The 65,874-nt window shown below is 56.3% G+C and overlaps 3 protein-coding genes and 1 non-coding gene across 4 annotated transcripts; all 4 read right to left on the reverse strand.

The window, feature by feature from the left end:
- Nucleotides 1-820: 820 nt before the first annotated feature.
- BCAM (basal cell adhesion molecule (Lutheran blood group)) lies at nt 821-10,458 on the reverse strand. Its single transcript, XM_070401758.1, has 15 exons — nt 10,351-10,458; nt 8,022-8,143; nt 7,220-7,445; nt 7,060-7,130; nt 6,731-6,827; nt 6,446-6,628; nt 6,031-6,164; nt 5,587-5,743; nt 3,506-3,621; nt 3,260-3,401; nt 2,950-3,083; nt 2,686-2,830; nt 2,460-2,604; nt 1,378-1,495; nt 821-1,283 (listed from the first exon to the last, which is right to left on the reverse strand). Exons 1-15 carry the CDS (start codon nt 10,430-10,432, stop codon nt 1,278-1,280), a joined length of 1,878 nt encoding a protein of 625 aa, XP_070257859.1. The 5' UTR covers nt 10,433-10,458; the 3' UTR covers nt 821-1,277.
- An 8,754-nt stretch (nt 10,459-19,212) lies between these two features.
- CBLC (Cbl proto-oncogene C) lies at nt 19,213-46,816 on the reverse strand. Its single transcript, XM_070402051.1, has 13 exons — nt 46,789-46,816; nt 35,044-35,482; nt 32,844-32,990; nt 32,098-32,254; nt 31,745-31,866; nt 29,453-29,590; nt 26,474-26,561; nt 25,508-25,639; nt 22,953-23,114; nt 22,566-22,682; nt 19,593-19,726; nt 19,400-19,474; nt 19,213-19,296 (listed from the first exon to the last, which is right to left on the reverse strand). The coding sequence occupies exons 1-12, from the start codon at nt 46,814-46,816 to the stop codon at nt 19,465-19,467; spliced, it is 1,674 nt and encodes a 557-aa protein (XP_070258152.1). The 3' UTR covers nt 19,213-19,296; nt 19,400-19,464.
- LOC139000411 (U6 spliceosomal RNA) lies at nt 43,203-43,305 on the reverse strand. The gene has a single exon (XR_011469588.1). It is a non-coding gene; the product is annotated as a U6 spliceosomal RNA (small nuclear RNA).
- Nucleotides 46,817-51,261: 4,445 nt separating the features above from the next.
- BCL3 (BCL3 transcription coactivator) lies at nt 51,262-60,982 on the reverse strand. Its single transcript, XM_070401513.1, has 9 exons — nt 60,533-60,982; nt 58,414-58,567; nt 54,256-54,364; nt 53,732-53,936; nt 53,536-53,624; nt 53,264-53,341; nt 52,375-52,542; nt 52,015-52,132; nt 51,262-51,867 (listed from the first exon to the last, which is right to left on the reverse strand). Exons 1-9 carry the CDS (start codon nt 60,786-60,788, stop codon nt 51,680-51,682), a joined length of 1,365 nt encoding a protein of 454 aa, XP_070257614.1. The 5' UTR covers nt 60,789-60,982; the 3' UTR covers nt 51,262-51,679.
- Nucleotides 60,983-65,874: the final 4,892 nt, after the last annotated feature.

Raw genomic sequence — 65,874 nt, forward strand, 5'->3', positions numbered from 1 at the left:
TGTGCCACACCGGGTGGCCACGCTCCCTCCTCACAGCAGCCCTCCCTGGGCCCGAGCAGAGCGTGATTTATCCCCGTTTGATGGGCTCGGGGTCAACATGCCCGCCTCCACCACTGCTCCTGGGCTGTCATTCTCTCTCCGCAGCTCATTCTGTGTTTCCCTTTGTCTCTACTTGACTGACTCTGCCTCCCTCTCCCGAAATCTTTCTATCTGTCTGACTCTAGGGCTCCCATCTCTGAGCTGCCCCAGCCTGTCCCTCCTTTGTGCCCCCCCCCGCCCCCCCCCCCCGCCCCTGTCTTTCCACCCCTCTTTCAAATCCCTCTTCCTCAGTAAGTCTCTCTAGCCGGCCTCGCTGCTCCTGCCATCTCTTCTCTGCCCCAGGCCCCTCGCTCTGGGTCCCTCCAAGCCCCCCCCTCCTCCCGCAGCTGCAGGAATGATGCCATACCCAGAGGAGGCAGTTCCATCTGGAATTCCATCCAGTCTACAGCTCAGAGAGGTTTTCCTCTCCCAGCTTTAATTCCCTCCGGGGCGCTGGCAAGAGAGTCTGGGAACTTTTATTAAGGGGACAGCGCCCCACCCGCCAAGCAGGCACAGGTCCTCAGGGGCCGCGCTCCGTGCCCTCTAGACCCCCGGCATCTCTTTCCTCCATCCTCGGCCAGCTGAGTCACCCTCTGCTCGCTCTCTCTCTCTCATTTCTTTCTCCATGACGTCAGATCTCTCCCAGGTCTTGCGAGGGGGCGGAGGGGCCATGGGGAGGGGAGCATCACCTGCGCCCCTTCCTCTCTCATCCCCCAGAGCAGGCTCTGGCCACAGGATGGTGTCGAGGTGACAGACAGCATTTATTCCAGACTCCAGTGTCCACGATGAGGGGGCGGAGCAGGGGTGGGGATCCAGTGTCAGACTGTGCAGCAGGACGTCAGGTGGGGGACGAGCAATGGAGGCAGGAGGTAAAAATAGCCTCAGCTAGCCGACCCTCGGAGCCTCGTCCCAGGCCGGGCCCCGGGCTTGGGTCCAGAAGCTATTCTGGGGCCTGGGAGAGTCATACTCCCTGGAGGAAGGTCCCCTCCCACCCACGAGAGAGCGAGCGAGCGCACCCTCCCTCCCTCCCAGCAGTGTCTGTAGGTCCCTGCCCAGCCTGCAGAGGAAGGAAGGGAGGGCCGGAGAGGGAAGAGGGCAGGCCGGGAAGGCGGGGGAGGGCAGAGTGTGAGCAGGGCTGGTTCTCTGATGCCTGCAACTCCAGGTTGTGTCCGATGACTGCCTCTCGGAGGCCCTCAGGCTTAGCACTGGGGAGAAAGTGGAAAGGTCAGCCTGTGCCCAGGGAGGCTGCCCCACCCCCAGCCAGTCCCTCCTCGCCAGGGTGCCCAGGCCCTCACCCACCTCATCTCCGAAGCCCCCACTGACACGCCTGGCTCCTCCAGAGGCACCTCCCATGAGAAGGCCTGTCTGCTCAGGCCGCTGGGACCCTGAATGGCTCAGCTCTGGCTCCCCAGGCGGCCTGGGGAGAAGAGGCAACATGTTGGAGGTCGTCCCAGCTGGGGAAGGCAGTGGGGATGGGGTTGTATTGGATGGAGAAGGACTCGGAGGGCGGGTGGGAATGGGTTGGGGATGGGGAGGGGATGATAATGCATTGGGGTGAGGGATGAGTTGGGGCGAGGGTCAAAGACGCTGGTGGAGTTGGAGATGGTGTTGTAGTTGGGGTCAGCCCTGGGGCAGGCTCGGGGATGGCTATGGACTGGAGTTGAGGGTGGCCATGTGATTGGGGTTGGAGATGAGGTGAAATAGGGATGGGTTTGGTGTTAGGAATGGGAATGAGGTGGGTTGGAGGGGCCTTGGGGGTGGGGATGTGGTTGAAGCTGGGTTTGGTGCTGGTTATGGGTTGGAGCTGGGATTGGGGAAGAAGTCGGAGCTCAGAGTTCAGGGAGTTAGGGGTGTGGTTGGGATGGAGGTTGGAGACGGGATGGTCATGTTGAGGTTGAAGATGGGATATGGTCGGGGTTGGGGAGGAGGTTAGATGGGATGGGTTTGGGGGTGAGGGGGGGGATTGGGACAGGAAGTGGGGTTGGATGTGGGGATGAGGATGAGATGGGGTTGGAGAGGAGCCTGGGATTCACATGGGGTTACGTTGGGTTTGGTGATGGTTATACTGGGGTTGGAATTGGAGGCGGGGATGAGCTTGGGGTTGGAGAGATTAGGGACGGTGTTAAGTGGGGCGTGAGGGTGGCCTTGAGGATGATTGTGGGTTGGGTGAGGCTGTTGTAGCTGGGGATGAAGATGGGGGAGGGGATGGCTATGGACGAGGTTTGAGGCTAGAGATGGGAAGGCATTGTATTTGGGTTTGGAGTTGAGGATAGGATGCTATTAAGGTTGGGTATGGGCGGGGCTTGGGGCTGAGGTCAGAGTTAGACCCGGGGATGGGGTTGGGTTACAGAGGTCAATTCTGAGGTTGCAAGGTCACTCACGGAGCCCCCTTTTCCCCCTTTCGGCAGCAGCCGGGGCGCCCCTTGCGTCTCATGCAATAGAAGGCAGCAACGACGAGGAGCAGGAGGCCTACACTGACGGCCACGGCCATGACAGCTACTCCGGCCTGCGAGGTCTGGGGGGTCACTGCGGGGACAAGACAGAGGGGCGTTCGGCCAGCAGCTCTGCACCTGCCCCATGTCCCGTCCCACCACCGCGGTTACTCACGTGAGCCGAAGTGGAAGACATGCTGGGTGCTCCCGAGCGGGTTGGAGGCCTCACAGGAGACGCCGTGTTGGCTCATGGCGTTGGTCAACTTCAGGGTCAGGGAGCTGCGCACCCAGCCCGGCACTCCGGGGACCGGCTCTGTGGGCTGTGGAGACTTGGGTCAGGGCTGGGGCGAGGGCAGAGGTGATGTCCAGTCCCTCAGTGTCCCCTGGGAACTCGGGGAGGGTGCCTGTGGCCCGGAGGGTGGAGACGAGGGTCCCTTACACTGCCGCCCTTTTCGCTCCACGTGAGTTTGGGCTCTGGGTAGCCGCGGGCAGAGCAGGTCAGCCTGACTTCTTCTCCTTCTCTCCTGCTGCCCTCTGCCTGGGGGAAAATCTCCTCCTTTATTTCGGGTGACCCTGTGGGTGATGGGGAGGAAGGGCGTGAGCAGGAGGCACGGTGGAGAAAGAGGAGAGCGAGTAAGAGAAGGGGAGAGGAATAGAGTAGAAGACAGAGGACCAGCCATGGTCCCTTCCCAGCGGTCCTGGCCGCCCACCCCCATCGTCCCCATCCCAGCCTGCCCCTACCCCCAAACCTTCAACCAGCAGCTTGAGGACCCGGGTGCGACTAAGGAGGGAGACTGTGGGCGTATAGGCCTCGCATATGTAGGTGCCAGCAGAATTGAAGGTGATGGCGCTGAGCGAGAGCGTGGGGCCATCCACCAGGCGGACTGCGTCCTGTAGGGTCGGGGAGGGGAGAAGAGGCCAGAGGACCATGAGAGAAGGGGAGGCGGTGTGGGGAGGGAGGGCGGCCCACAGTGGGGGTCTCCTTTCCCTCTCACCTTGGTCCAGCGGAGAGCAGGGGTGGGCAGGCCTTGCACGGAGCAGGTCATGTCTACGTTGCTGCCCAGGGGTAAGGAAAGCTCCTCCTCCTGGCTGAGCTCAATGGGGTCCAGGTCTGGAGGGGGTATAGACGGTCACCTTCCGGGACCCTCACCAAGTTGGTTAGGGGCGCTCAAGGGCTTTTGTGGGTACAGACGTGAACGCACAATCGTCAGCAGAGAATGCCAAGCGCTCCTCATTGATCCCCCATCTCCGTGAACTCTCCACTCTGCCATCAGGCCAAACCCCGGGCCCAAATCTAGGAGTCTAACCGGGGCCCCTTCCCCCGGAGCGGATGTTTGGGCCCAAGGCGAACGGACAACCTTGCAAGGTGTTTCTTCTTTGACTTTCCACCCAAACCCTGTGCTCAAGCCCAAACCCTTGCCTTCTCCTCCCCACTGCCCATTCATTCATCAAGTCTTTCTCTGCTCTGCCCCCCGAAACGGATCTTCCTATTTCTGTGCATCTCTGAACTCCAGGTCCAACTGCCTTGACCACTGCAGTCACCTCCTCACTGGCCTCCCTGCTGGGCTAGACTCTGGTCCCCTGAGCAGCTAGATAAGGATCTTTTCAAAACACACTGGGCAGCCCTTCCCTCTGCTTAAAATCCCGCAGTGGTTCCCCCGGGCCCTTGACCTAGAGGCCAAGTTCCCTGACAAAGCCAGAAGGTCTGCCTGGTGTGGCCCCTGCCCTCTTCTTTGACCTCATCTCCCACCCTCCTTTCTTGCCGCCCCCCCCCCGCCCCCCCCCCCCAGCGCCAGCTACCCTGCTCTCTTCCTGTTTTGCTCCAGCACACCAAGCTGGGTCCGGCCTCAGGACCTTTGCACTTGCTGCTCCCTCTCCCTGGAGTGCTCGTCCTCGGCCTCTTGGCATCTCTGATTCCACTCTCTGGTTTCTTACTCAAACGTCCCCTTCTCAGAGAGGCTGCTCGAAGCCCCTGGTGTGGCCACTCAGCTCTCTCCTTCAGCTGTTGAGAGGGACGTCAGCTGTCAGCCCTCAGCTGTCAGCCCTTTCCGGGAACGGCCTCAGCTGCACGGAGCCCCTTCTCAAGGTCACGCCCCTTCCTCAGGCAGCCCGATAGTCAATGGCTAGTTGATGTGGGGGTACAAAAGCCAGGCCCCTTCGCCCCAACTTGGAACATACTCGCTGTGGGGCCAACCAAGGCCTTCTTAGACTTCAGCCCAACTTTTCCCTCTGCCCAGTCCTGCTTCCTTCCCCTCCCCGCCCCTCGCAGACGTGGGTGCCAAGGCGCTCCTCATAAACTTCCTGCCTTCAGATCTCCACGGCAAACCCTGCTTCCTGGGGATGCAGCCTGCCAACACCCCCCCCCCCCCCCAAACTATGCCTTGCTCGCCCAGCCAATTCCTTACCCCGTCATTCTGCATGAGTCCCTGCAGATGTAGGATCGATACCCCAAAACGTCTTATCTAGCATTTGCCCTCCGTCTCCCCTATTGGGCCAGGAGCTCTGTGGAGGTGGGGACTGGGCGGACTTGTTCACAGATGTGTGACCAACATCTGGCCCAGGGTCTAGCTCCAGAAAGGGAGACATAAGGAGTGCCCAGGAGGAACAGCGCCTTTGCACAGGGCTGGGGGGCAAGGGGCCTGAGGAGGCTTCTTAGAAGACGGACCCAAGAGACTGGTCGGAAATGGGTGGTAGAAGCATGAGGAGTGATCATGGGCACGAGAGACGCTTGGGTATGAGGAGGAAAATGCCTCGGTGGGAGAAGGGTCAGCCACAGGTGAAACCAAGCAGGTGGGCCTTGAAGACCCGGTGAGACACCTGGGCTTTCCCAGAGGGCACTGGGGAGCCATGGCAGGTTCTGGGGCAGAGGCAGGCCAGGTGTGTGCTTTGGAAAGGGCTCTCTGGCGGCCGGTGTGGGAGTTTGGAGGGGACTGGGGCAGGGTCCCCAGGAGGAGGGAGGCGTTTGGGCTCAAAGCAGGGAGGCATTTGGAGGCAGGACTGGGGGGTGAAGGGGAGGAGGCTGCCAGTGCCAGTGCCAGGGCCCCCCCGCCCCCCCAGGTTCTCCCAGGGCTCTCACAGGCCACGCGCAGCTCCAGCGTCTTGGAGAGCTCGGTCTCATCAGCAGCGTCATAGTCTAACACCCGGCAGCCGTAGGTCCCGTTCTGGTTCCGCTGCACGCTCTCCAGGGTAAAGTTCCCGTGAAGATTCGTGTTCAGCACTTTCTCCTCCTTGCCCTGGGTGACGAGGGATGAGGAACCGGCTCAGGAGCCACCCGGTGCCGCGGGGTCCTGCGACATCAGGGCTCCCCCAGGCCAGAGCCAGGCATCCCGACAGGTCGGGTCTCCAGGTGAGGGTCATGTTAGGTCAAAGCCCCTCAAGTCAGGGGGCAGAGGCCGGGTTAGCTCTTGGGTCACTGGCCAGGCTCCTGGCTACGCCAGGGCCACCCGGTGAAAGGTCAGAAATCGGTGCGGGTCAGTGTGTCACAGAGGTCAGGGTTCAAAGGAGCAACGGGGTCAGTCACCTGCAGGCGATAGAACATGTACTCGGGCGTGGGGTTGCCGTCCCCCTGGCAGATCAGCTGGACGGAGTCGCCCTCGCGGACCCAGCCCTCCGTGGTGGACGGGCTCACCCAGAACTGCACGTGCTCCGTGGGGTCTGAGGGGAAGGCAGGGCGGACAGGTCAGTATGAGACTTGGGGGCCCAGTTCGGTAAAGGGGGATGCAGTACAGAGTTTAGTCGTTAAACTCCCTGGGGTTCAGAGTGCTATGGGGGGGGGGGTCAGAGGTCAGGTGGAGCTCGTGTGACTCCTTGAGGTCGTATTTCAGCCTAAGGTGGGGGATGGGGGGGGCAGAGTGTGGGCCAAGGTTGGCTGGAGGGTCTGGCCTCCGTGAGGCGTGGAGCCCAAGGCCGGGGAGGTGGGGCCAGGGTGGACTCACAGTGCAGGGTGAGGCTGAAGGGCGGGCTGTCCAGGTGGCCGTGCCGGGCCCCGGGCAGGCTGTAGTACGCGGAGCAGTGGAAGCTGGCCTCCCGGTCCTCCTTGTGGACGCGCAGGTAGAGGGTGCTGGTGAGAGACTGCAGGTTGGAGGCCTCTCGCACGGTGCGGGTGGTCATGTAGCTATCTGGGAGGGCAGGCGGGAGGGAGGGGCGTCAGCCAGCCCAGGTCCCCCCCCCCCCCACCCACCCACCCCACCCACCGCCAGCCGGGCTCCTGCCCCGCTCACTTGAGTTCATCTCCATGGGCACCTGCAGGGGCTGCCCGTTCCGGTACCACTTGATCTGGGGGGCCGGGTTCCCGTTTTGGCTGTGGCAGGTGGCGATCTGAGGCGGACACAGGCATGGCCCGGGGTCTGAGCCAGGACTCAGATCGGTGGGTCCCCTGTTCCCTTAGAAGTTCTCCCCACTCGGACCCAGGGTTCTGGGCCCCCATTCCCCCCTCACCCAGGATGCAGGAGTCTGGCAGCCCTGCCCCTCCAACCTTACGACCCAGGATTCTAGGCGCCCCCCGCCTGCCTTCCCCTAGGACCCTGGAATCAAAGTCAGCCTGCGGTACCTCCTGGGCAGAGTCGTCCATCACAGACAGTATCCCTTTGTTGGGGGAGACTTTGGTGGTCTCTGGCTTTACTATGGGGGAGATGTTACTGTCAGGAACCCCTTCCCGCACCCTCCCCTGCCCCACACCCTTCCCCGCCCGGGTGCCCACAGACACTCACCAAATACCTGGACCTTCGAGGTGGCCTCGGCAGTGCCCGCTGCCGCCGTCACCATGCACACATAGTCATGCTGGTCTGTCACCTGGGCCTCCACCAGCACCAGGTGCCCCTGGCCTGTCAGCTGGTATGGGGGACTGCGGCCCCGGGAGGGGTGCACCCTGGGCTTCACCTCGGAGTCCTGCACTTGGGCCTCGGCGAGGAGGTGGCGGGCTCCGGAGCGTTCGACCTGTGGGCAGGGAGGGCCTCCGCTCAGGGCTGCCGGCTGCCCGTTTCAGCGTCTGTCTCTCTCCAGGTCCCTTCCTCGCTGCTGCTCGGTGGCTCTCTTCCTGTTGTTGCCTCTCTCGGTCCCTCTGTCTCTCTCTCTCTCTCCACCCCTCCCGCCCCTGTTCTCTATCTGTTGTCACCTTTTCCTCTCTCGGTCTCCCTCTTTCTCCATCTCACTCTGTTCCCATTTTCTCTCCCTCTACCACCCTCTGTCTGCTTTTTATTTTCTCTCCTCTTTCTCTCTCGTTAGTCCCACCCCCAGTCCTGCGTGCTTGGTGTCAGTCTCTGGATGTTCTCTCTCTCTCGAACCAGCACTTTGAAGGGGGACTGGTCTCAGCTGGGCCCCGACACCAGCTGAACCTGAAGAACGCCTTTCCTTGCTGGGCCTCAGTTTCCCCAGCAGTCGAATGGAAAGGCAGCAAGGTGACGTTCTTAGGGCCCTTCAGATTCCGATGAAGGAAAGAATGTGTGCAGCCCCCCTGGGCTGACTTTCAGGTCCCCCTCCACGGCCCCCCGGCCCCCAGCCCCAGGCACTCACCAGGAACCATTTCAGCAGGAACTGGTTATGGTCCCCCAAAGGGGTGCAGTCCAGGGTGACTGTCTCCCCCCGCATCACCTCCACCAGCGGGGCCACAGACACCTGCATTGCCGCCTGGACGCCTGCGGGACAGCGACTGGGCTCTGGCCACCGCCACCGACGGGAGAGCCCTCTGGACCCCCACCCCCACCCCCACCCCAGGATCAGCCGCTCCAGCCTCCCTCCATCTCTCATCTCTGTGTCTCTGAGCTCAGACCCGATCAGCATTTCCCTCCAGCTCTCCCTTCACTTGCAGAGCTAAGGGCTCCTCCCCTGGCCACACAGGGCCCGCATGGCCTCCATTCAGTCCTCCTGGGGTGTCGCTACACCTGTCCCTGCTTTTACCACTGGACCAGCGGTTCTCAACCTGTGGGTCGCGGCCCCTTTGGGGGTTGAACGACCCTTTCACAGGGTTCACCTAAGACCATTGGAAAACACATATATAATTACATATTGTTTTTGTGATTAATCACTATGCTTTCATTATGTTCACTTTGTAACAGTGAAAATATATCCTGCCTATCAGATATTTACATGACGATTCATAACAGTAGCAAAATTACAGTTAGGAAGGAGCAACGAAAATAATGTTATGGTTGGGGGTCACCACAACATGAGGAACTGTATTAAAGGGTCGCGGCATTAGGAAGGTTGAGAGCCACTGCTCTACACCAAACACCCTTCCAGGGCAGGGCCAGGGCCAGGGCCGGCTCATCCCTTTGCCTCCACAGCCTGCGCAGGGCCTGGCCCTCGGAGACGGGAGCTGAGTGTCTCCATCTCTGCCTGTGTTGTGTCTCTCCTCCTGGGGTTCCATCTCTTGGTTCCGCCGTCCCTGCCTCTGTCTCTCTCAGCCTCGGGGCCTCTCCCTCCCGAGTGGGGGGCTGAGGTGGGGTGTGGGCTGCGGCTGGGCCTGGAGCTGAGGCGGATGGGTGTGTGGGGGTGGTGAGGGGGGGACAGGGCTGGGCAGGTTTCAGGAATGTGGGAGGGACAGGCTGGCTCAGACATGCCCGGCCTGGCGCCAGAGCCCCCTACTCGCCCGTGGCCCCCCTGCCTCTTTGATAGAGCAGGGAAGGGGTAAGGTGCATCACCTCACAACAGGGTAGGATTGAGGCCCCGCATCCTGGGTCCTGCGGGAGGCGGGAGGGGCTGGGGGCCTGGACTCCTGGGTCTGAGGGAGGAGGGAGCTGGGGGCCTGGACTCCTGGGTCTGAGGGAGGAGGGGCTGGGGGCCTGGACTCCTGGGTCTGAGGGAGGAAGGGCTGGGGGCCTGGGGGCCTGGATTCCTGGGTCTGAGGGAGGAGGGCTGGGGGCCTGGACTCCTGGGTCCTAGGGGGGGAGGTGGCTGGGCCTGGACTCTTGTCGCAAGATCCTGGCAGATAGAGCTGCTCTCATCAGGAAACCACGCTCTCTCACCCTCTGGGCTGGCATCCTGGCATCAGCTCTCATTTCTTAGAACTTCCCCCCTCCACCCCCCAGCCTGGCCCATCCCTGCCTCTGGAGACCCACTATTTTGCTATGCTTGTGCCAGGGGCCTGGATTCCCAGGCACCCACCTCTGGCCCAGGCCTGTCCCAGGGGAGGGGGCACGGGGCCAGCCCGCTGCCTGGGCTGGGGCTGAGCAGCGGAGAGCAGGGGCGGAAGGCAGGACCGCCTGTCTCCCCCAGTTCCTCTCCCTCTGCTGCCAGCCGCAGGGCCTGCTCCCCTCCCACTTCCCCACAGGTGTGCGGGCTAAACTGGGGCCCAGGAAGGGGCAGTGTCACTAGGAAACACTTTGCTCACTGTCACCGTCCGGGGCTGGCCTCCAGCCCTTCCCCAGGGGGAGGCGGGCTCTTCAGAGCCTGGGCTCTGAACCCCTCCGATGCCGTGATCCCGGGGCTCTAGCTATGGGATTCCGCTCCTCTCAGAACTTGAGACTCTCAGGAGGGGCGCCCTGGGCTGTGGTCTCCTGGGCCCTGGGAGGAAGCCATGCCAGCCACCAGGGGCCTGGACCCCTGGGTCTGAGGGGACAGGGGGCCGGGGACCCAGATCCGGGGGCAGCGGCTGGGGTGTCCCAGCTCCAGCCTTGGAGTGGGAGGGGCTCTGACTTCCCGGGTGGTCTCTGACCAGGGCTGTGGGGTCCCCAGCTCCTCTGTCCGTCTGCCCCCGGATCTCTCATTGGGACGGACGCCCCCCATGCTCCATACCCCTCCTTCCTGGGGTCCCCAGGTTTGGCTTCCTGGGGTGGGTAAAAGTCCCTTTTCCCCCTCACTCCCAGGGGGCCCCCATCGCACCCTGCTCCCAGCCCCAGCCTACCTGGGTGCGCCCCCAGCAGGAGCGCGAGCACCAGCAGCCGCGGGGCCCCGCGCATCTCGGCCCAGGCGTCCGGGGGCTCCATGTCCACAGCAGCGGAGGCAGCAGCAGCGACTGAGCCCCAGCTGCGGCGGGCGCCGCCGGGCTGGGAGGAGGAGGCCCCGCCCCAGCCACGCCACGCCCTCCCGGCCCCCCTGTTCCCCCCAAACCTGGGCGCCAGGCCAGGACCTCCCACTGCCCCGGGAGGACCTCCCAGCGCTCTGCCCGGAGCGGTGCTCCCTCTGTCTCTAGCCCCGGGCTGTCGCTCACGCGGACCAGCAGCCCAGACCCGCGGCGGGCGGCTTGCCAGACCAGTCCGGCCGGTGCCGGGACCTTCGCACACCACCGCGGACCCTCTCCCCCGCCGACCAGGGGCCTGTGCATGTCACCCGGCGGCGCCCAGCACAACCAGGGGCCCTCGCTGGCCTCTTTCAGCGCAACCAGCGGCGCCCAGCCCGACCAGTGGCCGAGAACTGCTTCTCCCAGTTTGCCCTGGGAGGCCCCTCCTGGGGCCGGTGCTCCGGGCTGCTTTCCTGTCTGCCCACTGGTCTGGAACCTTTCAGTTTAATCTCATACTAATGGCCTCCAAGCTCCAGGTCTGCCCAGGGTGTGTGTGTGTGAGGTGCTCTCTCTTAAGCTAACCGGGTAGGGCCGTCTCTCTCTTCCCCCATCCAGGGAATCCCAGGAATGCCACCCCCCTTCCTGCCTCCTGCTTCCCTTCACTCCCTACCTAGGGGGGAGGGGAGGAGAAGGCTGCTGGCAGCAGCAGGTGAGTGGGAGAGGGGAGGAGGACAGGGCACCTGCAGGGTGGGGGAGGAGTATGTCCCTGGGTCCAGGGAAGGGTCACGGGTCACCCTGAGGATCACAGATCAGAGGGCCCAGGCTCCTCCCCAGCCCGGTCAGACTGCTGGCTGAGGGGTCAGGGGTCAGGAGAGGTCACTGGTTACCAGGGGGACATGGAGCCCTGGATACTGGTCAGAATGGGGGGTCACTAGGAAGACTGGGCTTTGCCCATCTGGCACAGAGGGAAGGCTCAGGTTACAGGTCCACCTGGGAGTCAGACTGGGCAAAGCTCCTTTATCCATCCGAGGTACAGGAGAGCAATTGTTAAACCAGGAGAGGTGACCTTTTAGTATCAGCCGCACCATTCCCTCCTCCAGGAGGCCCTCCCTGCCTCCTCCCCCCACCCCGCTGGGTCAGGTGCCCCCTCTGGGCTCCCTCACCGCCCCCCCCCCCCGCCCCTCTCCAAGGCCTCCCCAACTGCAGTCCTGCACACCTTGGGTCCTCCCTGTCTGGGGACAGGCCTGTCTCCCCCACTGGACTATGAGTCCATGAGAGTAAGGCCTGGAGCTGTCGTGGGCACTTTTGTGTCCCCAACACAAGGCCAGAAGCACAACAGACACTCAGGGAAGGTTTGCAAGGCTTACACTCTAGAGCACACAGGCTCACGTGCAGACCCCACCCAGACTGGACGGTACAAACGCACTCGTGGACAAACGCAGGCGCGCTCCCAGACAAGCTCACGCGGTGTGATCCCAGGCACCCCCTCCCCGGCTCCTCCCCCCCTGGCTCGGGCACCTGCTGCTTGGGCTGGGCCCTGGTAGGCACCTCTCATCAGCCACCCCCTTCCACTTTCCTCAAGAGCCCAGCCAGTTGAGTTCCTAGGTGAGGAAGGGCTCCTATGGATTGTGTTTGAAGGAGCAAAGTTACTTATGATACCAGCCACAGACTTGCAGAAACTAGTACTGTAACCTCATCTGTCCTTGTCCCCTACAATTTATTCCCACAAAACAGCCATTAAAACGTGAGTCAACTTACATAAGTGGAGCTCAGAACCCTCCCCTGGCTCCTTTCACTGAGTAAAAGCAGAAGCTGACTCCTTGGCTCACAGGTCCTTGTTACCTCCCTGACTCACTCTCCCTCTCTCTTATCCATCGCTACTAGTAGGGCTGCTCTCGCCATACAGTAGGTCCTCGGGTTACATCCGAAATCCGTTCCCACGGCGCTACAGAACGCGATTTTCCCCGTAAGTTGGAACCCACCTACATAAGCACCGACGTCACTCACATGGACCACATATACAGCAGTAATGAAGTGAAACAGTAAAAAAAAAAAAAAAATTTTTTTTAAAGAATTAAAATTCTTTTTTAAAAATATATTTTATTGATTTTTTTACAGAGAGGAAGGGAGAGGGATAGAGAGTTAGAAATATTGATGAGAAAGACACATCAATCAGCTGCCTCCTGCACACCTCCTCCTGGGGATGTGCCCGCAACCAAGGTACATGCCCTTGACCGGAATCGAACCTGGGACCCTTGAGTCCGCAGGCCGACGCTCTATCCACTGAGCCAAACCGGTTACGGCAAAAAAAAATTTTAAAGAAAGATAACAATTCCTGACCTTTACTTGCGGTAAATAAATAATAAAAAACATAAAGCACCTATGTACGTACGTCGAAATGACGGAACTTTTTTTTTTTTAAATAAATAAATGGGAGATGGTGACGTAACCACGGAACGACATACATCGAGTCCGAGGTAACCCGAGGACTGTCTGTATTGTTCTCTGGGCTTGTACGCAGGTCACACCACCAGGAACGTTCCAGCCCCAGGGCCTTTGCACTTGCTTTTCCCTCCACTGGGACATTCTTTCCCCACATACTTGCTTCAGATCTCTAGTCACAGAGCTTCCCTGACCCTCCTACCTAAAATAGCGATTCCTGCCTTCCCAGCCGTGCCTCATTTCTCTTATCTCACTACCATTTTCTTCCACAGCACTTATCAATGACACATATCTATGTAAGTGGTTTTATTCAGTTTTTACAGCACGTAGGACGTGCTTGGCGTGAGAAGCTGAGTAAAAATTCAGTGAATTAATTTTCCAATTCCATCCGTGCTTTCATATGCACACACTTATATATTTTAATGAGCAAGCCTTATCTTTTCTCCACCTTTATCCATTATTTTACATGCAATGTGTGATGACGGTTAACTTTTTTTAAAAAATATATTTTTTAAATTGATTTTAGAGAAGAAGGGAGAGGGAGAGATTGAAACATCAATGACGAGAAACATTGATCGGCTGCCTGCGCACCCTGCAACCCAGGCATGTGCCCTTGACCAGAATTGAACCTGGGACCCTTCAGTCCTCAGGCCAACGCTCTATCCACTCAGCCAAAGCAGCCAGGGCTTAACTCTCTTTTTTAAAAATATTTTTAATTGATTTTAGAGAGGAAGGGAGAGGGAGAGATAGAAACATCAATGATGAGAGAGTCTCATTGATCGGCTGCCTCCTGCACGCCCCCTACTGGGCATTGAGCCTGCAACACAGGCATGTGCCCTTGTCAGGAATCAAACCGGGGACCCTCAGCCTGCAGGCCGACGCTCTATCCACTGAGTCAAACCAGCTAGGCCAATGGTTAACTTTTTAAAAAATAAATATTTTTATTGATTTCCAAGAGGAAGGGAGAGGCAGAGATAGAAACATCAATGATGAGAATCATTGATCGGCTTCTCCTGCATGCCCCCCACTGGGGATCATGTGCCCTGACCTTGGATATTCAACCATAACTTCCTGGTTCATAGGTTGACACTCAGCCACTGAGCCACGTCAGCCGGGCACGACAGTTAACTTTAAAATGAGCTCACAGCTCGTGGAATACGGGGTCATGACACATTTCAAGGACAAGGGCTGTTCCCCAATGATCCCAGACTGACACCTGGAAAAAGTAACTACTGAGAATGTGCGTTGTCTGGGGGGAGGCAGCGTGAATGCATTTTTGGTTGGACAAGAGTTAGTTGTGCCGGGAGTTTAGATAATAGAATGGAAGTACAGAGCAAAGGGTACATATCGAGAGTGAGTGTTCCAAGGGGTGGACTGTGGAGGACTTGGGGCTACCCTCTGCACCCTCTTTCCACAGTTAGAAAAAGTGTCTGCTGCGGGAGAGCCAGTTGCCCTCTGTTGAAACGTGACAAGGACACGTTTGCCTTTCTGTGTCTGTTGGCGCTCAGGTGACCTTGACAAATCCGACTCTACTTGGGAATCGGGAGCTAACCACATCAAAGAAGTAGGGACTGGGGAACTCTACTTTCACCAGGGCAGCTGGGACACATTCCATTTTCCAAAGATGGCTGCGACAACATCGCTCATCCTACCTGCTCTTCCAACATCTGACCTTGATGCTCTTCCCACCAAGAAGTGGGGTCTATGTCCCCTCCTCTTACATTTGTGCAGTTGTGTGACTCACATGTAATCAATAGGATATGGCAGAAACCACACTACAGGACTCCCAAGATTAGGTAGAAAAGACATGTAGTCAACATCACTGAAATACTGTCCATGACGCCTTCAGCCACCGTATAAGCAGTCTGACTACCTGGAGGCAGCCATGTTGTGGGGAAGCCCCAGCTAGCAAGTGTGAGAGCACATGGAAAGGCCTGAGATGGCAGAGGGATGCCTGTGCAGCCCCCCACTGCCCTGCCCCAAGCACCACTTGATTGCATCCTGGGCCAGAACCACTCAAACCCTGGCCCACAGCACCCATCTACACTAATAAAAGAGAAACATGGTAATTAGCGTACGACCACTACCCTTCCCATTGGCTAATCAGCATATCCTTATGCAAATTAACTGTCAGCCAAGATGGCGGCCGGCAGCCATGCACTGAAGCGAACAGGGAGGCTTGCTTGCTCCAGTGATGGCGAACTCCAACGTTCCCCGCCTAACTTGCCGGCCTCTCAGCTGCAACTCTAAGCAACTATGTTGCAAATATAGAAGCTAAACAAAACCCCAGAATCCGGCTTTCAGTCAGCCCGGCTTCAGCCAGCCAGACCGCAACATTGTATCAAATACAGAATTTAAACAAAGGCTAGAGCAGAGGCCTCAGAGCTAAAGCCGGCCCAGAATAGAAAAAAAAAAGAAAAAAAGGAGCAGTTGGGAGCTTCAGTCACCCACCAGCCGGAAAACGGCCCTCAGCCCCTCAGCCAGCCTGGCCAGGCACCCCAGTGGGGAACCCCACCCTGATCCAGGACACCCTTCAGGGCAAACCAGCCGGCCCCCACCCGTGCACCAGGCCTCTATTCTAAATAGTAAAAGGGTAATATGCCTCCCAGCACCGGGATCAGCGGAGCAGCGAGGCTCCCGGCACCGGGATCAGTGTGACAGGGGGCAGCGCCCAAACCCCCTGATCTCCCTGCGGCTCTGTGAGTGACAGAGGGCGGGGCCACAACCTCACTATCTGCCCTGCTCTGTTCATGACAGGGGAAGGTGCCCCAACCCCCTGATCAGCCCTGCTTTGTGCCTGATAGGGGGGAGCTCCCCAATCCCCTGATGGCCCTGCGGCTCTGTGTGTGACAAGGGGCAGGGCCACAACCTCCCTATCTGCCCTGCTCTGTTCATGACAAGGGAAGGCGCCCCAACCCCCTGATCAGCCCTGCTCTGTGCCTGATAGGGGGGAGCTCCCCAATCCCCTGATCGCTCTGCGGCTCTGTGTTTGACAGGGTGCGGCGCACCAACCCCCTGATCGGCCCTGCTCTGTGTGTGACAGGGTGCGGCGCCCCAACCCCCCGCCCCCCCACAGGGGCCCTGCTCTGTGTGTGATGGGGTAGAGCCATAACCTCTCCATCAGCCCTGCCCTGAGTGTGACAGGGTGCAGTGCCCCAACCCCCTGATCCGCCCTGCTCTGTGTGTGACAGGGGGCAGTGCCCCAACTCCCCTATCGGCCCTACTCTGTGAGTGACGGGGGGAGCTCCTCAACCCCCTGATCGGCCCTATTCTGTGAGTGACAGGGGGGAGCTCCCCAACCCCCTGATCGACCCTGCTCTGTGTGTGACAGGGTACGGAGCCCCAACCCCCCTGATGGGCCCTGCACTGTGAATGACAGGGGGCAGCGCCCCAACCCCCTGATCGGCCCTGCTCTGTGCGTGAAAGGGGGCAGCGCCCCAACCCCCTGATCGGCCCTGCTCTGTGCGTGACAAGGGGTGGCGCCGCAACCTCCCCATCGACCCTGCCTTGAGTATAACAGGGGGCGGTGCCCCAACCCCTCAATCGGCCCTACCCTGAGCATGACTGAGGGTGGCATTGCAACCTCCCGATCCGCCCTGCTCTGTGCATGACAGGGGCGGTGCCCCAACTTCCCAATCGGCCCTGCTCTGAGCCTGACCAGGGGGCTGCACCTAGGGATTGGGCATGCCCTCTGCCACCCGGGAGCAGGCCTAAGCCAGCAGGTCGTTATCTCCCGAGGGGTCCCAGACTGTGAGAGGGCACAGGCCGGGCTGGGGGACCCCCCCCCCCAGTGCACAAATTTTTGTGCACCGGGCCTCTAGTCCTATATAATAAAAGAGAAACATGCAAATTAAACCATCCATCTGCTATGCTCAAGCCATGCCCACAAGCCAATTAGGAGCGAGTATGCAAATTAACCCAACTAAGATGGCCTCGGCCACGGAGCTGGAGTGGAAGGAGGCTTGGGTTGCCCCTGGTGATGGAGGAAGCCAAGCTTCCCGCCTGCCCTGGCCGGACCTGGGCTCTGCTCAAGGCTACAAAGTTTCAATTATAGAAGATAAATAAATCCCAGAAAAAAGAAAAAAAGAAAAAAAGGAGAGGCTGAGAGCTTGGGTTGCAGGGGTGGGGGGGAGGGGGAGGCATGGACAGCCTGAATACGGCCCTCAGCCCCTCACCCAGGCTCGCCAGGCACCCCAGCGGGACCCCCACCCTGAGCCAGGACACCCTTCAGGGCACACCAGCTGGCCCCCACCCATGCACCAGGCCTCTATCCTATATAATAAAAGGGTAATATGCAAATTGACCCTAACAGCAGAATGACTGGGAATGACTGGTCACTATGACACACACTGACCACCAGGGGCAGACGCTCAATGCAGGAGCTGCCCCTTGGTGGTCAGTGTGCTTCCACATGGGGGAGCTCTGCTCAGCCACAAGCCAGGCTGATGGCTGCCAGCACAGCGGTGGTGGCGGGAGCCTCTCCTGCCTCCTCAGCAGCGCTAAGGATGTCCGACTGCAGCTTAGGCCTGCTCCCCGCTGGCAAGTGGACATCCCCCGAGGGCTCCCAGGCTGCCAGAGGGATGTCTGACTGCCAGCTTAGGCCCGATCCCCGGGGAGCGGGCCTAAGCCAGCAGGTGGACACCCCCCGAGGGTTCCCAGACTGCGAGAGGGCACAGGCCGGGCAGAGGGATATCCCCCCCCCCCCCCCAGTGCACAGATTTTTGTGCACCGGGCCTCTAGTGAGAGAAAATAATGGTTATTATTTGCCAATAAATTTCGGTGTCATTTGTTCTGAGCAACAGCTAGCAGACACAGCCTGCTTCTGGGGCAGCAGAGGTGAGGTGACAAGTGTCCAGTGGTCACCAGTATATCCTCATCAGACCGGTTCTGTGGCGTGACTGTGGCTATGGTTTGAGGCCAGCGGCCAGTGTTGCTGCTCACTTTCCAATTCGGGTTCTCTAATCACTTCCAGGATTCTGTGAGCGATCGATCTCAACTCCTCTCAATCAATTTCCTTTCTGCCCCAGAGGCGGCTTCTGTTGCTTTGAAACGAAATCTGAGGTGCACAGTTCCAGCTCCATTTACGCTGGAATACCTTCTGCTCATCCCTTCAGTTTCAGCTTGGACATCCCTTCCTCCTGGAAGCCCTCCTTGACCTCCAAGGCTGGGTCAGCTGCCCGCTCTGGGCTCCCCCATCCTAGCCCTGCCCACTCTGGATCACCACTGTCGGGGATGGGTCTGTCTCTCCCATTGGATTGTAAGCCCAGGGGCAGTGATTACTGCTTCATGCTCAGCGTTGTCCAGCCAGGGTAGGGGCTCAGGGTAGGGGCTCAGGGTAGGGGCTCAGGGTAGGGGCTTGCCTTAAACTTGCTCAGCTTGATTTGGACCAGAAGTCACTGTTACTCTGGGAGAAGGCTCCCAGAGAGGAATAAAGAGAGAGGGATGCGCCCTAGCCTGTTTGGTTCATTGGACAGACCGTCGGCCCTTGGACTGAAGGGTCCCGGGTTCGATCCCAGTCAAGGGCACATGCCTTGGTTGCAGGCTTGATCTTGGGGGACATGTGGGAGGCAATTATTCGATGACACATGGATGTTTCTCTCTCTGTCTCCCTCCCTCCCTTCCACTCTATCTAAAAAGCAACGGGAAAAACATCCGCAGGTGAGGACTAACAAAACAAAACAGAGAGAGAGAGAGAGAGATGAGAACAGATGTGGGAAGACTGCAGACATAGCTCTAAGGGGAATGTGTGCTCTTTTTGACGAAGGGACTTAGAACTTGGGTGCCTGGGTCTGACTTCAGGGATTTTTTGCCATGATGGGGAAAGGGGGTTGGCTCTCTCTCTCTGAGAATTTGGGAGTTTGAATTCCTGGGTCTGAGGGAGGAGGAGGGGCTGGGAGCCTGGACTCCTGGGTCTGAGGGAGGAGGCTAGTGGTGCAGATTCCTGGGTCTGAGGGAGGAGGGGCTGGGAGCCTGGACTCCTGGGTCTGAGGGAGGAGGCTAGGGGTGCAGATTCCTGGGGAGGAGGCTAGGGGTGCAGATTCCTGGGTCTGAGGGAGGAGGGGCTGGGAGCCTGGACTCCTGGGTCTGAGGGAGGAGGGGCTGGGGGCCTGGACTCCTGGGTCTGAGGGAGGAAGGGCTGGGGGCCTGGACTCCTGGCCAGCGGGGAGGAGGAGCTGGGTCCCCCATTTGTGGCTTTCTGATCTCAGAGCCCTGGGTTAACCAGGTGGGGCTCAGGGCTCAGGGCTCAGGGCCCACGCGTTCCCGATGCCAAGCTGCCCCCTAGTGGCCGCTGCACGCTCTCCACACACCGGAGGACAGACCAGGCTGGGCAGTGGCAGTTTATTTCCGCTTCATAAACCCCTCCAGCCGGGAAGCCACTGGGGCTCCTTTAGCAGCAGATCTTGTGCCCTGTGAGGCGGGGAGAGAGGTGACTTAGATAAATAATATCATATCCCGGTGGGGTGGGGTGGGAGGGCCATGGGAGGGCACCGGGGCAGGATGGGGGACTCACCTGGCCTCCAGGCCTGGGCAGCGATCATGGGCCCCACAGGGGCAGCTGGAGGGGTGACCTTCCCTTTAAGAGTTTCTGTAACGGGGAGTTTGAGGGGGGCTGTTGATTTTTTAGAACCAATGTTTCCCTCCCGCTCCCACACCCTCTTCCCTCAGACCCAGGAGTTGGGGACCCGGCTACCCTCTTCACTTACTTTGCGGCTCCCTCCCTGGCCCGGGGCCTGGAGGTGATGTCCCGTGGGGCTGGGGCTGAGGCTGAGGCTGAGGCCGAAGTCCTCATTCTTGGCAAAATAAGAGGGGCCCGAAGTTTGGGGAAGGCCGGAGGCCCCTGGAGGAAGGAGATGAAGAAATTTTACATCTGAGCTGCTGCTGTACTTCATTTCACAGGCCTGGACAGGGTAACAGTGGTGGAGGGGGCGCTGGGGGTGGGGATAGGGTCTTGTTCCCAGCACATGCTGTTTTCCCCCTAAGACCTCTGGCTTGAGTAGGAAGAAATTTTAATTTGTTTGTTCATCCATCTACCCACACACCCACCCACCTACACACCTACACACCCACACACCCACCCATCATCCATCCATTCAAACTGTGGCTGGGGATTGAGCCTGCAACCCAGGTACCTGCCCTTGACTGGACTCGAACCCGGGACCCTTGAGTCCGCAGGTTGACCGACGCTTTATCCACTGAGCCAAACTGGCTAGGGTTGCAATGAATATTATAAAAATAAACATTATGCCCTAGCCTGTTTGGCTCAGTGCATAGAGCGTCGGTTGACCTGCGGACTCAAGGGTCCTGGGTTCACTTCCAGTCAAGGGCACATGCGCAGGTTACGGGCTCAATCCCCAGTGGGGGGGCATGCAGGAAGCAGCGGATCAATGAGACTCTCTCATCATTGATGTTTCTGTCTCTCTCTCCCTGTCCCTTCCTCTCTGCAATCAATAAAAATAAATAAATATTACTCACAATTTGGGTGTTCTTGGATATTTTCAGTTGAAAATTCTCACACACAAAAAAAGATTTAAAGCATCTATAGATGCTTATGGCACACAAAGGGTTAACACAGCTCCACTCAACCCCACTGGCGGGAACTGGCATCACACCCATTTTACAGACAAGGGAACTGAGGCTCGCAGAAGAGGATGGGCTCTGGGATCTAGAGTCAGGGGCCTTGGTTTCAGTCCTGACCGTCACCTTCGAGTGGGGTGACCTTGAGACCTCTGAGCACCAGTGTCCCGCCCTGCACCATAGGGATCATAACAGTACCCATCTCATTGAGTTTCCAGGACAATTAAGTGAATACATTAAACAGCAGTGCCAGGTGCCCCTCAGGGAATAGAGTCAATAATACCGTGCCCGGCTGGTGTGGCTCAGCGGCTGAGCGTCGACCTGTGAACCAAGAGGTCACGGTTCAATTAACCCGGTCGGGGCATATGCCTGGGTTGCCGGCTCGATCCCCAGAGTGGGGCGTGCAGGAGGTGGCCGATCAATGATTCTCTCTCATCATTGATGTTTCTCTATCTCTCTCTCCCTATCCCTTCCTCTCTGAAATCAATAAAAATATATTTAAAAAAATAATAATAGAGTAATAACTTTGCACAGTGACAGATGGTTACTAGACTTGAACCACTATGTTGTAATGTCAACTCTAATTAGAAATATTTTTTCACAAAGCAGTGCCAGCCATTGTTCGGGAAAAGGGAGCCACACGTGAACTGTTCTCACTATGACAGTCACCTTGCTGGGAAACCAGGCCCGCCTGGCCTGCCGTGTTTTGAAGAATGAAGGAGTAGGAGTTGCCTGCCCTCGGAATCAGGCAGGGCTTGGGGAGAAGAGGTAAGGGCATGCTGGGCGGAGGGCACAGCCTAGGGCCTAGGCAAAGGGCTGGCCACGTGGCCAGCAGTACCCCTCAGCCTGCCGTTCTGGCTCTGTCCTCCTCATTGTCCTCGGGGAGCCGGCTGAGTGGCTCCTAATGTTTCCATTTGCTTTTGGCTGCAGGTTGGGATCTGTTTTTAGCTTCCCTGGCTGGTCACACTCCCCCCCCCACCCCCCTTCCTGCTGGCTTTCTTGTTTGCTGTGGTAGAATAATGTTCCCGGACTTCCTGAGTTGTTTGTTTGAAGTCAGCCGTATCGATTGAATCTGTGTGTACTCAGCCTGAGATGCTCTCAGAGACCTGCCCCTCTCCAGTGGGCCGGGGTCTCGGAAAACCCTGGGGTGGGAGGTGCAGGGTGGGGGGTGGGGGGGAAGGAAGCGAGGCTGGGCTCCCTTGGAAGGTAAGGGGGTGATTTTAAGCCCCCAACACTGGCTTTTCCTCTTCTGGGCCGTGTGGGTTTGGGCGGCCGCAGTCGCCTCTCTGGGCTTTGTTCCTCTGAAGAACGAGGAGAGGAACATTCTCGATTGCATAGGGCTGTTGGGAAGACTCAGTTCCACTTGCTCATTCAACATCCACTGATTTATTTATTAAATATATTTCTATTGATTTCAGAGAGGAAGGGAGAGGGAACGAGAAGGGGAAACATCAATGATAAGAATCACTGATCGGCTGCCTCCTGCACGCCCCCTACTAGGGATCCAGCCTGCAACCTGGGCTTGTGCCCTGACCGGGAATGCCTGTTTCATAGGTTGACGCTCAACCACTGCGCCACACCGGCCGGGCTCGACATCTATTTATTGAGCACCTACTAGGTGTCAGGCACTGTTCTAGTCTCGGGCACTCTCAGGAGAATAAGGCAAAGTCCTCATCTTCAGGAGCGTGATAACCCGCTGATGGTTACAGACAACAACAGGAACTGTCCCCTCTGCCAGGTGACGAGGAGCAGTATGAGAACGCAGCGGGCAAGGGCTTGGCAGGACCGGGGCTCTGTGGTCAATAGGGTGGGCACAGAAGGAGAGGATGAAAAAGTGAGCCTGGATAAAGGGGATCCAGGTAGAAGGGACCACTTGTGCAAAGGCCCTGGGGCAGGACCTGCCCGGGATGCTGGAAGGAGAGCCAGGAAGCCGGTGATGGGGGATGAGGGAGGATGAGCACAAGAGAAGAGGCCTTGGAGGGATGGACGCCAAATTACACAGCGCCTTGTCAATGGGGGCTGAGAGTGAGTGCCTGGAACCCCTGAGAGCCTGGCTGGACTAGGGACCCTAGCTGCCCACCTCAGACCAGTACCTCACTCACCACCTTCAGCTGGCCTTTACTTCTGGGATTATCAGGAGGCAGATCCAGGCGAGGGGGCAGATTCAGGTGAGGGGGCAGGTCCAGGTGAGGGGGCAGTGGGGGGGCTGAGGGGACCACCTAGGGGAGACAGAGGGTTATGTCTTCCTGCTCAGCGTCCCAGCACCAGGCCTGTTCTAGACATTGCAGAAATAATGGAGAATAAGGTAGCGTCCTAACCCTCAGGAGGGTTCAGACCGGAGGAGCCATAGTCCCAGGGGAACAGGCCCTTAGGAATCCAAAATCCTATCACCAGCCCCTCCTCCCTCAGACCCAGGAGTCTGGCCCCCCAGCCCCCTTCTCCCTCGGGCCCCGGAATTTTAGTTCCAGCTCCGGCCTGGCCCTGCTTACCTGCCCCAGCTCTTCCTCGCCGTTTTCCTGGCCATCGCTGCTCCCTGAGTCCTCAGCAGTGGCCCTGGCTTCCGTTGGCCTCCCTTGGGAGTGATGGATACTCACGACCTCTCGGCCCTTGATCTGGCTTCGGCAGAAGGGGCAGGTCTGGCTGTCTGATTGCTGGGGGTGAGGGTGGCGGGGGAGGGAGTCAGGGTCTCCCGGTTCTTCTCCAAGTCCTCTGGGACCACAAGGGCCTTCATCTCCAGCAGAATGAGGTGGGGAGGACAGACAGAGGGAGGCCCATGGAGAGGAGGGAGGAGGGAGCCATGGAGAGAGATGCAGGACAGGAAGGAGGGACTGGACCAGGGCCCGAGGCCAGGGGGGCGCACAAATGGGGAGCCCAGTGGAGCCAGGGTGTGGGCCCCAGCTATGGACGCTGATGCTATGGGCGAGGAAGGCCTGAGACACTCGCCTAGGCCCCCAGAGACCCCCCCTCCCCACCGGGGCCAGTATTGTGGCCAGTCCAGCCCTGGTGGTTCTTATTATGGCCGAAGGATGCACCTCAGCAAAAACCATCAGGGAACTCCGGACAAGATTCACTACTCAGATCCTGGAGGGCACGAAGCATGCCCAAGGCCACACGAGGAGGTCTCGGGAGGGCGCATGGACCTGGGGTCTGCCTTTCTTAGGGCCAAGTGGGGTGGTTAGGGTTTAGTGGGTTCACTTTTCTTTTGCTGTTGTTAATCCTCACCAGAGGGTATTTTTTTTCCCATTGGGTTTTAGAGAGAGTGGAAGGGAGAGAGAGAGACAGAGAGAAACATTGATGTGAGAGAGACACATCGATTGGTTGCCCCCCGCATGTGCAACCGATGTGTACGTGCCCTTGACCAGAATCAGACCCACAAGCTTTCAGCCTGTGGGCCAACACTCTAACCACTGGCCCACACTGGCTAGGGCAAGGGTTCACTTAAAAAATTTTTTTAAATTGATTTCAGAGAGGTAGGAAGAGGGAGAAACATCAATAATGAGAGAGAATCATGGATTGGCTGCCTCTTGCGCATCCCCACTGGGGATCAAGCCCTCCTGGTTCAAAGTTCGACGCTCAGTCACTGAGCCACACCGGTTGGGCAAGGGTTCACTTTTCATTGGTGAATTTCAAGCATAGGAGCGGCCCTGGGCGGGTGGCACAGTTGGCTGGAGCATCGTCCCGTACACCAAAAGGGTTTCAGGTCCCACCCGGTTAGGGTATATACCTGGGTTGTGGGCTTGATCCCAGCTCCATCCCTCGGGGGCACAGAGTAGGCAACTCATCAATGTTTCTTTCTTAAATCAATTTTTTTAAAAACCATATCCTCAAGTGAGGATTAAAAAGAAAAAAATCATAGGAGCAGGAATTAGGGTGTAGAAAGGAAAAAGCCTAGGTCACTTAAGTAGGCTACCCAGGGCTTTCTACAGGGGAACTTCAGCCCAGCCGGCATGGCTCAATGGTTGAGCTTTGATCTATGAACCAGGAGGCCACGGTTCGATTCCTAGTCAGGGCACATGCCCAGGTTGCGGGCTCGATCCCCGTGGGGGGCATGCAGGAGGCAGCTGATCCATGATTCTCTCTCATTGATGTTTCTATCTTGCTCTCCTTTTCCTTTCCTCTCTCTCTGAAATCCATAACAAATTCTATATAATAAAAGCCTAATATGCTAAGTGTTTGGTCCTCCGTTCAACCAATCAAAGCATAATATGCTAATGATATGCTAAGGATGTTCAACCACTCACTATGATGTGCACTGACCACCAGGGGGCAGACAGTCAACAGGTTGACCAGTCGCTATGATGTGCACTGCAGAGGGCAGACGCTCCAACCAGTAGGTTAGCTTGCTGCTGGGGTCCGGCTGATTGGGACTGAGCAAGATGAGCAAGACAGGCTGGACATGCCCTGGAGCCCTCCCTCAGCCCCCCCAACCCCGCTGGCCCCACCCCCATTGGGCCCCCATGCCAGGCCCGCCCCCCACCTGTGCACGAATTTGTGCACCAGGCCTCTAGTATTAAATAAATATAATAAAGGGGAACTTCATGGGTGGGGCAGCCTGGTTCCTTATCTCCTAGTTTTGCTGTGTCATATATCTGGCAATTTGTTTATTGGAGATGGGTATCTTTGAAATGGATGATTCAGCTTAATGTCAGGCATTTACATTACAGTAAAAAGTAGGTGATGTCATGCATTGGCCTCAGCTCCCCTCCCCAAGGGGCCTTCCCTGAGGGCTTCAGGGCTTGGACCCTCACTGTGGGCCTGGGAGGTGACTACGGTCAGCTCTGTTCTCCAGAGACAAGGCAGAGGCTCAGAGAGGTGAAGCCACTAGCCCCAGGTTGCCCAGCGAGGGAAGGGAGGAGCTTTTTCCATGAATAATGTAGCTGGAGAAGGAGAAGCAGAGGTGACAGCTGCAGAGAGAGACAGGGACAGACACACAGACACAGCCAGCCAGGCTCCAGGCCCTCGCCCCTGAGTGACCCTGAGCGAGTCCCTGTTTTCTTGGGCCTCAGTTTTCCCATCTGATCCCTGAGGCATAGGGGAGACCCACCTGCCAGGTGGCCAGGCAGCGGCTACACAGCAGGTGCCCACAGGGCTCGATCTTCACGTCCTTGTTGGCCTCAGCACAGATCTTACAGAGCTCGAACGTGGAGTTCATGGCCCAGTACAGCTGCAGCTGCTCCTGGCAGGCGAGAAGATGGACGGTGGTGACATCAGCCAGGGGCACAGAGCCGGGCCACAGGAGAAAGTCCCGAATCTCCGGGCCAGCGCCCAACCCTCTCCCAGGTTCCAGGGCGTGTCTGCTGCCTCCTACATGTACCCGGTGCTGTGAGATGTGTTCCTGGGGGTAGCCGGCTCTCAGGGTTGCCAGATTTAGCCACTAAAATTACAGGGTGCGCTTGGAGTGTTGTCCCGTGCACCAAAAGGCTGCAGGTTCGATGACTGGTCAGTACACATGCCCAGGTTGCGGGTTCGATACCTGGTTGGGGGGGGGGGGGGGCTATGGGAGGCAGCTGATGGATGCTTCTCTCTCTCTTTCTTTATCTCTAAAAAATCATTCCTTGGGTGAGGATTAAAAAATACAGGATGCCCTCTTACATTTGATTTTCAGAAGCACAAAGAATAAAGGGAAAAGTCTGGTATTTTAGATATAAGTATGTCCCAAACATTATTTGTCGTTTCTCTTCCACACACGGGGTGACTGCGCAGACCAAGGGACAGGGGCTGTGAGTGCTCAAGCACATCAGCTGTGCTGGTGACCTCAGAAGTATCATTTCCTGGTCTAAGCCCCAGGAAAACCCCCGAGCAGTGGCAGGAGGAGCTGTATTTTCCAGAGAAGGAACAGAGCCTCAGAGAGGCCCAGTGATTTATTTACCTCAGGCCCCGTGGCCATCACACCAGCACGAAACCCCAAGGCCTCTGGGATCCCAGGCCTGACTCGGTGAGAGGGAATTCCTGAGCCAAGTGCCTGTGTGTGGTAGGAAGGGGGGCGAGGGGGGGGGGGGCTGAGCTTCACCTCTGACACGTGGATGAGCTGATGGGATTCCATGTGGCAGAGCTCAGTCAGGTCTGGGTTGTGGTTCTTCCCATCTGGGTAGAGGTAGCTGGGGAGGGAACAGAGGGCTACAGAGGGGGCCCAGCCCGCCCCCCAGACTAACAAGGACTCCCCCAGCCCCACCCCAGGGCCCAGAGCTCCTGAATGAGTAGTTGCCCCACATCTCTTGCTGGCCTGGGGAAATTTTTCTCCCTCTCTCCTCAAACTGACTCTCTCTAGGACCAGCTGGGTCCCCTCAGGCCCCTGGGGCAGGGTCACGGGCCCTCAGACCCCCACAGACCGAGCACTCATCACCTAAGTGACTCGAGCCCTGGGAACATGGATCAGATGAAGGAGAACCAGGAAACGGATCAAAGTCCAGGCCTCCTTCTCCCAGGACGTCACCGTCCTAATCTTCAGGCTTGAGCATAACAGCATCTGAGTCACAGATTCCTGGGGGGACCAGATCCTAGAGTCTTGGACCAGCAGGGCTACCAGGACCCTCCTGGACACCCACGCTGTTTCCTCTTGCTTCATAGCTGGAGACTGAGGCCCAGTGTGGGAGAGGCGACTACCCAAGGCAACACAGTGAGGCCCAGAGGGATGCAGGCCAGGGCTGTGGGCAGGTCCAAGCTCCAGGACCCAGGGCAGCCGAGAAGGCTCAGCACCGTTGGGTCTCCCATTGAGGTCAGAACTGCACCTTCAGACCAACAGCGGGGTCACACGTCTCCTAAAGCTGATGGCTCTGCCTGACCTGGGCCCACAAACAGGGGCAGCTCTCCCGCAAACACACTGTGTGACCTGGGCTGGGCAACTCTCTCTCTCTGGCCTCAGTTTTCCCTTCTGTAAAATGGACATACTCATGCTTCGGGCAAAGATGGGCAGTATGGATGAAATAAGACAGTGCAGCGCTCCTTCTCCACACATAAACGAGCAATAAAGGGAACTGCTATGATCAATATCAGATCCAGAAAGCTGACTGGCCGTGGGGTGGAAAGAGCTGGTGTCCCTTCCTCTCTCTCAGGGCTTCGATTTTCTTATCTGTGAAACGGTGGTGGTGATGGTGTGTGTGTGTGTATGTGTGTGCGCGCGTGCGTGTAGCAGGGAGGTTAAATGACATCGACAGTGCTCACTCTTATTTTAACTCTGGAATGCTCTTCTCCAGGAGGTGCCACCTGGAACTGAGGACATGGGAGTGGGAAAGGGCCAGTTCAGTCACTGTGTGACCTGGGCAAGTGGGTCTGTCTTTCTGCGCCCTGGTTGTCAAATACAATAATATGTGTGTGTCTGTGCATGTATGTATACGGACACACAACCGATGTTTATTACTCATGGGTTCTGTATTTGGAAATTTGCCTACGCACTAAAATTTGTGACCCCCTGATCAATACCTGTGGCGCTTGTGTGGCCGTTCGTGGACGCGCGCACAGTGGCAGAAAACTCCCGGCACCCAACAGGCAGGGTCCCCGTGAGGCTGAACACGGCAACACTTGCCCAGCAGTGTGTTTTTCACTGTCTATTCAGTGTCTCTTGCATTTTTGTGCTTTTTTGTGTGTGATCTCGAGTTTAAAATGCCCCCAAGGCATTGTTTAGTTGTGTGTTCATTGTTAATGAATCAGCAATATACAGTATATTACAGCGTGGCTCAGTGGTTGAGCATCAACCTATGAACCAGGAGGTTACGGTTCGATTCCCAGTCAGGGCACATGCCGGGGTGGTGGGCTCGATCCCCAGTGTGGAGCTCGCAGGAGGCAGCTGATCAATGACTCTCATCATTGATGTTTCTATCTCTCTCTCCTTTCCTCTCTGAAGTAAATAAAAATATATTTAATGGACAAAACAAAATAAAACCCAATATACTACTATATTGCTGGAGACCAATTCCAGCATGACAGCAGGGCTGAACCTGGGAATGGCTAAAGGCATTTCCCCAAACCTGAATACAATACATTAAATTGATTTCTTGGCTGCCAGACAGCTCAGGGCATCTTAATATACATGTTATTGCCTCCTACTGGCCAAATGCCTGAACAGCCGTAGGCTAATTCCCCCATTCTGACAATGCTTGTGTATACCCTTTGAAGTGTATCTCTCTGCCTCACCTCAGGACAAATTGTGTTAATAAAAAGCATGGGGTCCTGGGACTAGGAGACCTGAGAACTTAGAACTTAGATCTTAGTTTCCTTTAAACTAGGCTCCTCTGACCCCCAAATGCCTTTCAAAATTATGCTTCGTCTCTGGACTCCTATTTAATCTACGCACAACCTTCTCCAGATTGCGGAACCCTTCTTAATGCTGGAACAAGAACCCCGGAAGTATATTGCATAAGGTGTTGTTTCTTTAAACAGAAACACACATAAAGGTTATTATGTAGTGACTGGTTGACAAAAATGTGAGCAGTCTGGCAGGAATCTAACTAACCCTGTATTCCCCTAGGAGCGCGGGCTCAGTATTGGATAACTCAGTGTCCGCTGAAACTTTGCAGAACAGGAGCTCCGTGAATTAGGAGAACCGGCTGCATATCTCTCTATGCATCTCAGTTTGTATTGCATTGATATGACTGCTAAGAAGGCTCAGGGGAAAGGTCCAGGATGGGACCTCACCTGCCTTCCCCCTCGCCCCCAAGGCAGCTCCTGAGAGAGGCCCTAGGGCAGCCAAGGTTAAGGGAGGAAAACCGCCAGCCCAGCTGTTCGCCCGGTTCTCTTTCTGCTCTAACAGTCTGGCTTCTGTAACACGATCTGGAGATCTAGCAGCAAAAGCTCCGAGTGAGATAAGGAATGGTTGTGCTCAACTCCCCACGCCGCTCTCTCATATGGCAACCTTGTGGGAACTAGAAAAGGCGCCCCTTCCCCAAGGCCTCGCCTGCCACCTGCTGGAACACTGCAGAATTGCAAGTTTATGATGTCCGCTGGGCGAAGTGCAGTGAGCCGACACCCTCCCCCTGCCAGGATGGGGACTCACAAGCCTTCCTTTTGTCCTTCCAGGAGCGCCTTGAACAGGGGTTTGTTGTGAGAGATGGTCTGCAGGATGCTGCCATCTGAGCTCACGTGGCCGATGGCCCACTGCCCCAGGCGAGTGCAGCTGGGTCGGAAGATGTAGCTGCAAGAAGAGGCAGGTAGCATGGGGGGTGGGGGGGGGCGGGCGGCGGAGAGAATGGTCATGGTCACCACTGTCCCTTCTGGGACTTCCCAGCCCCTCACACTGTTGGGAATCAAGGTGTCTAAGTTCTCACCCCCGTATAACCCGGCTTCCTGCTTTTTAGGCAACGAGGCCTTGTGTTACTGTCTGCCCTACGTCCTCGCTCACCAGGGTGTAGACACGGTTGATTCTGGCTTGGCCAATCGGTGCCCTTCAGGACCCCTGACCATAGTGATGGGGGTCAGCCCTGGGACTTCTGCTGGGAGTTCTGGTGAGGTACCCCATTTCTGCAGGGGTAGCTCAGCTGGTAGCGTATACAGCTGGGGATTCCAGACTCCACGAGGAGAGACCATGTCTGTGAACCAAGCTAACACAGACGAAAGCAGGGACTGGGGATAGATCAACAGGATCCGATTCTTGACAGGATCCTGGACCCAGCTCTGCCTGAAGCCTGAAAAGACACGTGGTCTTTTCAATTATGTGAATTAATCCATCCCCTTTTCTTTCCCTTTGAACCAGTTTGCAGTGCAACTGGGAAAGTGCTAATACAGGTGCTATTCTGGGGGCCCCTGCACCTCAGCCCTGCCAATACTCACCAATCTGACCTCTTATTCCAGTGATGGCGAACCTTTTCAGCTCGGCGTGTCAGCATTTTGAAAAACCCTAACTTAACTCTGGTGCCGTGTCACATATAGAAATTTTTTGATATTTGCAACCATAGTAAAACACAGACTTATATTTTTGATATTTATTTTATATATTCAAACGCCATTTAACAAAGAAAAATCAACCAAAAAAATGAGTTCGCGTGTCGTGTCATAGGTTCGCCATCACTGTCCTATTCCCTTGACCTCTTGGTATTCTAGGGAGCTCAGCCCCTCAATTCTTAACCCTCTGCGGAGACCCAACAGCGCAAAGCTCCTGGCTTGAAATAATTTCAGGACTGAGGTGTCAGGCTCACAGTCTCCTACCCCAGATATGGGAATTCCTATTAAAAATATTTAATAGCCCTGGCCAGCGTGGCTCAGTGGTTGAGGCATCATCCCTCGCACAGAAGGGTCAAAGGTTTGATTCCCGGTCCAGGGGTGCATGCTGGAGGCAACCAATCAATGTTTTTCTCTCACATCAATGTTTCTTTCTTTCTTTCTTTCTTTCTTTCTCTTTCTCTTTCTCTTTCTCTTTCTCTTTCTCTTTCTTTCTTTCTCTCTCTCTCTCTCTCTCTCTCTCTCTCTCTCTCTCTCTCCCTCCACTCTCTTTAAAATCAGCGGAGCCCTAGCCGGTTTGGCTCAGTGGATAGAGCGTCAACCTGCGGACTGAAGGGTCCCAAGTTCGATTCTGGTCAGGGCACATGCCCAGGTTGCGGGCTCGATCCTCAGTGGGGATGTGCAGGAGGCAGCTGATCCATGATTCTCTCTCATCAATGATGTTTCTATCTCTCTTTCCCTCTCCCTTCCTCTCTGAAATCAATAAAACTATATTTTTAAAAAATCAATGGAAAAATATCCTTGGGTGAGGATTACCAACAAAAAATTTTAGTAAATGGCACAGTGTGGGTTCTGACCTATCAGAAACAGAACTTATCCTGGGGCAGGGTCTTCAGAGTCCAGGCAGGTATTGTCCCTTTATTATTATTTTTATTTTTTATTTTTATTTTTAAAAAAATATTTTTATTGATTTCAGAGAGGAAGGGAAAGGGAGAGAGAGAGAGAGATAGAAACATCAATGATGAGAGAGAATCATTGATTGGCTGCCTCCTGCACATCCCCCACTGGGGATTGAGCCCACAACCTGGCATGTACCCTTGCCTGGAATCAAACCTGGGACCCTTCAGTCCGAAGGCCAACACTCTATCCACTGAGCTAAACCAGGTAGGGCATATTGTCCCTTTAGATGCTGGATTGTGGGACGGTCCAGGAGGCCTCAGGAGAAGAGGTGGGGTGGGAGGGGACACTCAGTATCCTACCTCTGAGTTCTCCACTCTCCAGGATCCCAGGAACCTCAGCTCTTCCTTTCTTGTTTTCTCTGAAGGATGTCTGGGTTTCTACCACCTCCCAGCCCAGAACCAAGAGCCTGGACGCCCCCCCCGCAGCCCCCTCTCCCAGGCCTGCCCTTTACCTGCCTGGCTTGTCCCTGCAGGCCTGCAGGCGTGCGCGGACCTCATCGTACGTGAGGAAGGCCATGTAGCCTGGGTGGTCGACCGCCAGAAGCTGCCAGTTCCTGAGGAGTGTTGGCCACGGCTGGAGAGGGTGGCGCTGGGTCAGGGAGGGGCCGAGGGAGCAGCCCCGTCTCCTGGTGCTTCCTAGGGTGCAAGCACCCAGCCACCTTGCTCACACCACAGTGGGCCTCAGGAATCTGTCTTTTCCACCAAAGACTCCAGCCCCTTCTTCCCCGGGACCCAGGAGACAAGGACCCCGCCCCCTCCTCCCATAGGACTGGAGTCTGGGCCCCCAGACTTGGCCTTCCCCCACCTGGAAGAGCCTGGTGAAGATGTCAAATTCGAAGACGGACACGTGGCCACTGCAGGTGAGGTCGATGGTGGAGCGCAAGGCGAGGGCTGTGCAACCTGACTCCACGGGGTGGCAGGTGCACAGGAGAGACTCAAACTCAGCCCAGGGCAGCACACACCTGCGCAGAGGGGCACCGGGGGTGCAAGTGAGGCCTCTGGGAGCCTAGGATAGACATCTAGGAAAGAGGCAGCTGGGCTGGAACCCTGGGTCTGAGGGAGGAGGGGCTGGGGCCTGGACCCCTGGATCTGAGGGAGGAGGGGCCGGGGGCCTGGACTCCTGGGTGTGAGGGAGGAGGGGCCGGGGGCCTGGACCCCTGGGTGTGAGGGAGGAGGGGCCGGGGGCCTGGACCCCTGGGTGTGAGGGAGGAGGGGCCGGGGGCCTGGACCCCTGGGTGTGAGGGAGGAGGGGCCGGGGGCCTAGACCCCTGGGTCTGAGGGAGGAGGGGCCGGGGGCCTAGACCCCTGGGTCTGAGGGAGGAGGGGCCGGGGGCCTAGACCCCTGGGTCTGAGGGAGGAGGGGCTGGGGGCCTGGACCCCTGGGTGTGAGGGAGGAGGGGCTGGGGGCCTGGACTCCTGGGTGTGAGGGAGGAGGGGCTGGGGGCCTGGACTCCTGGGTGTGGGGGAGGAGGGGCTGGGGGCCTGGACCCCTGGATCCCTGGGCAGGGGCAGGATGGGGCCCTAAGGGCCCCTGGGACCGTGCTCACTCACCGGGCTCCGAAATGCTCTCTCCAGAAGGCGTGGGCTTCGGCCTTGGTGAGCTGGTATGTGTGTCCACAGTACTTTCCCCCGGGGAAGAGCGCGCTCAGCTCTGAGTACATGTAGCTGAAGATAAGGGCCAGCTTGGCCAGCTGTCGCCTGTGGGGATGGGCTCTGAGCACCGGCTGAACCCTGGGGCTCCCACGGACACCTCCACCCTCTGCAGAGAACACCCACAGGCCCCAGCCTCGGAGGCAGCGGGGAGGGTGAAGTCCGTTCCAACACTGTCTGCTGCGGCCCTGACGCCCCCTCCCAGAGCCTCTGCTTCCCCTCCGGAAGGAAAGGCGTGTGGCCCGGTGTCCTCAGCCTCCACGCGCAGAGCCAGGGCCAGAGGAGAAGCCTCCCTCGTTGCTCCCGGGGACACTAGGGCCGAGGGCATCGTGTGGTCTGCCAGCAGGTCTTGCTCGGAGACTTCCTCCAGGTTTGAGCAGCACTGGGGGCGGCCCTGCTTTCTCCTGCGGCCGCTTCCCCGAGGAACTGATCAGCATGTGGGCAGCAGCAGAGGGAGTCTGACACCTAGCTCCGTGACTTTTGACAAATCCCTTTTTAAAACATATACCGGTATATATACATCATCCATGGCCCTCGCTGGTTTGGCTCAGTGGATAGAGTGTGGGCCTGCGGACTGAAGGGTCCCGGGTTCGATTCTGGTCAAGGGCACATGCCAGGGTTGTGGGCTCCATCCCCAATAGGGGGAGTGCAGGAGGCAGCTGATCAATGATTCTCTCTCATCATTGATGTTTCTATCTCTCTCTCCCTCTCCCTTCCTCTCTGAAATCAATAAAGATAAAAATAAAAAATAAAAAGAAACATCAATGATGAGAGAGAATCATTGATCAGCGCCTCCTGCACATCCCACACTGGGGATTGAACCCACAACCCAGGCATGTGCCCTGACCAGGAATCAAACCGTGACCTCCTGGTTCATAGACCTCCTGGTTCATAGATCAATGCTCAACCACTGAGCCACACGGGCTGGGCTTGCAAGTTCCTTTATTTCCCCCCTAAGCCTCAGTTTCCCCAACTTTGAAATGGGCATAAGTACAGCCCCTCCCTCACAGGGGGAGTGATGAGGATTCTTACAAGCACATAAAATGCCTAGCACACCCAGCACACATTCGGCAGTCAGAGCACATTAATTTTTTGTTAATTCTCACCTGAAGATATTTTTTTTCCCATTGAATTTTAGAGAGCTTGGAAGGGGAGGAGGGGGGAGAGAGAAACATTGGTGTGCGAGAGACACATTGATGGGTTGCCTCCCACCATCACCCTGACTGACCGGGGCTGGGTATTGGACCTGCAACCCTGGACTGGGACTTGAACTCGTGACCTTTCAGTGCTCAGACCAAAGCTCTAACCACTGAGCACACCAGGGCTTTATACTGAATTTTACAGAAATTCAACTCTCCCATATATCCAGGGAAGACTGACTCAGCAACAGTGACTCTCCTCGCGTGCAAGTGTCTGGCTCATCAATCCTGCCTTGCAGAATAATTGTAATTGTGCCTTGGCATTTCCATTAGAAATGTCGGTAATTTTATTATAAAGAACATTCTTTTTATCACTTCCTTATAATAAAATTTGGGGGCCAAGACTCCTGGTTTGAAGGAGGAGGGGCTGGAGGCCTGGAATCCTGGTCTGAAGGAGGAAGTACTGGGGGCCTGGACTCCTGGGTCTGAGGGAGGAGGGGCTGGGGGCCTGGAGTCCTGGGTCAGAGGGAGGAGGGGCTGGGGGCCTGGACTCCTAGGTCTGAGGGAGGAGGGGCTGGGGGCCTGGAGTCCTGGGTCAGAGGGAGGAGGGGCTGGGGGCCTGGACTCCTGGGTCTGAGGGAGGAGGGGCTGGGGGCCTGGAGTCCTGGGTCAGAGGGAGGAGGGGCTGGGGGCCTGGAGTCCTGGGTCAGAGGGAGGTGGGGCTGGGGGCCTGGACTCCTGGGTCTCAGGGAGGAGGGGCTGGGGGCCTGGACTCCTGGGTCAGAGGGAGGTGGGGCTGGGGGCCTGGACTCCTGGGTGTGAGGGAGGTGGGGCTGGGGGCCTGGACTCCTGGGTGTGAGGAAGGAGGGGCTGGGGGCTGAACTGCTGGGTCAGAGGGAGGAAGAGGGGGAGCACGACCTGGGCCTCCCGGGTGATCCCACCGCAATGGATCCCCCGCTCACCTGAGCATGGACCCCTCTCGGAAGAGCTCGTCGCTGGCACTCCTTTGGCCCCGGGGCGGCAGGAGCGCTGCCACCTGCCTGCTCTTGGCCTCCAGGTTGGCGAGGTAGAGGACGAGGAAGTCCGCCGCACCCCCGGGACTCTCGGGGCCGCCTCCGCCCGCCGCCCGCCGGGCGTGCGCCACCTCTCGCAGCAGCTGCTCGGTGCGGGGCAGCAGGTCCGGCAGCGACGGGGGGCTCGAGGAGAGCCGGGGGTCCCGGCATTGCTCCTGAAGGCGCTGCAGTAGCCGCACCGCGCGGCCGAGCGAGCGCGGCTCTCCCCACGGGCCCCGCCGTGGGGCCGCCGCCGCCGCAGCCATGGGCTCCTGGGTGCGGGGAGGGCCGGGCGCGGCGCTGAGAGGCGCAGCCCCACCCAGGCAGGTGGGGGCGGGCCCTGGAGAACCTGGGCGGGGCCAGCAGGTACCTTGTCCCCAAAGAGGGCGGGGTCTGGGGCGCTGGCACCCGGCTTCCCTAGAGAGAGGGTTCGAAAGCCTGATCCCATTCCTTGACTGGTTTGGATAGAGCGTCGGCCTGCGGACTGAATGGTCCCGGGTTCGAGTCCGGTCAAGGGCATGTACTGGTTGCAGGCACATCCCCAGTGGGGGGTGTGCAAGAGGTAACTGATCGATGTTTCTAACTCTCTATCCCTCTCCCTTCCGCTCTGCAAAAAATCAATAAAATATACTTAAAAAGAAGAAGTCTGATCCTAAAGGACCACCAGGTGGGGTGCTCCGGTGGCTGGCGATGGACGGTGGGAGGGGGTCGCAGGTAGGAAGGGTGCCTGGGCCCCGTTAGGGAGGGGCTGCGGGCCTGGGGGAGAGACCTGGACTTTTGCTGGGGGTGGGGGCGAGGCTGGGTCCTGTCGGCACCACGGGGAGGTGCGGCTGGGACGTGGCACTCCCGGTGACGTTGAAGATTTGGATCTCTGGTCCTGACACGGGATTAAAGGTCAGAGCTGAGCTTTCTAGGAGGGAAGGTCAGGGAAATAGTGCGATCCCTTTGTCTCCGAGCAAGAAACACGGCGTGACCAGACTCCCCAGTCCCTTAGGAGCAGGGCTTGGGGGGAGGGTGTCTGGGGGAGCAAGAATTTGGTGACAGCCCGGCCGTGTGGCTCAGTGGATAGAGCGTCAGGCTGAGGACCGAAGGGTCCCCGGGTTCGATTCCGATCAAGGGCACATGTCTGGGTTGCAGACTCCATCCCCAGCGTGAGGCCTGCAGGAGGCAGCCAATCGATTCTCTCTCATTATTGATGTTTCTATCTCTCTCCCCTCCCCTTCCTCTCTGAAATCAATAAAAATATATTTAAAAAAATATTTTGACGACAGCCGGGCTGGCGTGGCTCAGTGGTTGGTTGAACGTGGACCTATGAACCAGGAGGTCAGGGTTCCATTCCCGGTCAAGTCACATGCTCGGGTTGCGGGCTCGAGCCTCAGTGTGGGGCGTGCAGGAGGCAGCCAATCGATTCTCATCATTGATATTTCTATCTCTCTCTTCCTCTCTGAAATCAATAAAAATATGTTTTTAAAAAGATGCCCTAGATAGGAAGGCGAGGAGACCAAGATGGCGGCGTAGGTAAACACCGGAGACCGCTGCCGCAAACAACCATTTCAAAAATACAACTAAAAGACTGAACGGACATCACCCAGAACCACAGGAAGGCTGGCTGAAGAGAGACTCTACAACTAGAAGGAAAGAGAACAGCAAATCGAGGCTCAGAGGCGGCGCAGTGTGGAAAATACAAAGGTACCGAGGTGCGCGCGCAAAGCGGGCTGGTGGCTGAGGGCGCGGTTGTCGTTTTCTGTCGGGAGTGAGTCTCAGACTCTGGGCTCCAGATCCGGGCGAGTCTCTAGGGACCCAGACTCAAACGGGAGAAGCGGGATTATCCGGCATCAGTTGGAACCTGAGGGCAGCTTTCTCTCCGAGGTTTGCAGCGGCTGCCGGGGTTCTGAGAAGCAGAGCCTCTGGGAACGGGACTGAGCGTGGCCATAACTGCTCCCTCCGCCCGCCCTGCTGATCCCGCCCCGCCCAAACCCTGCGCACAGCCATTTGCCGATCGCCTCAGGCAAAGGCTGGATTAGCTCCTCCCCAGAAGGCAGACGTTTTCCATACAGCTGATTCCTATAGCCATTCGGCCTGGGGGTCAAATCCCTCTAGTGTTAACTACAACAATTAAGGCTTGGCTAGAACAAGACTGCGCACAGAGACCACAAGGGGGTGCACCAAGAAAGCATAAAAGATGCGGAGACAAAAAAACATGACAGAAATGGAGGATATGGAGCTAAGAATCGCAATTTTGAGGGCTTGCCATAAATTTGTGCAGAGCCTCACGAAAACTAATGAGACCCTCGATGCTACGATAAAGAAATTAGAAAGTAAGCATACACGGACTGAAATAAAGAATATTATACCCAATAGCAGACCAGAGGAGTACAATAATCAAACCAAAGATTTGACAAAAAACACCCAATTGGAAAAGCAAAATGAAAAAAGAATCCGAAAGTGTGAAGATAGTGTAAGGAGCCTCTGGGACAGCTTTAAGCGGTCTAATATCAGAGTCATTGGAGTGCCAGAAGATGAGAGACAGCAAGATATTGAAAACCTATTTCAAGAAATAATGGCAGAAAACTTCCCCCACCTGGTGAAAGAAATGGACTTACAGGTCCAAGAAGCGCAGAGAACCCCAAACAAAAGGAATCCAAAGAGGACCACACCAAGACACATCATCATTAAAATGCCAAGAGCAAAAGACAAAGAGAAAATCTTAAAAGCAGCAAGAGAAAGAGGCTCAATTACCTACAAGGGAATACCCATACGACTGTCAGCTGATTTCTCAACAGAAACTTTGCAGGCCAGAAGGGAATGGCAAGAAATATTCAAAGTGCTGAATACCAAGAACCTACAACCAAGATTACTTTATCCAGCAAAGCTATCATTCAGAATTGAAGGTCAGATAAAGAGCTTCACAGATAAGGAAAAGCTAAAGGAGTTCATCACTGCCAAACCAGTATTATATGAAATGCTGAAAGGTATCCTTTAAGAAGAGGAAGAAGAAGAAAAAGGTAAAGATACAAATTATGAACAACAAACATGCATCTATCAACAAATGAATCTAAGAATCAAGTGAATAAATAACCTGATGTACAGAATGAACTGGTGATTATAATAGAATTAGGGACATAGAAAGGGAATAGACTGACTATTCTTGGGGGAAAAAGGGGTGTGGGAGATGCGGGAAGTGACTGGACAAAAGTCATGCACCTATGGATGAACACAGTGGGTGGGGAGTGAGGGTGGAGGGTGGGGTGGGAGCTGGAAGGAGGGGAGTTGTGGGGGGAAAAAAGAGGAACAAATGTAATAATCTGAACAATAAAGATTTAATTTAAAAAAAAAAAAAAAAAGATGCCCTAACCGGTTTGGCTCAGTGGATAGAGCGTCGGCCTGCGGACTGAAGGGTCCCAGGTTCGATTCCGGTCAAGGGCATGTACCTTGGTTGCGGGCACATCCCCAGTGGGGGGCGTGCAGGAGGCAGCTGATCGATGTTTCTCTCTCATCGATGTTTCTAACTCTCTATCCCTCTCCCTTCTTCTGTAAAAAATCAATAAAATATGTTTTTAAAAAAAGAAAGAATTTGGGTTCCTAGGGGCCCCGGGAAATCAGGCTGCTGGGCGCTGGGCTGGAGGGGCGTGGTTTTCTCACCAACCTGCGCCGCCTGTGCCAGGTGCTCAGTCCGGCTGCGCGCCGGGCGGCCACCAGGGGCGCTGTGGGCCGGGCGGTCCCTCCGCCCACCGCCGCAGGCCACGCCCCCCCGGACGGCCAGGCCAGGTTCGGGTCGCAGATGTACACCTATTTAGAGAATTTTGAATCAGAGGATAATATTAATGCCTAACAGTCATTGAACACTCTCTGTCGGGACCTGTGTGTCAAACTACATTTTTCTCACTGGATTTTCAAAAACCCTTGCAGGTGGACGGAGCGGGAGAGAGTTTAGGATGAGCGCTCAGCCCTCCTCCCCCATCTCTTAGAAACGGAGAATCATTAACTTGGGGACTCTTCTCCGTTGCACCTCAGACTAAGCGGAGACTGGGTGTTTGCTCTCAGGGTGGCCAGGTCGGCCGCCCAGCTTCTTGCGTTGCTGACCTCTGAGTCAGCCTCAGTTTCCTCCTCCAAAAAAATAGGGTGAAACCCCAGTGGCCGGGCAAAAAATTCAAATTGTTGGCTATGCCAAGTGTTGACAAAGAGCTGATGGAAGTGTCAGTGGACAAGTGACATTGGAGAGGTCTTTGGTGGGGCCCATCAGACCTTTGACAGGGCAAGTTCATGGCCTTGCACAACCCTCAGAGATGTGGCTTGCAAACACTTTTGCTCACATCAGGACATTGTGCACCTGAAAGAGTTACCCAGGGTAAGTGAGCCTTGCCCCGACTGTGCGCATGCGTTCTAATATCTTTCATTCTATTTAATTCCATTTCATTAAAGGGAAAATTGTTTGCAACCCACTAAATTGATTTCACAACCCACTAATGGATCTTGCTGGGCAAGTTGAAAAACATTGAACTAAGAAACTCTAAGAGACATGTTCCAGGACGCTAACTGCAGCCTTCTGGGAAAGGGAGAAAACTGGAAACAAGGTAGGTGCCCTCGCCAGGAGAAAGGATGAATATGCTCTCACAAAGAACTCCCACACAGCCGTCCGGATGAATGAAGTGGACACACATATCAATATCATGAATTGTGAAAACATCATGATGAGTGTGCTGGGTCGAATAGTGCCCCACCCCCACCCATTCATGTCCTCTGGAACCTGTGAATGTGACCTTATTTAGAAATAGAGTTTTTGCAGGTGTCACCAAGTTTGGATGAGGTCATATTGAATTAGGGTGGACCCCAAATGCAATATGACTGGACATTTGGGCACAGGCACAGGTACGCTCACAGGGAAAGCCACGTGATGACGAAGGCAGAGACTGGAATGCCAGGGCTGCTGACAAACACCAGGAACCAGGAAGAGGCCAGGAAGGGTCCTCCCCCAGAGCCGTCACAGGGAGCAGAGCCCTGCCCACACCTTGATTTTTGGATTCTGAGTCTCCAGAATTGTGAGAGTACAAATTTCTGTTGTTTAACTCACTCAGTATGTGGTCCTTTGTTACAGCAGCCCTAGGGAACTAATACAACGAGTAAAAACAAAAAAGTGCAGAAGAATTAACACAGTACAATATCCTATGTAATAAAAGCGTAGTATGCAAATTGTCCCCTGGACCTGGAGTTCATCTGGTAGTTCGACCAGGGGGTGGGGGCCGGCTGGGGGAAGGGAGGGAGGCCTCAGCCGGCAGCCGGCAGCCACTAGGGACCCTACCAGTGCACGCATTTCATGCACTGAGCCGCTAGTCATTTATACCAAATTTGAAAACCTGCAAAACCAGTGTTATAAATTATTTGGGGATACGTTTGTATATGATGATAGTATGAAAATGCGTGGTGATGCTGAGCAATAAATGCAGGATATGGAGCAGGAAAAGGATGGGCTCTGAGAAGGATACACTGGGACTTCAACAACATCATTAATGTTTTCATTTTAAAAAGCTGGCTCAGATACGGCAACATGGTTAAAAGTTCCACTATGTGGTTGCCTAGTGGATACAAAACAAGTGGATGACAGGAAAAGATACTCAGCATCATTATCCGTTAGGGAAAGGCAAATGCAAACCACAACGAGGCTCCACCTCACGCCCACCAGGATGCTATGGTAATAAGTCGTGGAGGGGCTGCGGGCAGTACACTGCTGGTGGGACCGTAAGACGGTGCCACTGCTTTGGAGAACAGTCCGGCAGTTCCTCAGAAGGTTAAACATGGAATTATCATATGACCCAGCCTCCTCTGAATAGATATCCTAGAGAATAGAAAACATAAACCCATGCAAAGATTTGTGAAAACACCTAAATGTTCAACTGATAAAGGGATAAAGTAAATGCAGTATACCCACACAATGGACTATTATTTGGCCATTGAAAGCAATGAATCACTGATAACATACTAAAATTCGAAGGAACCTCAAAAACATGATGCTAAGTGAAACAAGCCAGTCACATGTTGTATGATTTGATTATGTAAAAATGTCCAGCACAGGCAAATCTATAGAGACAGAAAATATATTCGGGGTTGCCTGAGGCTGAAGGGGGCTGGGTAAAGAAATGTTTTCAAATTGATTGTGGTGATGAGCGCACAACTCTTGATCTTACTAAAACCATGGAATTGTACACTTTATTTTTATTTATTTTTAAAAATCACTCTTCTTTTTTTAAAAAAAAATATATTTTATTGATTTTTTACAGGGAGGAAGGGAGAAGGATAGAGAGTCAGAAACATCAATGAGAGAGAAACATCAATCAGCCGCCTCCTGCACACCCCCCACTGGGGATGTGCCCGCAACCAAGGTACATGCCCTTGACCGGAATCGAACCTGGGACCTTTCAGTCCGCAGGCCAACACTCTATCCACTGAGCCAAACCGGTTAGGGCAAATTGTACACTTTAAATAGTTAAATTGCTGGGTATATGCATTATCTGTATAAAATTGTTTTTTTAAAAAAATATATTTTATTGATTTTTTACAGAGAGGAAGGGAGAGAGATAGAGAGTTAGAAACATCGATGAGAGAGAAACATCGATCAGCTGCCTCCTGCACATCTCCCACTGGAGATGTGCCCGCAACCCAGGTACATGCCCTTGACCGGAACCGAACCCGGCACCCTTCAGTCCACAGGCCGACGCTCTATCCACTGAGCCAAACCGGTTTCGGCTATAAAATTGTTTTTTAAAAGGGCAGGGCTCTTTCTGGCTGGTGTGGCTCAGTGGTTGAGCATCGACCTATGAACCAGGAGGTCATGGTTGGATTCTCTCTCATCATTGATGTTTCTATCTCTCTCTCCCTTCCTCTCTGATATCAATAAAAATATATTTTAAAAAAAAGTCAGGTCAGATCTCAGGGTAGCCGCAAGAGGGCGCTCTAAGACAGACAACTCCTCCCTTGGGAACAGAATTTCTCCGGCCTTGCCCCAGACTCTGGCCACACCTCCGAGAATTTGGCCACGCCCCAAGGCCTGAACCTTGGATACGGCCTGCCTCTCATCCCAACCACGCCTCTGAGACTCTGGCCACATCCCCAAAATCTAACTACCCCCTAAGGTCCTAGTCAGACCTCAAGACAGTGTCTGATGCAGCAAATTCACCCTCCCAACTCCCCAAACTGACCACAGATGCAAGCACAGACTAGATACTCTCAGAAACACAAGCCTTACAACCATGACTTTTAATTTGCAATCTTTTTTTTTTTTTTCCTTTTTGGAATCATTTTAACCTTACAGAAAAGTTGCAAGAATAAGACAAAGCTTTCTGTAGAACTTCATCCAGGTCCACCAATTGTTAACACTTCACCAGTTTGCTTTATCGCTGGCTCTTTCTCTCTTCCCCACCTCCCCGACCATCCGGGAGTAAGTTTCAGACATTTTTCCCCTTTGTGTATTTCCACGTTTATGGGCATTCTCTCACATGGCACAGTTATCAAAAGCAGGGCATTTAACAATGATACAACACTAGTATCTAACTCAGTCTATATAGTCAAATCACCAGTTGTCTCCAAACTGTCCTTTTTTCAAAATATGTGTTTATTGATTTCAGAGAGGAAGGGAGAGGGAGAGAGCGATAGAAACATCAATGATGAGAGAGAATCACCGATTGGCTGCCTCCTGCTCACCCCCTACTGGGGATCGAGCCTGTAACCCGGGCATGTGCCCTTGACCGGAATCGAACCCAGTGGCATCCATCAGTCCACAGGCTGACACTCTACCCACTGAGCCAAACCAGCTAGGGCCCCAAACTGTCCTTTTTTTTTTTTTCCTTAAAATATGAAACGCGCCCTAACCGGTTTGGCTCAGCGGATAGAGCGTCGGCCTGCAGACTCAAGGGTCCCAGGTTCGATTCCAGTCAAGGGCATGTACCTTGGTTGCGGGCACATCCCCAGTGGGGAGTGTGCGGGAGGCAGCTGATCGATGTTTCTCTCTCATCGATGTTTCTAACTCTCTATCCCTCTCCCTTCCTCTCTGTAAAAAATCAATAAAATTTATTTAAAAAAAAATGAAACGCTTCCCAAATTTGTGTGTCATCCTTGCACAGGGGCCATGCTAATCTTCTCTATATCGTTCCATTTTTTTTTTAGGATATGTGCTGCCTCAGCGAGCACCAAACTGTCCTTTTTAACAAAACGTTACTTTCCAGTCCAAGATCCAATCTGAGGTCATGTCTGGTGCCATTGCTCAGCCCTCCTTTGTGTTTCACGGAGTTGACGTTTTTAAACATTACAGGCCAGTTCCTTTGTAAGAGGTCCCCCTAGATTTGGGTTTGTCTGATATTTCCTTGCGATTAGATTCTGGCAGCAGGATGTGGTGTCCTTCTCAGTGTATCAGGTCAGAAGGTAGCATGATGTTGGTCCGTCACATTATTGGTGATGAATTCCATCACTTGGTTAAGGTGAAACATGGAATCTCTGACTCATAGACTCACCAGGTCAGTTTCTTTCCTTTCTGGGCCTCAGTTTCCCTTTTTTAAAAATGGAGGTGTGGCCTGGCCAGTAAGGCTCCGTGGTTGAGCATCGACCGATGAACCAGGAGGTCATGGGTTCAATTCCTGGTCGGGGCACGTGCCCAGGGGTGCGGGCTCAGAGGGGAGAGACAGAGAGACAGAATCATCAATGTGAGAGAGACACAGATATTAGTGACCTCCCGCATACGCTCTGATCCTGCAACCAAGGTACATGCCCTTGAGTGGAATCGAACTCAGGACCGTTCACTGGATAGGGCTGATGCTCTATCCACTGAGCCAAACCAGCTAGACTAGGGTAATAAAAACATATTTTTTAAAAATAAAATAGGCCCAGCTGGGTGTGGCTCAGAGGAACCGAGAGGTCACGGGTTCAATGTCCAGTCAGGGCACATGCCCGGGTTGTGGGCTCGATCTCCCATAGGGGTCGTGCAGGAGGCAGCCAATCAATGATTCTCTCTCATCATTGATGTTTCTATCTCTCTCTCCCTCTCCTTTCCTCTCTGAAATCAAGAAAAATACATTAAAAATAAAATGGAGGCATACAGGAGGGTCTGCAAACATACCTAACCAGCAGATGTGCTGTGTGTAGCTCTCAAGCTCTTGAAATTTATTTATGTATTTTTTTAAATATATTTTATTGATTTTTCACAGAGAGAAAGGGAGAGGGATAGAGAGTCAGAAACATCGATGAGAGAGAAACATTAACCAGCTGCCGCCTGCACACTCCCCACTGGGGATGTGCCTGCAACCAAGGTACATGCCCTTGGCCAGAATCGAACCCGGGACCCTTGAGTCCACAGGCCGACACTCTATCCACTGAGCCAAACCGGTCAGGGCTATTTATGTATTTTTATGTTTTTAATTGAACATGCCCACACTCACATTTGGTAGCTTTCACGCATGCACCTGGAAGAGACAGTCTCTGAATGTCTGGGTTTACCCAGGATGCTGATAACAAGTGAAACTTTGCAGCAAGAATTGGGGCCTCCTGAGCAATGATTGAAAGTATGACTTCTGCCTCTAGAGAGCAAGGAGCAGCAGCGGTGAGACCTGCCTTGGTGGCATTGGTTAAGGGATGGGTGCTTGATTGTGCTAGGGCTGGGGGGCTGGAGACCCTATAGACGAACCCCCTCCATGGAGTCTGTCTCTCTCCGGGGGAAGGGAAGGGAGATGGGTGTGGAAGGACACAGCCCCAGTCCCGAGGTCAGGAGGCTGAGGGGATTTCCACGTGTGGAGAAGCCAGAGCCTTTGTTTTAGAGAAGTAACGTAACCAAGGGCAGCGCTGGGTTCAGCTCTTGAACCCAGGGCTAGTTCCTCACAAAGGAGCACATGGCCCGTAGCCTGGACCCACCGGTACAAGGAGCCTCCTGACACACATTCCAGGCCGGGGATGGCCAGGTCCCGTGCTACACACTTGGCACCTACAGTCTCATTGGATTCTCACCCACCCACCAGCACAGGGTTGAATATTATTTCCATTTTACAGATGAGGAAGCTAAGGCTCAGGGCAGTAAAGTCTCGTTGCCTAAGGGCCACCTAGCCCTTCGGTAGCAGAGCCCTGGTGCGACGGAGACCCTATGGCCCCTCTGTAACTATCTCCCCTCTTCCTTTTGTAACAGAACCTCAGGATTTTAGCTGGGTGCGTGTGACCCAGATAAAACTACATTTCCCAGCCTCCCTCATGATACTCCTCACCACGTGACTATATTCTAGTTACTAGAATGTGATGTGTGTGACTTCTGGGTTGTGGCCTTAAAGCAGCGGTTCTCAACCTGTGGGCCGCGACCCCTTTGGGGATCGAACGACCCTTTCACAGGGGTCGCCTAAGAGACCATCGGAAAACATGTATATAATTACATGTTGTTTTTGTGATTAATCACTATGCTTTAATTATGTTCAATTTGTAACAATGACATTGGGGGTCACCACATGAGGAACTGTATTAAAGGGTCACGGCATTAGGAAGGTTGAGAACCACTGGCTTAAAGGAACATAGAGCTGACTTTCTTTTTTTCTTCTTCCCAGCGGGTGGAATGTGGATGTGATGGCGGGAGCTGGAGCAGCCATTTTGGGCCACAGGATGGAAGTATGCGGTGAAGGCAGACAGCGAGGTGGAAGAAGCGTGGGTATTTGACATCCTCAAGATACTATTTTAGGCCTGGCTGTGAGCAAGACCTTTAATGAGAGAAAAAATAAACTTCCATCTCACTCAAGCCGCAACATAGTTTAGTTTTTGTTGTGACAGCAGGATAAAAAGTCTAGCTAACACTCATCTGCCTAGGCCTTTTTTATCCAAATTTTCAATCAGAACAAAGAATAGGACCCATCATCTCTACTGCTTTTCCTCTATGTCCTCCAAAAACAATTCCAAGATGATAAAAATAGCCATTCCTATGTGTCAAGTTCTTTTTCAGAGCCATGCCCTGTTGTAAGCACTGTACACAATTCCTTGGAGTTTAATCCTCACAACAACACTACAAGGTAAAGGCTATTATTATTATTTTTAAAAATATATATTTTATTGATTTTTTACAGAGAGGAAGGGAGAGAGATAGAGTTAGAAACATCGATGAGAGAGAAACATCAATCAGCTGCCTCCTGCACACCCCCTACTGGGTATGTGTCCGCAACCAAGGTACATGCCCTTGACCGGAATCGAACCCGGGACCCTTGAGTCCGCAGGCCGACATTCTATCCACTGAGCCAAACTGGTTAGGGCGCTATTATTATTTTTTAAAATATATTTTTATTGATTTCAGAGAGGAAGGAAGAGGGAGAGAGAGATAGAAACATCCATGATGAGAATCATGGATCAGCTGCCTCCTGCATGTCCCCCACTGGGGATCGAGCCCACAACCCGGGCATGTGTCCTTGACTGGAATCGAACCTGGGCCTTTTAGTTCACAGGCCGACGCTCTATCCACTGAGCCAAACCAGCTAGGGCTAAAGGCTATTATTGTGCCCTTATTTTTATAGATGAGGAAACTGAGGATCAGGGCTGGGGAGTCACCTGATCTAGTTCACACAGCTAGGAACCGGAAGATCAGGACTCGAACACAGCTCTGACCCCAGGGCCTGTGCTCTCAATGACGCACCTGGGTGTCATTTCTGTTACTGACACCCATTTCCAGCAGCACCCGCATGCCCGTGCTTGCACTCTCACAAGCACTCACTGAAAAGAATACATACAGCCACACACAACCTTCCTGAGAGGCAAGAGGGCCCATGAGTATGAACATGGGAGTTGAAGGCAGCAGACTTGGACAGGAGGCTTGCTCTCTCTGAGCCTCCGTTTTCTCCTCTGGAATACGGACTACATCATGGTCATTTCTGGTCACAGCCTCAAATTGGTCACACAGTGTGACAGCGCACCGGACACACCACAAAGAATCGCAGACCCCATCACGCAGTGGGGAGTGATCACTGTTTTTACCGTCACTTCCCACGGGTCGGCTCTGTGCCAGGCAGTGTGTTAGCTGCGGTGGGAAGGGCAGCAGCGTCGAAGGAGGCCCTGCCCTGGCCTCCTGGAGCTCAGGGTCCGCTGGAGAGACAGTCACTGCACATGGCCGTACCCATGTGCTGGGGTTACGGCGTGGGGAGTTCTCACACGGCTGCTTCCAGGGCCCAACACTCTGCAGTGGGTTGAATGGTGGCCCCCCACAGAGATATGTCCCTGGAACCTGTGAATGTAACCTCATTTGGAAAAGGGTCTTTGCTGATGTAATTAAGAGAAGGATCTTGCCTGGCTGAGCATGGCTCAGTGGTTGAGTGTTGACCGATGAACCAGGAGGTCACGGCTCGATTCCAGGTCAGGGCACATGCCCGAGTTGTGGGCTTGGTCCTGGTGTGGGGCGTGCAGGAGGCAGCCGATCAATGATTCTCTCATCATTGATGTTTCTGTCTCTCCCTCTCCCCTCCTCTCTGAAATCAGTTAAAAAGTATATATATATATGAAAAAAAAAGGATCTTGCCCTGGCCGGTGTGGCTCAGTTTGGTTGAAGCATTATCCTGTACACCAAAAGGCTGTGGGTTCGATTCCTCGTCAAGGCAATACCCAGGTTTCTGGTTCAATCCCTGGGGCTCCTGCAAAAGGCAACCAATTGATATTTCACTCTCACTTTGGTGTTTCTCTCTCTCTCTCTCTCTCTCTCTCTCTCTCTCTCCCTCCCTCCGTCCTTCCCTCTCCATTCCTTTTTCTAAAACTAAAAAAGAAAAAAGATAAGCACCCTGAATCACTCTTGTGGGCCCTAAACCCAATGACAAGTGTCCTCCTCAGAGACAGAAGAGGAGACACAGACACACAGAGGAGACACAGACAACAGAGAAGGCTGTGTGAAGATGGAGGCAGGTTGGAGAGATGCAGCCACAGGCTGAGAAGTGGCTGGAGCCACCAGAAGCGGGAAGAGGCGAGGAAGAATTCTTCCTAGCCTTGTCTGAGTGGCTCTGTTGGGTGGAGTACACCAAAAGATTTTGGGTTTAATTCCTGGGCAAGGCACAAACCTAAGTTGCAAGTTCGATCCCCAGTCAGGGTATGTGCAGGAGGCAACGGATTGATGTTTCTCTCTCATGTTGACGTTTCTCTCTCTCTCTGAAAATCAATAAAACCATATCCTCCGGTGAGGATTAAAAATATCCTATGCAATAAAAGCCTAATATGCTAAGTGTCCGACCGTTTGACCACTCGCTATGATGTGCACTGACCACCAGGGGGCAGACGCTCCGACCGGTAGGTTAGCTTGCTGCTGGGGTTTGGTGGATCAGACACGCCGTGGAGCCCTCCTGCGGTCCCTCCCCAGCCCCGATCATGCACTGGTGGGGTCCCTCAGCCTAGCCTGCGCCCTCTCACAATCCGGGACCCCTTGGGGGATGTTGGAGAGCCGGTTTCAGCCCAATCCCCACAGGCCAGGCTGAGGGACCCCACCGATGAACGAATCCGTGCACCAGGCCTCTAGTAAATAGATAGACAGATAGATACATAGATAGATAAATAAATAAATAAAATTCTCCCCTAGAACCATTGGAGAGAGTGTGGCCCTGCCCACACCTTGATTTTAGACTTCTGGCTTCCAGAACTGTGAGAGAATACATTTCTGTTTTAAGTCACCAAGTTAGTGGTCGTTAAACCAATATACCTTCCAAGTCAGCGGCTCTAGGGACACCATAGCCCAGAAAGAAACAGGGTCAGAAACACAGCCACATGGTCACAAACACACCTAAGTCAGGAGAGCAGGAGAGTACAGGTCATCCAGTCAGAGCTGACCTGGAAGTGGGCGTGCATGGGTGTGTGTACATGGTTCACACACACATATGTACACCCAGCCATTCACGGAACCCAGCAGTGCCTTCCAGGAAGATGTTAAGGCAGTTGGCCCCACAGATACAACATGTGGTAGGAGTCATGGCAGCAGAAATGTTCACAAGTGCCAGGTCTTATGAAAACCCCAGGGCCCAGCCAGGTCCCCAGACTAAAGAAAAACAGCCCAGTCCTAGCTGGTTTGGCTCAGTGGATAGAGCGTCTGCCTGCAGACAGAAAGAAGGGTTCTGGGTTTCGATTCTGGTCAAGGGCACATGCCCCAGTTGTGGGCTCCTCAGTCGCCAGTAGGGGGCGTGCAGGAGGCAGCCGGTCAATGATCCTCTCTCATCATTGATGTTCCTCTCTCTCCCTCTCTGAAATCAGTAAGAAACAATATTAAAAAAAAAAAAAAAAAAAAACAGCCCTAGCCGGTGTGGCTCAGTGGATGGAGCGTCGGCCTGCGGACTGAAAGGTCCCAGGTTCGATTCCGGTCAAGGGCATGTACCTTGGTTGTGGGCACATCCCCAGTAGGAGATGTGCAGGAGGCGGCTAATCGATGTTTCTCTCTCATCGATGTTTCTAACTCTCTATCCCTCTCCCTTCCTCTCTGTAAAAAATCAATAAAATATATATTAAAAAAAAAAAAAAAGAAAGAAAAACAGCCCTAGCCGGTGTGGCTCAGTGGATGGAGCGTCAGCCTGCGGACTGAAGAGTCCCAGGTTCGATTCCGGTCAGGGGCATGTGCCTTGGTTGCGGGCACATCCCCAGTTTGGGGTGTGCAGGAGGCAGCTGATCGATGTTTCTCTCTCATCAAGGTTTCTGAATCTCTCTCCCTCTCCCTTCCTCTCTGTAAAAAGTCAATAAAATATATTTTAAAAAAAAAAGAAAAACAGCACTTACCATTAATCAGAAACACACGATCACTCATGAAGACCTATACAATGGGACCAAGGTCATCAGCTTCTCTCAAAGGACAGTCCTTTCTTCAAGGCCAGGGGTAGTGGGGGCTGTTAGAGCTCCAGTCCTTCCTCAGGGGTTCCAGCTTGTCCCTGCTGTCCCCACTGCACACCCATCTCCCCTTCCTGAAGATCAGTCAATTCCTGTAGCAAATTTCTTATCCATATACCAATCTCCTAGCAACGCTGATTCTCTGATTGAACCTGGGGTCAGCTGGATCAAGGCTCCTAACGATATCCTCCTCGTCCTAATCCCTGGAATCTGTGATGTCACTTTACGTGGCAAAGGGACTTTACAGACTGGATGAGGTTAAGGACCTGGAGATGGAGATTATCCTGGGTCCAATGTAATCACAGGATCCTCCTAAGAGGAAGGCAGGAGATTAGAGTAGATGTACAGATGGAAGCAAAAGGTTGTAGACACAAGGAAAGGGCCAGGAGCCAAGGAATGCAGGCCAGCCTCTAGGAGCTGGAGAACGCAAGGGAACGGATTCTCTGCTAGAGCCACCCGAAGGAACCAGCCCTGTGGACACCTTGGCTCAGTGAAACTGATTTTACACTTCTTTTTTTTTTTTTTTAATATGTCTTACTGATTTTTAGAGAAAGAGGAAGGTAGATAGAAACATCAATAGGAGAGAAACATCATCCATTGGCTGCCTCCTGCACGCCCCCTACTGGGGATCGAGTCCGCAACCTGGGCATGTGCCCTGACCAGGAATTGAACCAGCGACGTCTTGGTTCCTGGGTCGACACGGAACCACTGAGCCACCCCTGCTGGGCGGATTTTACACTTCTGACCTCCAGGAGTATAAGACAATACCCTTCTGTTGTTTTAAGCTACTTAATTTGTGGTGCTTTGTTAGCGTGGTAATAGGAAAGGAATGCTTGATTCACAGGAGATGTGTCCACAGAGTCAAGGCACAGACATTGTATTCAGGGAGCCACTCAGTCAAATGTGACACACCAAGAGAGGCAGGCACACAGAAACAATCATACGACGACCACAGGTCTCACAAATGCCACAGAGACAACCGCAGTGTCACACACCAGTCATCTGTGGCACTCCTCGGAGACACACACACCCAGGGTCACTGCGGAGTGTAACAGGGTCTCCTGGAAAAACGTCACACGTTCGGTCATCCCCGAAAACAATGGCTCGGTGACACCATGACAGAACATCCGAACACGCCGGAAATCCTAGAGTCACTCACACATGCCATCACCCTTCTGAGACTCACAGGTCACTCGTGGAGGCAGCTGGGTACGGCTTTCAGGTGGGTGCCCACACAAGCACACTTCTCCAGACCTCCTCACGAAAGCGGTCCAGCCAAGCCAGGGATATGTTACAAAAATAGTTTATTACAAAAGAAATCCAACCAAAAATGCCTAATAATTTACATCGTTATAAGTGCCCCGCTGCAGTCCGTCTCTCCCCCCTCATGGGCGGAGGGCAGAGGGAGCAGCTGTTCGCTGGTTCCACCAGCTCTGAGGGAGGAGAAGGAAATACATGATTGAGTGGGATTCCTGACAGGAGATTGGTGCCTGAGGAGAACAGGGGGAAGAGTCCTGGGCGGAAGACGGAAGACGAGGTGGGGGGATATCTGTGCTCAAAAGAGGGGGCAAATGCATGTGCAAATCCTGGTTCGAAGATTGGGGGGGGGGGGCAGAGTGAGATCTTCACAGTTTCCAGGAGGGCTGACTCCACAAGGGCAGGGAGGTCCCTCCTCATGAGTCCAAGATCTGCCCCCCCATCCCTCTCAGCTGCCTCCTGGAGCTGGCGGGGGAGGCACCGGCCGGCCAGGGGCTTGGAGGACCCCGACAAAGGGCAGGAAGGCAGGTGGAGATGAGGGAGAGAGGAAGAAATTGTGGGGAGCCATGGGAAATCCAAGGGGATCCTTGGGAGGAGACTGGGAAGGTGAGGAGGATGGTGATGCAGAGAGAAGACCTGTGGGAAGAAGAGAGAAGGCGGGTGAGGGCAGTGAGACCAGATCCAGAGAGAAGGGGGCCGGGTCCCAACTCCTGGGTTAGGAGGGGCGCAGGGCCTGGAAGGTCGGGAGGAAGGCGGGAGCTGGGGCTGGAGCTGGTTTCTCACCATTGGAGCTGAGGCGGCTGCTGCTCTCGGGGGAGGTGGTGGCACTCCGGTCAGGGGAGGGCTCTGGCTGTGACGCAGGCGCAGGCCGCGTGGCTTTCCCCCTCAGGATGTCGATGACCTGCAGGAAGATGGGGGTCACCACCAGCCCCCGCCCCTCCACCTCCGCTTGCTCAAGGGGTCTGTCAGCGAGCACAGCAGCAGGTGAAGGTGGGCACGTTGTCTCCTTTCTTGGTGCCTCAGGCTCTCCTCCTGTCTAGACCTCACACCCACCCTCTGCGCTCCACGCCTGGGCACAGACGCACACGCACACCCCTGGGTCAGACTCCCCCAGCCCCGCACCCCACCGCCGCGCACACTCACCCGGCGGCTGCGCGCCACCATGAGCGGCGTGTCGTTGTGACAGTTCTTGAGGCTGCTGTCGGCGCCGCTGCGGACCAGCGTGCGCACCAGCGGCAGGAGCCCGCGGCCCGACGCCGAGTGCAGCGCGGAGCTGCCCGAGTACATCTGCGCGTTCACGTTGGCGCCGTGCTGCGGGGTGGAGGGGCGGGTCAGCACCACCCTGCGCCCGGACCCAGAGCGATGGGGGCGGGTCCAGAGGGAGGGGCGGGTCCAGAGCCCGGGGCAGAACCACCCCGCGCTCGGACCAGGGTGATGGGGGCGGAGCCATGGAGGGGCGGGTCCAGAGGGAGGGGCGGGGCCAGAGCCCGGGGCAGAACCACCCCGCGCTCGGACCAGGGTGATGGGGGCGGAGCCAGGGAGGGGCGGGTCCAGAGGGAGGGGCGGGGCCAGAGCCCGGGGCGGGACCATCCCGCGCCCGGACCCAGGGTGATGGGGGCGGAGCCAGAGGGAGGGGCGGGGCCAGGGCCCGGGGCAGGACCCCTCGCGGGCTGGTGATAGAAGGATAGGAGCTAGAATCCCCGACGGGTCAGCGCGGGACTAGGCGGGGCGGCGCTGAATCAAACCGCGCTAGACTCCGGGTCTGGCCGAAGTCGGGGCGGAGTCAGAGAGGGGAAGGGGCTGGGTCTGCGCGGGACCCGGCCTGCTAGGCTCTCGCTGGGCGGGGCCTGGGCCATTCGGGGGCGGCGGGGGAATAGCAGAGGGCCCAGGGAGAGTCCGCAGCCTGGGGGTAAAGTCTTAGGGCGGCCAGAACGAGGCCTAGAAGGAAGGGTCGGAGCTGGACAGATGGGGACGATGGCGGGTTGGTGCCGGGGGGAAAGGTTGGGGGAGGCCGCGGACAGGGCGCACCCACCTGCAGCAGCAGCTGCACCATGCTCAGGCTGTTGTTTTCCACGGCGTGGATGAGTGGGGAGCGGCCGCTCTTAATGTCCTGCGGCGGGGAGGGAAGGCCCCTTGAGTCGCTCCGAGCTCTGACCCAAAAGCTGGCGCTCCGCATCCCCACCGCTCAAGCGGGACGGAGGCCTCAAGCCCCACCCGCCCACGCAGGCGCTCCCCCACGCAGCCCCGCCCTCTTGGGCCCCCACTCCTCCGGGCCGCACCCCTGGCCCTCACTCCCTCGCTCACCACCGCGTCGATGTCCGCGCCACGCTCCAGCAAGAGCAGCACCGCTTCGTGGCACTCGGTGTTCACGGCCACGTGCAGGGCAGTGAGCCCTAAAGGAGAGGGAGGTTCGGTCAAGTATGGTCTTGGGACTTTGCAGCCCCAGAAGGACCTCAGGACCTGCCGGACAGCCCCACCCTGCGCCCGAGCCGGTACTCACCGTCGTAATTTCGGGCCTCCAGGTCCACTGTGCCTGGGGCCGCGCTGTCCAGCAGGGCCCGCAGGCAGGTCGGGCTGCGGTGCTCACACGCCAAGTGGGCTGCTGTCTGGCCATGGCGGTCCAGTGCCATGGGGCTGGCACCGGACATCACCAGTAGCCGGACCACAGACGGCAAAGTGGTGATCACAGCCAGGTGTAGCGGCGTCTGGGGAACAGAGACTGTGAGGGGCCCGTGTGTGCCCTGCCCTGGTCCTAGTCCTGCCTCCCTCAGAATTTCCCAGTCCTGACCCCCAGCTGCAGTCTTCCTCAGGAGCCAGAAATCTGGAGCCCCTCCTCCCTCAGACCCATGAATCCAGGTCCCCAGCCCCTCCTCCCTCAGACCCAGGAATCCAGGTCCCCAGCCCCTCCTCCCTCAGACCCATGAATCCAGGCCCCCAGTCCCTCCTCCCTCAGACCCAGGAATCTAGGCCCCCAGCCCCTCTTCTCTCAGATCCTGGAGTCCAGGCCCCAGGCCCCAGCCTCACCTGCCTGAGGTTGTTGTAGATGTCCAGCTCCCGGCCCCCATGCTGGAAGAGGCTGACTAGTCGATGCACAGCTGGCAGATTGCCCTGCACCACGGCAATGTGGAGCGGCCTGGGGTGAGGGTCACAGACATTAGGGGCCGGTCACCTCTCACCCCCATGCTCTTAGCAGCGCTTTCTCCAATATGTGCCAATATTTTGGCAATCTCTCCAGAATCCAGTCACTCCTCCCACCCCCACCCCCTTCATCCTGACTCAGCCCCCATCATCCTGGACCGTCTCCTCCTCACTGGCTTCACTGCTTCCACCATGGCCCTACTGTCTGTTCCCCACGTAGCAGCCAGAGGGACCCTGTTAGACCCCACGTCAAGGCATGCCCGCCCCCCTCCCCCTTCGGCTCAGAACCCTCAGAGTCAAGGCCGAGTCCTCGCATGACCCACAGGCCTTGAGTGATCTTGTCTCTCGCTCTTCAACCCCTTTGACCTCCGCTCCGTCTGCTCTCCTCATTCAGCTCTGACCACTGGCCTCCTTGCTGTTACTCAAACATAACACACATGCTTGCCTCCCGGGGCCTTTGCACTGGCTGTTCCCTCGGCCTGGAACACGCTTCTGCCACATACCTGCAGGGCCTCTGCCAAAATGCAATGGCATCGGCTCCCTCCTCCTCCTCCTTACCCTGCTTAGCTTCTCTCCACTTGACATTGTACAGTTTACTTGTTTCCTGTCTGAATCCCACCCCCCACCCCCCCACCCCCCACAGAAGGTTAACTCTACCAGGACAGGGTGTTTTGTCTGCTTCAGCCACCGCCCAGTGCCTAGGGCTGAGCAGGTGCTCTGTGAACATGCACTGAATAAATGAATCCATCCCAATGATCCCTGGCCATCCTCGAAGCTGGTGACCACGTTCCCACCCCTTTGGGGCCACAGTTTCCTCGTCTGTGAAATGAGTGGGGATGAACTAGATGCCAGTAAAGTCTCCATCAGTTGTGACTCCACATCCCATTCAGCGGAGAAAAGAGTGGAGAGTCTTGCCCCAAAGGGAAGTGGGATGGGGTCATTGTTCTGGAGTTTGGGCTGTGCAACGGAAGGTCTCATTCCCGCAACTTCTGGGAAGGCTATCAGCTCTCCGCTTTCTCTGGGAATTACCCTCTGCCCAGGAGCACTGTTTGCCTGGTCACGAGGGGAGCAGCTACCATCCAGTGGGACACAATGTCTGGCATAAAGGGCCCGGCCTTCTGGCCTCAACTGCGAAGGCCACTCCAGCTGTCACATCCCCTGTGCGACTTCTCCAGGGGCCCAGCCCATAAGCTTTCTGCCAGCTTCCCAGGGCCCCCAACGTGCAACAGCCAATCCAAGCGGAGGGCAATCTGGGATGACTGTGTATGGGCCTTGGCCTGTTCGCTCAGGGTCGGGGACATTGGCACTTAGGGCCCAAGGCTGACTGCAAGTACGCAGCCCACACAACCTTTCCAAGTCCATTTCCTGGACCAACTGCTCCCAACTGGAGAATGTGCATCCTGGACCAGCTCCCTAGGTGCTTGGCTGGGGATGGAGACACCCAGCAGCCCAGAGGGCTTTGGGGGGGCTAAGGAGGCCAGGGTTTCAAATGGGGGTGTCCTCCCTAGCTGTGTGTGCTAAGGCAAAGGCACGTGGCCCTTCTGAGCCTCAGTTTTCTCTTTTGTGAAGTATCATCCACCTCCCAGGGGGAGATTATGCAGGAGAAACGCGGAACCTGGACCCTGATCCTTGAAAGCTCAATTAAAAAAAAAATGTTTGGGAGGGGCCAGATCTGGGCCTCCTGGGAAGGGGTCCCTTCCTTCCCCGCATCTCTCGGTACGCACCCCGCCCCCCCCGCCCGCCCCCGTCCCTCTCCGCGCGGGCGGGGTTAAGTGAGGGCAGAGGGAGAATGATTTCAGAGAAACCGTCCAGGCCTGAGTTCCCATAAACGCGCGGGCCGCAGGGGGTGGGGCGGGGCTGGAGGAAGTGGGGACGGGAGGGGCGGCCCTGCCCTCGGACTTCCAGTAACAGGTCTGCTGGGCGGGGCTCCGCTTCCTGCTCCCGGGGGAGGGAAGCCTGAGTCGCCGGGGATCTACCGGGGCCACCCGCCCCCTCCCCCGGCACCCCGACTTCCATCCTCGAATGGGGTAAAGGAGGGGGAAGCCCAAGCCAAAGAGACCTCGCTTTTCTGGGGGGCGCGTGGGGGGAAAGACCCCAAGTCTCCAGCCTGGAGGCCCCCCTGGTACGCCGCAGACTCCAGATGGCTTCTTGTCCCCCTCATCCCAGCATCCACCTCAAAGTCTCCTGGGACCCTGCCTCTTGGCTGATCGGACTTCCCAGTCCCTCTCTAGATGCTCTGGCTGCCCTGCATCCTGTTCCTTTCCGCATCAGAGATCCAGGAATGCTGAGACCCCAGCTCTGCTCTCTGGGACTCGGTGCTCGTCTCCCCCCAACACCCCCCAGGCCCAGACCCAGATTTTGCTGGCCAGTGCCTGACCTCTTGGGGGTCCAGAAGCCCTGCGATTCTTGTTCCCTGAGTCACTCTAAGTCTAGCCTCCCAACCAAGCTTTGCAGCTTTGGGGGCCCAGCCTTAGCGTGTCCTCTCCACCACCCCCCCCCCCCCCCCCCCGCCCCCAGGCTGTGCCAGCTGCCCATTCCGGTAAAGCCTGGCCCCAGCGGAAGGGGTTAAGGTTAGAGGGAGCGCCGGGAGGGGGAGGCTGCGAGTGAGTGACGGGTGCTGACGTGGGGGAGGCCGAGCAGCTGGGCTGCGGTCAGGTTCTGCGGGAAGGGATTTCCCCGGACCAGCAGCTGAGGCAGAAGTGTTTGCTTTGGGGGAGAGGGGAGAGAGGCGGGAGAGTGAGAGAGCGGGGGAGGGCGGGCGGGGCGCCGGGCTACAGCCCGGCCTGCTAGGTCTCCTCCCGCACCCTGCCTTGCACAGGCTACAAACAACTCGCCCCTGGGGGCAGATACGCATTCAATCCGTTTCACAGATGACCCCGGAGGTAGCCAGAGGAGGAAACGAGCTTTATCGAGTCCTTTATATATCTCAGACACTTTCTCCCGCTTGGGTGCACACCGTGGCCCACACTGCCTGGAGAGCTCTGTTCCAACAACATCCACCCACGTGTATCGAGCACCTACTGTGCGCTGGGCCCCGCGCACTATCTGAATGTTCATCGTAGCACTGAATCCTTACTGGGATCGGTGCTATTATGAGCTGTGGATTTCCCGATAGAAACACTGAGGCTCAGGAATGTGAAGTCGCCTCACATCCAGCAGTGGAGTCCCCCCCTCCCCCCCTTCCCTGCAGAAATAGGCTTGTCAATCCGTGCCTACCTGTGGTTTGCAGTCCCTAAACCTATTCCCAGAGAAGCGCTATACAGAAACCATCTCATGTTTGCCTCGCAGACTCCTGCACACACTTATGGTTCCTGTTTTTGCAGGGGGAACTGAGGCAGGGAGGGGTGAGAAAGTGACTAGCTGAGATTCAAACGGAGGTCAATGGAATTATAAGCCTGATGGTCAAGTGTGCAGAGGGCTAAACCCTCCTGTGAGGGATTTCTCAGCAGCTTCAAGGATAGGTTCTTCAAACGGCCGGTGACAAAACCATGGGATTTGTGAAATCAGTTTAAGGGATCGTGAAATTAATTTAGTGGGTTGTGACCATGAAACAATGAGGAACACACTAGAATAGAAAACACTAAAGCAGATCCCACGTAGTGAGGGTATGGTTTTGTTTGGTGCGATTTTTATTTCTGGTTTATAGTATGTGTGTGTGCTGAGTTTAATATAAAATAACAATAATAATGTTAATTAATACCTATTGAGCACTCATCACCTACCATGCTCAGTACTAGGAGCTTGGCATGCCTAATTCATATAATAAACCAACCAATGAAATGTGTTTCTCATTGTTGGAGTGTGATAACAAGTTTGAAACCCCTTACTCCAAAATCGGTACTAGGAGGTAAGAGCTCTCAGGGCACCCACTTTTCAGAAGAGGAAACTGAGGCTCCAGGAGGGGATGGGCTTCGCTCAAAGTCACACAGCCAGCGGTGGAGTTAACTAGAGAGGCCAGGCTGAGTGCCCCTGTGTTGTGGTGGCTGAAGCTGGAAAGCTGGCTTCCCCATTCCCACTCCCCATTAACGGGGGACTAGTACTCACGTGTCTCCGTCCTCATCTGCGCGGGTGGCCACGGCGATGTCGGCTGACAAAGGGTGTTCCATGGAGCACATCATGGGGTACAGGGGCGGAGGCAGGCCCAGCAGAGGAAAGGGGGAGGCCATGGTTGGGGTCGGGTATAGAGGCAGTAAGGGTCCTGGGCAGAGAAAAGACATGGGTGAGGCCAAGCCCACAGACCCCCAGCCCTCGGCCCACCTCCGGGCCTTTGCCCCTGCAGTGCCCACCTGCCCTTTTCCCCAGGCCCTCTTGCATCTCATTCTGGGTCCAGAAGCCTCAAGGCAAAGTCTCTTTCCATGTCCCTCCTCTGGGCTCCCACAGCTTCCCCCACTCAGTCCGTGTCCCCCAGTCCTGGTCACTCTCATTGTCATTTTTTAAAAAATATATATTTTTATTGATTTCCGAGAGGAAAGGAGAGGGAGAGAGAGAAACATCAATGATGAGAGAGAATCATCGATCGGCGATCGGCTACCTCCTGCACGTCCCCCACTGGGGATTGCAACCCCGGGAATCGAACCATGACCTCCTGGTTCATAGGTCTATGCGCAACCACTGAACCACGCTGGCCTCGTTGTCACTTCCCATGTTTTTGACTCTCCTCTCCTGCTAGGCAGAAAGTCCCTCAAGGACTGAACCCCATCATCACCCAGCAGGGGGTCCTCAGCGCCTGTTTGCAGAGTGGATTTGTGGCTGAGGGAGGTAAAGACAGGTTGAAGTGCTGGGTGTGGGGTGACTGCCTAGAGTGTTTGGGGAGAGGGGTGGGTCAGAAGGTGAGAGAAGGTGATACCAGAAGCCTGTTCAGATCACACTGTCGCAAGGGGGACCTTGGCAGCAGGGAAATCCATATCTACCCATCACATAGATGGGAAAACTGAGGCCTGGGTTCTCACCTGGGGAATGGGAAGTGAGGGGCAGTAGCAGGCCTCCTGATGCACAGCTAGAGGCTGTACCCTAATGGGGTGGGAGGTGCAGAAACTGGGCAAAGGTTTGGAGGCGCTAAGCATGGTCTTTGCCACTTTGGGGGTCACTTGGGGCTGGTGAGGTGAGCACAGCTGTGGCAGGGGATGCCCCTTCCTTGAGATCAGGGATGGAGTCAGGATGGGGAGAATGGCGTTTGGCCTCCTCTGTCATCTCCTCATCACTGGGAGTCCTGAACGCACCCAAGTTTCCTGGTCCCTGTATCTCCAATACCAGGCTTTGGTGCCCTGAGGTCTTCTGAAGATCCCCGAATCCTTCATCCTGGCCCCAAATTCTTGAGTCCCAGATTTCCCTGGTCCTGTCCCCTATTATTAGAATCCTCAGCCCCAAGGCCTCTTAACACCGCCTGGTCTTGTGACCCCCGATGAAACTCTGATCCATGGTGAACACACATAACTGGGTGCCCAGCGCCCTGGACCCCTGTCCTGCTGGTTCATCAGGACCCCCAGGTCTGTTTCCTTGGCTCTCTCTGACCCCAGACATTGGGGCTCTCAGAACTCTGACTCTGTTCTCCTGACCCCCCCAAGTCCCCCGATGTCTTGGTTCCTGAGATTTTGACGTCCTGGGATCCCTAATATCCGTCTCCTTAGAACTGATCCCTAATATCAGTCTCTATTCCCCTGACTTCCTTTGACCCCACACATCTGGATGCCAAGAACCTCAGCGTCTTGGGCCAGAGCACTGATTCCTCAAAACCCTGGGGGTAGATACCTGGGGGTAGATTAAGAGTTTGTAATTCTGTGCTCCTGAGACTTCAGGCTCTGCCCCTTGATTCCCCGAGACCCCAAATCTGTACTGCTGGGCACGTCCCCTGGGTCCCCATATCTGTCGTGTTCAGACCCTAGGATCCCTCCCGCAGGCCCCCTGCACCCAGCTTCCTGGGACCCCATATCTCTGTCCCGAGGCACCGCTCCCTGATGCTTCCATGTCTGTATCCCAGGGACCGGGGCCTGCCCCTCAGAGTCCCAGGAGCCCCACATCTGAGCTTTGGGACCTTGGGTTCTCCCCCTGCCCCCTCGGAATCCAGGAACCCCCTGTGCTTGCGTCTAAGCTATGCGCCCCTGCTCCGGTGACCCAGTGCCCTGTCTGGCCCCCAACCCGACCTTGACCAGAGAGAGACACTCACCCTGGTAGTAAAGGGCCTCTGGCCGGGCCAGGCAGTGGCGCGACGCTGGGGCGGCCGGCGCGCTGGAGCCGCCGAGCTGGGGCTCCGGGGTGGCCAGGGGGCCCGCAGCGCAGCAGGGGGCGGCGGGCTCCGGGGAGGGGGCGCGCAGCGGGCGCTTACGCAGCGGCAGCGCGGCCCCGGGGAGCCCGGCGGCCTTGGGCCGGGTGCGCAGGTCCACGGGCCCCTCGTCCATGGCCCCCGTGGGGCATCGGGGCATGGGGCCGCCGGGGACGGCGGCCGAGCGGGCGGCCGGAGCGCGGCTCGGCTCGGCGGCACCGAGGGAGGTTGAGCCAGGCGCCGGGACTTCCCCTGCCGCCGGCTGAACTGAAGGGACTTTTGTCGGCCGGGGCGGTGCCGGCAGCCCGCCTCCACGCCCCCAGCCCCCCCTCTTCCCCCGGGGCCACCCGTCCGCTCCCGGGGTTTCCTGGACCCGGTGCCGCTCCCGTGGCCCCGCGGAGCCGCCGGCCGCGCGCCCCGCCTGCGCCTCGCCCCGCGCCCGCCCCTCTTGGCCCCGCGGCGCCCCGGGCGGCTGGGCCGTGGCTCCGAGTGGGGTGGGGGTGGGAAGGAGGCGGGGTCGGGGGTGGGGGGTAGGGGGGTCCCCACCCCTGCGGCGGCGGGCCTCTGGCTGTCGCGTCTCTGTGTTTGCCTCTCCGGCTATGTCTCCATCTCTCTCGGAGAGATGTCTCCGGGCCTCTCTCTGTTTCTCTGTCTCTGTCTCTACCTCTATCTCTGTCTGCCCTGTCTCTTTGCATCTACGATCATTTTGCCCCCGGACTTCTGTCTGCTTCCCTGTCCCTCCCCAAGGGAAGCAATTCCGTGACTCCCTGGGGTCGTCAGGGCGCGGGTTCGAGTCCTGACTCCCATTTCCTCGCCCGGTGACCTTGACCACGCACTTCCCCTCTCTGGGCCGTTTCCTCTGTGAGAGCGAAAGGGCGCACCCGGGGCCGGGCCGGGCAGATGCCTGCACTGTCCCCCTGCCCGTCCCCCTCCCTCCCCCCCGCCTCCCCGCCGAGGGTCTGGACCGCGCTGGGGGCGGGGGACCGCTGGGGGTGCTCAAAGGGACATGGATTGTGTCTCTCCCCGCGGGGTCCCTGCGCCCAGCGCGTGCCGCCAGGCACCGGGAATCCTGAAAATACAGAGAGAAACAGACGTGGAACAGGCTTAGAGATCGTGAGAGACCGAGGAAGGGAGAGACAGAGAGCGAGCAAGAGACGCAGACCAGACTCGGATCGACCAAAGTTCAGGGTGTGTGTGTGTATGGGGGGGTGGGGGGGAGTCTGGCTTCCCCTTCTCCCCCACGCCCCCCTCCCGGGTGGGGCGGGGTAGATGAGTGAGGAACAGGCTGGGCGGGTTGGGGGACGTGACTCAGGCCCGCTGGATGTGGGGGGGCGGGGGGAGGCGGGCTCTCCCCGGGCCCCTCCCCTGCTGCCCTTCTCCCCACCCCAGGGCGGGGCCCCGGCGGCTCGGGGCTTTCCCGGATTTCCCTGGGGGCGGGGCGGTCGCTGGGGTTGAGTCCGGGTCACTGAGCTCCAGCAGACCGAGGGGGAGGCTTTGGGGCTTAGGGGGGCGACGGAATGGGGGCTACACCCCGGACCTGTCAGGCGGCACGCAGGGCCTCTCAGTGCACCTCCCCCCATCTCTGCAGCTCTGTCCCTCACCCCTGGCCTCCCTTCTCGCTGTCTGCGGCCTGCCCGTCTCTTTCTGTCTCCTGATATTTGTCTGTGTATCTGTCTCCCAGGCAGCCGCTCTCTGGGACCCCGAAATTGGGTGCGGGGCCTTGGTCCCCAAGAAGGGACTTAATCCGGGATGTGAGGAGCCGCAGCGGACAGAGGCCTGACCTCTTCCTCATTCTTCCTCTCTCTGGATCGCCCCCTCAGTCCCTGTAATGGGGGAACATCTCCAGGCAAGACCCGAGTTCAAATGCCACCTCCACCCCTGCTTCCCTGGGACCTCGGACAGTCAGTCCTCCTGAGACTCAGCCTGTTCTGGCAAATGGGCTGATGCCAACCCCTGCCTCTCCGTGTTGTTTGGGCGACAGCAAGAGGAGAGATCGGAAGTCCGGATGCTGTTGGCGCTGCCCACCCAGCCTTCATCTCTGGGGACTTTCAGATACAGGAGAGGGGTGGGGTGCAGAGCATGACCCCACAGCACAGAAACGGGAAGCTGAGCCGCAGAGGGCCAGGGCCCATCAAGGGGGTGACCCTAGGAGGTAGGGTTGGAAGGGCATCCTGCGGAAGGGGGAGCAGTGGCTCTGGGCCCAGGCAGGCCTGGGGAGGGGGCATCTGAGTGTGGCCCAGAGTGGGGCTTGGACGGGCTGAGGGAGAGGGGGTGCCCAGTCTGAGGATGGATGAGGGATAGAGTCTATGGGAGGAGGACCTGAAGGAGAAAGACAGGTCTGAGAGGGGAGAGGGTCCGAGGAAGGGGGTACGGTCTGAGAAGGTCAGGAGGACCCAGTGAGGACAGAGGCTCTGAGGGAGGAGGAGAGAGCTGGGGGCTGCGGGGGGCGAGGGGGGCGCTGAGGGTGGAGGTGAATTCTGATAGAGTCGGAGGGTTGGAGGGTCTGAGGGTGGAGGGCACGGCCTGTGGGAGGAGGAGCAGTTGGAGGAGGGCCTCCTTGTGGAACCAGCAGGGGCTCAGGGGAGGGGAGAAGAGGGAGGCCTGGCGTCAGCCCCGCCCTGTAGCTGTCTCTGATTTCCCAGAATCTTCTGCTGCTCAGGAAAGTCCCTGCTCCCACAGCACCTCCCTCAGTGTCGGGAATGGAGGATGCGGAACCAGGATGCCTGCCCCCTCTCTCCCCCCTGATTCCCTGCGCCCCAGGAGGGGAGGACTAGGGTCTCCCCTCTCTGGGCCTTGCACTGTGGAGGCCCCCTGCTGGCAGGGGCTGCCCCTGGATGAGTCCCAGAAACTTCCCAGAGAAGGCCCGGAAGTCCTGCCTGGTGTCTCACCACTTTCCCTCACTCAGATCGTCTTTTGTCCCCGTTCAGATGGCCTCTTCCCACCGACTGCCTCCCCCCAAGGAAGGAAGGGCCAAGACTGTACCTGTTCAAGGTCCCAAGAGAAGAATGAAGCCCCAGCTAGAAGGCTGTGGGCCTGGCTCTTGGGGCCTCAGTTTCCCCTTCTGAAAGGAGAGGAGAGGGCTTGGCCTTGTCCTGCTTTGCTCCCAGCTGAGGCTTGGGTGTAAGTCCTGTCTCTCGCTTTCAGTAGCTTAGTGACTTACCCTGATAGAGCCCCAGCTCTCCGTAAAACATCTCGATGTATAAAACAGAGTCCATCAAGAAAAGAATGCTCCCATCCTACAGGGCCTGAGGGATAGAAAATGCTCAATTCGCCCTGGCCGGTTTGGCTCAGTGGATAGAGCATCGACCTGCGGACTGAAGGGTCCCAGGTTCGATTCCAATCAAGGGCACATGCCCAGGTTGCGGGCTCGATCCCCAGTGGGGAGCGTGCAGGAGGCAGCCAATCAATGATTCTCTCTCCTCATTGATGTTTCTATCTCTCTCTGCCTCTTCCTTCCTCTCTGAAATTAATTAAAAAATATATTAAAAAAAAAGAAGTGCTCAATTCAATGTAGCTGCATTTGTTTTGGTTCCTCTGATAGCCATAGGAATAATAATAGTAATTATTATTATCTTCAATCAACCCACATTTTCAACAGCAGGACTCACGTCATTGAGGAAATTAGTATTCAACATGGTGGCTTAGAGACGTGGGTTTGAGCCCTGGCTCTGCCATGTGTTTGCTGTGTGGCCTTGGAGAAATGGCTTTCCCTCTCTCTGCCTTTGCAGGGACTATCGTTGGGGATGGTTACGGCGCCTGCCTTGCAGGGCGGTGGAGCAGATGAAGAGAGAGCAGGTGTGCAGAGGGAATGAATGAGTGATAGCCTTTCCCGTCTCCGCGTTGCCTGCCTCCACCCATCAGGCCAGGCCTTCCCTGTCTCCCTTTTCCACCCAGAGATGAGATAAGAGGGTCCCGTTCACTCTGGGCCCAGCTCCCACTAGGAATTGGCCCACGTAATCCTCTTGAGAAGCTTATGAGGAAAATTCAACCAAAATCCCCACCTTACGGAGAAGGGGAATGGAGTGAGGTCAGTGCCTGGGGTCATGCTGTGAGGGCCAAGATTGTAAGCCCGGTCTCTGTGATCCCGGCACCCGCTGGCTGGGAGGTGTGGTCATTCGTCCCAGAGACCACAGGCCTTCCCTCCCAGCTCAATTCTAGGTCCTTATTTCCTGGGAAGCAGCTGTTTAGATGGGGAAACAGGCCCAGAGCGGCCCAGGCCTGTGCCCAGGAGCACCTGTGAGGAGTAGCACGGTCCACACCCCCAGGCGCGGGAGGGTGGAGCTGAGGTGGGGCGGTGCAGCAGAGGGGACAGGGTGAGACTTCCGAGGGGCTCAGGGAGAGCAGGTAAATGTCACAGACAGGAGGGCAGGTACTGTGAGCCCCGACGGGGAGCGACTAGTTCAAGGCCACGCAGCCTCCCATCTGGGCTCTGGGTCTGCAGACAACTCGCTCCCCAAGGCTGCCCCTGCCCCACCCCCAGGGTGAGCGCAGGCCAGCTTCCTAGAGCATGGCTGTACCTCCTGGTTCCTCCCCACCCTGGGGCCTTGGCAGCTGCTGGTACCGAACAGGATCAGCCCACGTGGGGACTCGGCCAACCCTTAATCTTCCCCTTTCTCCTTGCTGGGTCTGCACGCACCACGCTGAGTCAGAGGATTGCAACATCCTGGTTTGAGACTGGACACCCGCTCCCCACCCCCATACGCTGCCGCAGTGGGTGGGGGTGTCTTGGAAGGTCAGGGTAGGGCCGAGGGTCCCCACAAGGTGATGGTGGACAGCCAGGAAGTACGGTGCTGGCCTCCGTGTCCTCACGTGTAATTGGGGCTCACCGTCTCATTGTGTGGGTTTGAGTCCCAGCTCTGCCACTTACCAGCTCTGTGACCCTGGGCGGGACGCACCCTCTCTGAGCCTCAGTTTACTCATCTATAAAACGGGAGCAAAAGTAGTGCATGCCTCACGGGGCTGTTGTGAGGGTCAGGCGAGTCCACACACACACACACCCACACACACACATGCACACACACACACACACACACACACGTTGGCACAGGCCGGCGCGGAGTAAGTGCTGAGGAAATGGAAGGTGCCAGTATTCTTTCTAAGCGATTGCTCTTATTAATATAGAGATGAGAGTGACCGCCACTGAGGCACACGGCCTAGATCCCCCACCAAGGAAAGACTGGTGGCCCCCCTGCCGGTCGCGGGGATCCTGACAGGCTCCCACAGTTGGCCCCTTTAAGGTCCGCTTC

The sequence above is a fragment of the Myotis yumanensis genome, unplaced genomic scaffold, assembly GCF_028538775.1.
Source record: "Myotis yumanensis isolate MYYU_CA2020_CCGP unplaced genomic scaffold, mMyoYum1.0.hap1 SCAF_23, whole genome shotgun sequence".
Lineage (NCBI taxonomy): Eukaryota > Metazoa > Chordata > Mammalia > Chiroptera > Vespertilionidae > Myotis > Myotis yumanensis.

Excerpts from the sequence above, each read along its gene's own strand:
- BCAM (XM_070401758.1), bottom strand. The coding sequence starts at position 10,432 with ATGGAGCCCCCGGACGCCTGGGCCGAGATGCGCGGGGCCCCGCGGCTG. Across the intron at positions 6,629-6,730 it reads GCCCATGGAGATGAACTCAA|ATAGCTACATGACCACCCGC; the intron begins GTGAGCGGGGCA and ends CTGCCCTCCCAG. Across the intron at positions 6,165-6,445 it reads CTTCAGCCTCACCCTGCACT|ACCCCACGGAGCACGTGCAG; the intron begins GTGAGTCCACCC and ends CCTTCCCCTCAG.
- CBLC (XM_070402051.1), bottom strand. The coding sequence starts at position 46,816 with ATGCGGGTGCTGCTGGAAATGGGTGTCA. Across the intron at positions 32,255-32,843 it reads AGAGAGCATTTCGGAGCCCG|GTGTGTGCTGCCCTGGGCTG; the intron begins GTGAGTGAGCAC and ends CCCTCTGCGCAG. Across the intron at positions 31,867-32,097 it reads TCTTCACCAGGCTCTTCCAG|CCGTGGCCAACACTCCTCAG; the intron begins GTGGGGGAAGGC and ends CACCCTCTCCAG.
- BCL3 (XM_070401513.1), bottom strand. The coding sequence starts at position 60,788 with ATGCCCCGATGCCCCACGGGGGCCATGGACGAGGGGCCCGTGGACCTG. Across the intron at positions 53,937-54,255 it reads TCTACAACAACCTCAGGCAG|ACGCCGCTACACCTGGCTGT; the intron begins GTGAGGCTGGGG and ends TCTGTTCCCCAG. Across the intron at positions 51,868-52,014 it reads CAGCCGCCTCAGCTCCAATG|GTCTTCTCTCTGCATCACCA; the intron begins GTGAGAAACCAG and ends TTCTTCCCACAG.